The sequence below is a fragment of the Pristiophorus japonicus genome, chromosome 10, assembly GCF_044704955.1.
Source record: "Pristiophorus japonicus isolate sPriJap1 chromosome 10, sPriJap1.hap1, whole genome shotgun sequence".
NCBI lineage: Eukaryota > Metazoa > Chordata > Chondrichthyes > Pristiophoridae > Pristiophorus > Pristiophorus japonicus.
The window spans coordinates 17,958,253-18,030,341 of NC_091986.1; positions in this window are offsets into that span (position 1 = coordinate 17,958,253).

Here is a 72,089-nt window from a genome sequence, read left to right on the forward strand (position 1 = left end):
CCGGTGGCTAGTTACATTCATATACATTCAAGTCCAGAAAAAAAAAATTGCATTTACATCGTTACATTTGTGGTACAGTTGTGAGGCAAGTACATTTGACTGGTGAGGTACATTCTTGATACATACTTGGCCTCAGTGCTGGGGACAGCACCGGTGTATGAGGATAAACTAGTTCCAGAACTGCTGGGTGTCCAGGTAGTCTGGTGGCAGCGCGGTGCCCAGTGCTGGCAGTGGGAACCTGGTTGGCTCAAGTTACCTGCTCTTGGGGCCTTTGCCATTGCTCCTATCGTCGGGCAGGTTCACAGATGCCTGTGACCTCCCTGTCCTTTGCTTGCGTCTCAGGTCGCTGCTGCTCCCTGAGGGGCAGTCGTCTGGCAGTGCACAAGGAGCTGCTGACTTGCTTGCCTGGCCGTTATTTGAGTTGGGATCCTGGCTGGTCCCAGTCCCATTTTGGAGGACAGATGCGGGTGACCCTTCATTCCCGGGTGTAGTATTAGTGGCGATAGGGTCTGGGGACTGCGCCTGAGCGCGGTTTGTTCTTTCAGGCTCGTGGCGGTTGGTGCCATCGGGTGCCTGAGAAGTGGAGCTGATCAGGCGCAGGGTATCGATATCGGTGCCATTGCTCTCAGATCGCTAGCTCTGCAGCTTGTCTGTTTTAGCTGCTTGTGGCCACACTCCGTGGTCCCAGGAACACAGGCTACAGCTTTGGCTAGCCCACTGGACCTGTGTGCTCCCGATGGGTGTTTGCCTGCTACATAATCAGAATACAGTTGAAATCCTACATAGCACAACGTTTCATGACTCATTGTAGATAAACTGTAGCTCCGATGACAATCGCACAACTTTTCTTTGCTTATTACGTGTATAAAACTCTGATCATCAATTACAAGCTTTACATTTAGCTCACAGTTGTTATTGCATTGAGTGAGAATGTGGGACTGTCCCTTTAAGTGTGTGGGTTGCTGGCCTCCCTTAAGAGGGCCTTGTTATCTTTACCCCAATCCTTTTCTCCGTTTGGTGCCACGTGTTGCTGCACCTCGTGGTCTGGCCGCCGCCATCTTTTTCTTCAGCGCTTCACCTCGTGGTTTGGGTGCCATCTTTCTTACCTCCATGATGTCGACTGCAGTGATCCTCTTCTCCCTGGGTTCCACCACCGAAGCTGGGAAGTCACCCTTGGATCCGATTTTCTTCCTCTGGAGTCCTGCCACTGGAGCCTGGAAGGTGCGCTCGGGTCGTCCCAGCTGGATCATCTCCACGCAGTCGTGCTGAGCGGTCTGTGCCTCGGGTGCTGTGCTGGCCTGCTCTCTGGTGCCGGATCCAACCTCAGGTAGGGGTTTGCTTTGCCTCTGAACGTGGAGGATGTCGATCGCTGGAGGAATGAAATCTTCCCAGCTCCAATGGATCATCTCCATCCACCTTCTTCCGAGTAGCATTGGTCCATCATCTGCAACAATCCGCAGGGGTAACTTGTGCACTGCGCCATCATGGAGTACCTTTACATCCACGCTACCAACGACTGGGATAATTTCATTGGTGTATGTGTGCAGCTTTGCCTGAACCGGGACCAAATTGGGTCGTTCAGCTTGATTGTCCCATAGCCTCTCAAAGGCTTCTTGATTCATTACTGACTGGCTCGCACCCGTGTCCACTTCATGAAGATTGGAATGCCATTTATCTCGACTTCCATCCTCAACGGGGAACATGTCACCCAAATCACATGATGCCACCAGCCTCCTAAGATCTGCAGCATATTTCTCGATTTCCTGGCCTTTGGGCCGTTGGTGGGTATAAAACCAGTGCCTGGCTGTGAGGATGCACTCTTTGGGCTTGAGTTGTTCTTGGATCAGCATTACAAGCTCCTAGTACTTCTTGGTCATTGTCTTCGCTGTTGCCAGCAAGTCCCTGACGAGACGGTGGGCCCACAACTGGTTAGCAGGATAGCTCTGCGCTTATCAGCCAGTGTGGCCAGATTGTCGCCTGCCAGGTCATTTGCTGTGAAGAAATGGTTGAGCCTCTTCACAAAGGTCTCCCAATCAGCACCATCTTCGAACTGCTGCAACGTATCAAGGTTAGCCATATTCGCGTGAATTTCAGTAATCTCGTCGCCAATTGCTGTGTCTTTGGATGCACTGATAATAACTCCACGAGGAAATGTATTGCACTTGAACTGTAGTGACCTTAGTCCATTTAATATAACTTCAGAGTGAGGATCACACATGGTGGCCTGCCTTTTATACTAGGCTTGGCACACCTGTACAGGTAAACTACAAGTCTTCCACTGCAGTGCCCTCTGGGTGGCAGTGACCAGACAGCTAGTGTAGAGGTTTCCCGTAGTAATGCCCTCTGGTGGCGCATCTTATGTAATAGTACAGGCAGTAACATGTCTAGATACATAACAAGAATTATGTTTCCTACTTGCACCCTTAACTCCTCTGATAGTGGTCTACTCCCCTCGTTCTCTTCTTTATCCACCAGCTGCCCTTCCAGCCATTATGTATTCACCCTTGGAGCTTCCTCCAAATAACTTCTGCCTCACTTCCACCCAACTTTCAAAAGTCAACAAAATATGTTTTTCTTCAATCTTTTGGCATTGTAATGTATGCACCAGTGAGCATGCTCGCAGGTTTGTAGAGCTGTTGACTCCCAGGCCGCCTATAATTTCTGCGGTCTAGGAGTCCGTGTTCCATGTGTTTATTGAATGTACAAGGTTGCAGCCCCTCCTCCAATATCTGAAGGGACTGCTCCTCAAATTCTGGTTGCACTTCAGTCCAGCACTCCTGATCTTTGGGCACCCTGTGCGGAGGGGAGCAGGCAGTTCGGAAGGCCTCCTAGTAGTACTGCTTCTGGGCATGGCCAAGGTGGCCATCAGCCAGTCCAGGCTGCGGGCTGTCAAGGGGGTCATTCAGCCCGACTGCCTGCCTCTCTTCTGCGGTTACATCCGAGCCAAGGTGTCCTTGGAGACGAAGCATGTGGTGTCCACCAGTACGCTCACAGTCTTCCGCGAGAGGTGGGCGCCGGAGGGACTGGAGTGCATCATCACCCCCGGCAACCAAATTTTAATTCGATTTTAATGTCTAAAATGTAATTTGTTTAAATTGCCGGTTTTAGTCCCTCCGTCTCGCCCCCACCCCCTTTAGCCAGCGGGCACTTGTATGATTTGTGTTTTTAGTGCCCTCAAAAAAAAACAAGGGGGCATTTGCTTGAAAGTTTTTGGAGTGTGCCCCTCCCCCTTTAACCAGGGGGCACTTGTATTAAAGTTCGCCACATATAGTTGTAGAGCTGTTGAAATGCGAATGGTTTAGCCAGGCATGTGATGTTCACAAGATTTAATAAAACCCTAGCCAGTTGGGTTCAGGAGATCCACAACGATGCAGGTGGTTGTGAGCCTGATGGATGAACTGGTAATGTGTAGTGTGATTGTTAAGCCTTCTCGAATAAACCAACTAGTTCTTAATAGCAATGTATTGCTATGGATTCTTAAGCAAAGAACCCATGAAGCAAATACAGTACAGGCACCACCTCATAATTCTATTCTACCTATTATTTTCCTGACTGCTTGCTGCCCATTTCATTCTTTGATCTGTAAAATGTTTTGTCGATGTTAGGAGCACTCTATAAATGAAAGTTGTTTTTGTGTCAGAGAGCACATCCAATTCGCATAAATGGCAGCAATGATAGAAAGAGTATGGAAGGTCAATTGCAACAATATCCATGCAACGCCAAAATCCTCTGGAATTTGATATATTTTTGCTAAAAAGTTAATTGATTGATTTATATTTAAATAATAGTAGTTCCTTTAAGGGAAATTGATGGCATCGAAGGCTGGTAAATCCTCAAGGCCTGATAGTCTGCATCCCAGAGTACTTAAGGAAGTGGCCCGAGAAATAGTGGATGCATTGGTGGTCATTTTCCAACATTCCATGGATTCTGGATCAGTTCCTATGTACTGGAGGGTAGCTAATGTAACCCCACTCTTTAAAAAAGGAGGGAGAGAGAAAACAGGGAATTATAGACCAGTTAGCCTGACATCGGTAGTGGGGAAAATGCTGGAATCAATTATTAAAGATGGAATAGCAGCGCATTTAGAAAGCAGTGACAGGATCGGTCCAAGTCAGCATGGATTTATGAAAAGGAAATCATGCTTGACATATCATCTAGAATTTTTTGAGGATGTAACTAATAGAGTGGATAAGAGAGAACTAGTGGATGTAGTGTATTTGTACTTTCAAAAGGCTTTTGACAAGGTCCCACACAAGAGATGAGTGTGCAAAATTAAGGCACATGGGATTGGGGGTAATGTATTGAAGTGGATAGAGAACTGGTTGGCAGACAGAAAGTAAAGAGTAGGAATAAACGAGTCCTTTTCAGAATGGCAGGCAGTGACTAGTGGGGTGCAGCAAGGTTCAGTGCTGGTACCCCAGCTATTTACAATATATATTAATGATTTAGACAAAGAAATTGAACGTAATATCTCCAAGTTTGCAGATGACACTAAGCTGGGTGAAAGTGTGAGCAATGAGGAGAATGCTAAGAAGCTGCAGAGTGACTTGGACCGGTTAGGTGAGTGGGCAAATGCATGGCAGATGCAGTATAATGTGGATAAGTGTGAGGTTAAAACAGGAAGGCAGATTATTATCTGAATGGTGACAGATTAATAAAAGGGGAGGTGCAACGAGGCCTGGGTGTCATGGTACATCAGTCATTGAAAGTAGGCATGTAGGTACACAGGCAGTTAAGAAAGCAAATGGCATGTTGGCCTTCATAGCAAGAGGATTTGAGTATAGGAGCAGGGAGGTCTTACTGCAGTTATACAGGGCCTTGGTGAGGCCACACCTTGAATATTGTATGCAGTTTTGGTCTCCTAATCTGAAGAAGGACATTCTTGCTATTGAGGGAGTGCAACAAAGGTTCACCAGACTGATTCCCGGGATGGCAGGACTGATATATGAAGAAAGACTGGATCGACTAGGCTTATATTCACTGGAATATAGAAGAATGAGAGGGGTCTCATAGAAACATATAAAATTCTGACGAGATTGGATAGGTTAGATGCAGGAAGAATGTTCCTGATGTTGGGGAAGTCCAGAACCAGGGGTCAAAATCTATGGATAAGGGGTAAGCCATTTAGGACCGAGATGAGGAGAAACTTCTTCACCCAGGGAATTTTGAACCTGTGGAATTCTCTACCACAGAAAGTTGTTGAGTCCAGTTTGTTAGATATATTCAAAAAGGAGTTAGATGCGACCCTTACGGCTAAAGGGATCAGGGGGCATGGAGAGAAAGCAGGAATGGGGTACTGAAGTTGTTTGATCAGCCATAATCATATTGAATGGTGGTGCAGGCTCGAAGGGCCGAATGGCCTACTCCTGCACCTATTTTCTATGTTTCTATGTTTCTAACATTTCGTATGATATTTCTACAATGTAAATATGTGATGGCCCTTCTTTAAAATAAACCCAGCCTATTTTTCTCTCCATGTCTTGGCGATCTACACAAAGGGTAATTGTGCCTGTTCATTTCCTGTTGAGGAATCAATGACTGATCCCCTATAATATTCTAAGCCTTTCAATACATTGAAGAACAGCTGCGATGTCAGCTGATAAGTACCCTTTGACTGACAATTCTCCAATGCCCCATCACTCATTAAAATGGTAAAGCAATTGTGCATTTGCGTTTTGATTAATCTGCTGTTGGATACCGATGCTTGAGAGAAAACGTGCTTCTAACACATCAGGATTGGTGATAACAATTATTGTCAGATTGCTATCTGAACAACACAGTCCAATTCATCAGAAAATATATTCAAAGTATTCTAAACTGCTTTCCTGTCAGTCTCCAAATTCTTTTCATATTCTAATTCTAACGTTGAACATTGTGACCAAGTTGTGGTCACTGGGCTTCTATGATTATTGCAAGTTTATCTGGACCAATGGGACACGTTAGAAACCATCAGAGGTTGCATCCATTGTAGAACTCCTGAAACACTGCCTCTAGTGGGTGGTAGACACAAGTGAAGATTGTTTCCTGAAGTGTCAGTCGAGGAGGCGGGAGCTCGGAGCAGCGCCAGTCCGGGGTCAGCGAGAGGCCTATAAAGGCCAGTGGGAGTCGAGCAGTTCGAGCAGTCAGTCGAGGAGGCAGGAGCTCGGAGCAGCACGAGTCCGGGGTCGGCGAGAGGCGTACCGGTGCAGCTACAGGGAGAAGGCAAAGAAAGAAACAAAGGTGACATCACAGCCTAGGGGGTAAGTGATTGGCTGGTGATTGGTGAGTAGTTTTTCTTTTTCTTCTTATATCAGTCAGTAACTTTTAACATTGTTGTTGCCAATTTAAGTGTATCTAAGTGTTAAGTCATGGCAGGAGAGCTCGGTCGGGTGTTATGCTCCTCCTGTACCATGTGGGAACTCAGGGACACTTCCGGTGTCCCTGACAACTACGTGTGCAGGAAGTGTATCCACCTCCAGCTCCTGACGGTCCGCGTTACGGAATTGGAGCTGAGGGTGGATTCACTCTGGAGCATCCACGATGCTGAGAATGACGTGAGTATCACGTGTAGTGAGTTGGTCTTACCGCAGGGAAAGGGTCCACAGCCAGCTAGGGAATGGAAGACCAGCAGGAAGAGTAGTGCAAGGAAGGTAGTGCAGGGGTCCCCTGTGGTCATCCCCCTGCAAAACAGATACATTGTTTTGAGTACTGTTGAGGGGGATGACACATCAGGGGAGGGCAGCAGCAGCCAAGTTCATGGCACCATGGCTGGCTCTGCTGCACAGGAGGGCAAGAAAAAGAGTGGGACAGCAATCGTGATAGGGGATTCAATGGTGAGGGGAATAGATAGACGTTTCTGTGGCCGCGACCGAGACTCCAGGATGGTATGTTGCCTCCCTGGTGCAAGGGTCAAGGATGTCTCAGAGCGGGTGCAGGACATTCTGAAATGGGAGGGAGAACAGCCAGTTGTCGTGGTGCACATTGGTACCAACGACATAGGTAAAAAAAGGGATGAGGTCCTACGAAACGAATTTAAGGAGCTAGGAGCTAAATTAAAAAGTAGGACCTCAAAAGTAGTAATCTCGGGATTGCTACCAGTGACACGTGATAGTCAGAGTAGGAATCGCAGGATAGCGCAGATGAATACGTGGCTTGAGCAGTGGTGCAGCAGGGAGGGATTCAAATTCCTGGGGCATTGGGACCGGTTCTGGGGGAGGTGGGACCAGTACAAACCGGACGGTCTGCACCTGGGCAGGACCGGAACCAATGTCCTAGGGGGAGTGTTTGCTAGTGCTGTTGGGGAGGATTTAAACTAATATGGCAGGGGGATGGGAACCAATGCAGGGAGACAGAGGGAAACAAAAAGGAGGCAAAAGCAAAAGACAGAAAGGAGATGAGGAAAAGTGGAGGGCAGAGAAACCCAAGGCAAAGAACAAAAAGGGCCACTGTACAGCAAAATTCTAAAAGGACAAAGGGTGTTAAAAAAACAAGCCTGAAGGCTTTGTGTCTTAATGCAAGGAGTATCCGCAATAAGGTGGATGAATTAACTGTGCAAATAGATGTTAACAAATATGATGTGATTGGGATTACAGAGACGTGGCTCCAGGATGATCAGGGCTGGGAACTCAACATTCAGGGGCATTCAACATTCAGGAAGGATAGAATAAAAGGAAAAGGAGATGGGGTAGCATTGTTGGTTAAAGAGGAGATTAATGCAATAGTTAGGAAAGACATTAGCTTGGATGATGTGGAATCTATATGGGTAGAGCTGCAGTACACCAAAGGGCAAAAAACGTTAGTAGGAGTTGTGTACAGACCTCCAAACAGTAATAGGGATGTTGGGGAGGGCATCAAACAGGAAATTAGGGGTGCATGCAATAAAGGTGTAGCAGTTATAATGGGTGACTTTAATATGCACATAGATTGGGCTAACCAAACTGGAAGCAATACGGTGGAGGAGGATTTCCTGGAGTGCATAAGGGATGGTTTTCTAGACCAATATGTTGAGGAACCAACTAGGGGGGAGGCCATCTTAGACTGGGTGTTGTGTAATGAGAGAGGATTAATTAGCAATCTCATTGTGCGAGGCCCCTTGGGGAAGAGTGACCATAATATGGTAGAATTCTGCATTAGGATGGAGAATGAAACAGTAAATTCAGAGACCATGGTCCAGAACTTAAAGAAGGGTAACTTTGAAGGTATGAGGCGTGAATTGGCTAGGATAGATTGGCGAATGATACTTAGGGGGTTGACTGTGGATGGGCAATGGCAGACATTTAGAGACCGCATGGATGAATTACAAAAATTGTACATTCCTGTCTGGCGTAAAAATAAAAAAGGGAAGGTGGCTCAACCGTGGCTATCTAGGGAAATCAGGGATAGTATTAAAGCCAAGGAAGTGGCATACAAATTGGCCAGAAATAGCAGCGAACCTGGGGACTGGGAGAAATTTAGAACTCAGAAAAGGAGGACAAAGGATTTGATTAGGGCAGGGAAAATGGAGTCCGAGAAGAAGCTTGCAGGGAACATTAAGGTGGATTGCAAAAGTTTGTATTGGTATGTAAAGAGAAAAAGGTTAGTAAAGACAAACGTAGGTCCCCTGCAGTCAGAATCAGGGGAAGTCATAACGGGGAACAAAGAAATGGCAGACCAATTGAACAAGTACTTTGGTTCGGTATTCACTAAGGAGGATACAAACAACCTTCCGGATATAAAAGGGGTCAGAGGGTCTAGTAAGGAGGGGGAACTGAAGGAAATCTTTATTAGTCGGGAAATTGTGTTGGGGAAATTGATGGGATTGAAGGCCGATAAATCCTTAGGGCCTGATGGACTGCATCCCAGAGTACTTAAGGAGGTGGCCTTGGAAATAGCGGATGCATTGACAGTCATTTTCCAACATTCCATTGACTCTGGATCAGTTCCTATGGAGTGGAGGGTAGCCAATGTAAACCCACTTTTTAAAAAAGGAGGGAGAGAGAAAACAGGTAATTATAGACCGGTCAGCCTGACCTCAGTAGTGGGTAAAATGATGGAATCAATTATTAAGGATGTCATAGCAGTGCATCTGGAAAATGGTGACATGATAGGTCCAAGTCAGCATGGATTTGTGAAAGGGAAATCATGCTTGACAAATCTTCTGGAATTTTTTGCGGATGTTTCCAGTAAAGTGGACAAAAGAGAACCAGTTGATGTGGTATATTTGGACTTTCAGAAGGCTTTCGACAAGGTCCCACACAAGAGATTAATGTGCAAAGTTAAAGCACATGGGATTGGGGGTAGTGTGCTGACGTGGATTGAGAACTGGTTGTCAGACAGGAAGCAAAGAGTAGGAGTAAACGGGTACTTTTCAGAATGGCAGGCAGTGACTAGTGGGGTGCCGCAAGGTTCTGTGCTGGGGCCCCAGCTGTTTACATTGTACATTAATGATTTAGACGAGGGGATTAAATGCAGTATCTCCAAATTTGCGGATGACACTAAGTTGGGTGGCAGTGTGAGCTGCGAGGAGGATGCTATTAGGCTGCAGAGTGACTTGGATAGGTTAGCTGAGTGGGCAAATGCATGGCAGATGAAGTATAATGTGGATAAATGTGAGGTTATCCACTTTGGTGGTAAAAACAGAGAGACAGACTATTATCTGAATGGTGACAGATTAGGAAAAGGGAAGGTGCAACGAGACCTGGGTGTCATGGTACATCAGTCATTGAAGGTTAGCATGCAGGTACAGCAGGCGGTTAAGAAAGCAAATGGCATGTTGGCCTTCATAGCGAGGGGATTTGAATACAGGGGCAGGGAGGTGTTGCTACAGTTGTACAGGGCCTTGGTGAGGCCACACCTGGAGTATTGTGTACAGTTTTGGTCTCCTTACTTGAGGAAGGACATTCTTGCTATTGAGGGCGTGCAGCGAAGATTCACCAGACTGATTCCCGGGATGGCGGGACTGACCTATCAAGAAAGACTGGATCAACTGGGCTTGTATTCACTGGAGTTCAGAAGAATGAGAGGGGACCTCATAAAAACGTTTAAAATTCTGACGGGTTTAGATGCAGGAAGAATGTTCCCAATGTTGGGGAAGTCCAGAACCAGGGGTCACAGTCTGAGGATAAGGGGTAAACCATTTAGGACCGAGATGAGGAGAAACTTCTTCACCCAGAGAGTGGTGAACCTGTGGAATTCTCTACCACAGAAAGTAGTTGAGGCCAATTCACTAAATATATTCAAAAGGGAGTTAGATGAAGTCCTTACTACTCGGGGGATCAAGGGTTATGGCGAGAAAGCAGGAAGGGGGTACTGAAGTTTCATGTTCAGCCATGAACTCATTGAATGGTGGTGCAGGCTAGAAGGGCTGAATGGCCTGCTCCTGCACCTATTTTCTATGTTTCTATGTTTCTATGTCTCTGGAGTCCAATACGGGAATTACAGTCTCTGTCACAGTTGGGACAGACAGCCGTTGAAGGAAAGGGTTGGTGGGGAGTCTGGTTTGCCGCACACTCCTTGGTTGCCTGCGCTTACTTTCTGCTTGCTGTCAATGACGAGAGTCGAGGTGCTTAGCGCCCTCCTGGATGCTCTTCCTCCACTTAAGGCGGTCTTTGGCCAGGGACTACCAGGTGCCAGTGGGGATGTTGCATTTTATCAAGGAGGGTGTCCTTGAAACATTTCCTCTGCCCACCTGGGCTCGCTTGCCGTGTAGGAGTTCTGAGTAGAATGCTTGCTTTGGGAGTCTTGTGTCGGGCATGCGGACAATGTGGCCTGTCCAGCAGAGCTGTGTAAGAATAAAAGTGATACACTTTACTTTCCTTTGGTTGATGGATGAACACACCGCCTGCAGTTTCCTATCCAATCCTGAGGCTTTCTGAGGAACAATGGCTTTGAGAGGTATAAGAACTAACTGAAGTTACAGTTTGCTCTCTTCTCTTCTTCTCTCCTGGACACGTGGCAAAACCTCCCGCTCAAAGGCCAGCAGACACAGCAGGCCGCCTGTTCATCCTGCCAGCCAGAGGGAAGTAATGTATATCGCTTTTTATTATAACCTCATTGTATCTCTGTTGTAACTCAGGTAGATCCGTCGGGTAACTACGACTGTTGATCAATGTGCATGTGTGTGTGTTTTTTAATAAACTGTTCCAAAGTGTTTTAAAAGAATCCTCTCGCTGTCAATTTAATGCCAGAGATTTAGAAATCTTACAGCTGGTCGAGTGTGCTCAGTGCTTCGATGCTTCGATGCAATGGAGAAAGTGGGTGAAGCATTTTTTTGCACATGCTCTATATTGACCCGTCCCGTTAATTGGGGGAAAGGCATGGGGACAGGGAACAAAGATGTAAACTGTGACTTTAAAATCACGTGTAGCTTTTAATTGTGCAGTTATCAGATCTTCCTCCCCCACTGTGAAACCACCATGGTGTAAATGTTCGCTTTCACAGGCGGGACGGGTGTGTGGTGGAGTGGAGCACCCATTTGTTGAAGAAACCTCTCAATTTTTATTCCATCTCAGGCACTGTTGCAGATTAAGCCATGAAATATGTTGTGAGAAGATATGCAAATTTGCACATTTAATGTAACTGACTAATTAGTGGATGAATAAAAGCATGCCAATATGCTGTAAGCAAGGTTTTATTCATTTGTCCAATAAATCACTAGAACTACTAAATTTGCCCTGTACTGTGTGCAGAAGACTATCACAGGACAAAATATTGCTGATGAGCAAAGCTGTGATATGAGTTGTTCAAATTTAGGTACAAGTTGTAATTTAAGATGACGAAAGGGATGCTCTACTCGAAGACTAATTGGCCTGCAGCATAGATGGATATAAGAATGAAGATGGTTTACTCTGCAACTATATTCTTCAAAATTACCCTCAGCAAGTGTCTATTTAAGCCTCAAAAAGCTTAGAGAAGAGGATACCTTATGCTACGCTGATACTGTAGAGGTAAAACTCTATGTTAGAGGGACGCAAAATTGGCAGTAGCAGATTGACCTCTCATGATACAAACTATCTGATTTTTCTTCACATTGAATTCAATAAAAAGTAAAATTGGACGGCATATATGATGGGCAGCCAATCTAATACCATCCATTCTGCACCTCTGCCCTAGTTGAATTTTACCTCTCTCCTGCCCACCCCACCCCCGTGTATGTCAATGTGTCCAGCGGTGGGGGTGGGGGTGTGCGGGGGTTGCTCAAACATTTCTTATACCTTTTTCTTGCTTCCTCTATTTGTTCAGTTTAACCAGCTGCCGGTTTTTATAGAAACGGTATTGATATGCCCCTGTCATCTGCTAGTTCTGTTGAACCATCTCTTAATTTTGCCAAATCAGCTTCTGGGTGTGCTGTTATGTGCCAATTCCTGAGCTTCCTCTACCAGCCAATTTTAAAATGTCTGGAACGCATCCCAGACATCTGCTAACAAACCAATCTGCCGTTCATCAGAGTACAGAAGTATGTCAATTCCTGGTCCATGTGAATAGTTTCCTTGAGGGCAAGTGGTCCAGCTTTCATATAATGGAGATTCTGTACACTGCAGGGCCGGCTTGTACCACATTATCAGTCGTCATAGCAACTATGAGCCCTCTCTTTGGAATTATTTATATGAAGGGTAGCACAAAAAGTTTAATAAAAACATAATCAGTTTATTGAAACTCAAGACAAGCAGGTTTTCACTTTGAGGAGAGCGCTGGATAGAATTATACTTCCCTCCATTCTGATAATCAGTGCTAGCACTGCCCTAACAATGTGGACAGATTGAGGTATCACAAGATTACAAGATACATGCATATAAGGAAAGCCATTTGGTTCAGTTTAGTGCCTCCAGTGAGAAAGACTCCACATAGAGAGATACAATTACTGGAAGAGGATTGTGTGATTGACGGTCAGCGAGGTGGGGGGAACCTATTGGAGGCAGGGAAGAAGGAACCGCAGAATCTTGGAATAATGATGAAGGCTGTGTGGAGGATGAGCAACTTGTTAACCAAGCCTCCACAGAGCAGGAGGTAGTCCAAGCGGGAGGAGCATAATCGAAAGATTGAAATTTTCGGAGATTTGATAATTAGGGGGATAGAGGGTATGCTCAGCAGGTTGTGTTGCCTGCCTAGTGCTCGGGTAATGTACATCTCAAAGTATCTGGAAAGGAACTTGGAAAGGGATGGGGAAGAAACAATTGTTGTGATCCATGTTGGAATCAATAACATCGCAAAGAACAGGGAGGAGATCCTGCTTAAAGAGTATCAGGAACTAGGTGCTAAATTAAAATACAGGACCACAAGGGTGGTAATCTTCTGATTACTACTCGAGCCACTTTTTAATTGGCATAGAGATAAAAAATCAGGGAAGTAAATGCGTGGCTGAAATATTGGTGTAGGAAGGAAGGGTTCCATTGGATGGGACACTGGCACCAACACTGAGACAGGAAGGACCTGTACTACTGGCACGGAGACACCTGAACTAGACTGGGACCTCGCGGAAAGAATGAATAGGATTGTGGAAAGGACTTTAAATCAATAAAGACAAGGGGTCCAGTTAGATATAAAAGTAACCTAAAGATAAGATAAGAAAAAAAGGGTATGAACAAAGGTCAGAGTAAAAAAAGCGATATAGATAATATAAATACCTTCGGAACAGAAAAGATTATGGGAAGTAATAATTAAATAGCTGTTAAAAATAAAACGGCAGTGAAGAAAAATATAAAGATAACGGGCCATTATTTGCGGCCCCTAGGGGCGTGTATGAGGTGAGCACGTGCCCGTAGAGGCCGCTCAAGTTCCAGGTTTAGGCGTGCGCCTAATTTCTTGGCAGAATTTTCATGACAGATCCAAAACATCCCCGGGAAAAGATAACTCGCTGCTGGAGAGTTGGCTATATGCCCAACTTCTTCCCAGTGAATGCCCGTGAAACCCTTACGCCTGGAAAGGACTGCTTTTACCAGCGTAAGAGTTTTAAAAAACAGAAAAATAAAATGTTGTCAATAATTTATACATTTAAAAACGTGCCAATTCAGGGCCAACAAATTGCCTGTATAGCAACATACAGAACATGAACAATCAAAAGTGTGATAACTCAAAGTGTGAGGAATTCACCATCAGGGCATATGGGTGGGGACAGAGACCCAAATAAGAGTTTTGTACACACATTCACAAGCATAATAAATAAAACAACTGAGTTTGAACGACAAACTCAGCTTTTAAGGGTATGATTTAATTGCTATAACAGAGTCCTGGCTACAAGTTGAGTATTTCTGGAAGCTAAATATTGCCGGCTATAATGTTTTTAGAAAGGACAGGGAAATTCGAAGAGGAGGAGGAGCAATATTGACAGAATACACAATTCCGCAGAGGAATAAATCATTTCAGTAGGGGTGATCAGACAGTGGAAACCAATGGGGTAGGACTAAGGAACAGCAAAGGATCCAAAGACTCTTGTCGGAGTTGTCTACAGCCCTTGTGACAGTAGAAGGGGAGGGTGTACAAATACAGACATCAGGGAAGCATGCATCAGAAACAATGTGGTTTAGCATCGACAGGTACAACGTCTCAAATCCGGCAACCTCGGGACCAACGCCGTGCCGATTTTCTGGATTTCGGACAAGAAAATCAGGAGCGTACGTATGCTACCGAGACAGACAAAGTACCAATGGTGGCGTGGGTCAGGTCGGGTCGGGCCGGGTCAAGGGTCATTCGGCAGGGCTCAGCAAGGCTCGGACCGATCGCACGTCATTTAAAACATAGCGGCGAGGCCGATAACTAGTCCGGCCTGGCGGCTTTTGGATAATAATTCTGGATTTTATTTTACTGAATATTGGACAATTCCGATTTTAGGACAGCCGGATTTGAGAGGTTGTACCTGCATTACAAACAGGCACCGCGTAGCAGGAGCACTGCTCAGACTCTCAGGCGCACTGTTGCTAATGACCCCCATGTGCAATTTGTACACTGACTCCCCTTTGTACTGTTAGGTGTGCGCTGTAGGCCTCAGGGCTTCACACATAAGTAGCATACACTCGTCTCAAAGATTAAACGCTGCGGGGTATAGTTTCCGCTTTCAGCGGAATCAGCAACACTTTGAAAAGTTTGGCACATGGAAGCTGGCCCAGAACAGACTAAAGCACCTCCACGAATTCCATAGTGTACAGTATAAGGATAATCAATACCTTGAACTGATTTCAAGCAGTAATCTTATCTCAGGGCTAGGCTGAGGCAAAAGCTTCAGGCAGCCAGACTGTGCTGCTTTGATATCACCTATCTCCCTTGCTGAGATTAAACATTACCTTCACTCCAGCAATCTATTAATCTCGATATATTAGAAGGACAAAAATCAATTACAGTTAATATTCAACAGATGAAATGTGGTGCAAATTACAGCAGACGATTGAATTAGTTTAACAGCTGACACCTCCACAGCAAAATAGATCTTTTATAATCGTATCTTAATTCATTTATATTGGGCTTAACAGGTCGATTCTAATATGTTAGAGGGAAAATGGTTTATTACATGTTATGGTAGTTTTATTCTAAGACACCCCATAGCATTTTGGAAAATAATTAAATACATTGATCCCAAATTTTCTCTGTGCCACAATGGTGGCAAGTCCCTGGCGGGGTGGGATTTTCACCCACTGTTAGCAGCCCTGTCCATCAGTCCGGATTCCGTATATTGACTGGGAGCCCACACGTTTGTGGTGTAACTGGGCACCTACCTCAAGTGAGGAGTGCAGTGAAAATACGGCACAGAGTAAGTGGCTCGATTGCAATAGGGAAACCAGCTTTTAAAATTTGAAACCTCCTTTGATGTCCTTCGCAATGCTGGCGCCGTATGACATTTGACATGTTAAACTGTTACACTCCATTTTTTCATTGTTGAGCTTAACCTTTATTATAATAATTAGTTTAATGGGAATGATCACTCAGCCCCAAGTATAAATGGTGAGAAACTTTTAAATATTAGTGTTCAGAGAGATTTGTGTGTCCATGTGCAAGAAACACAGAAGCCTAGCATGCAGGTACAGTAAGCAATAAGGAAGGCAAATGGCATGTTGTTCTTTAGTGTAAGGGGGTTGGCGTATAAGAGTAAGGAAGTCTTGCTACAATTGTACAGGGCTCTGGTGAGACCACACCTGGAGTACTGTGCACAGTTTTGGTCTCCGTATCGAAGGAAGAATATAATTGCCTTGGTGACGATGCAACGAAGGTTCACTAGATTGATCCCTGGGGTGAGAGGGTTGTCCTACGATGAGAGATTGTGTAGAATAGGCCTATAATCTCTGGAGAAGAATGAGAGGTGATCTCATTGAAACTGTTGTGTATGCAATAACTGTTAGACTGAGTACTGTTTAACTCCAAGAAGTATGACCTTGGCTCTGCTTTATTAAGGCCCAAAGTGACTAATATACAAAATGGCTGGCCTTTTATACTTGGGCTGCACACCAGTGCGTGCAGCCCAATGGCCTCCAACAGTGACACCATCTCGTGGCTAGTGATCCCAAAAGTACATACATGACAATAACCCCCTCTGAGATATTAACAGTCTTTTACAAATTGAGACGGTCTGGTATTTTACGCTCCCGGGTTGACCGTCTCAGTTCAACTCGAGCCTTGGGTGAGTGTTCAGAGTCTGTTGTGACTGGTGGCTGGGTGGCTGACCTGGTGGGAGTGGCAATGGCCATATCAGGGATTGAAAGTCCATTTTCATTGAACATTTCAGGGATTGAAAGTCCATTTTCATTGAACATGTCAGTGATTGAAAGTCCCGATTCACTGATGACCACTGAGTCCTCTGATGACTGGGGGTAGGTTGGTCGGTCATCGATTGTCTCTTCCTCCGACTGTTCTGGTTCATCTGTGTGCCGCAGCTTTGTCTGATCCATATGTTTCCTGCATGTTTGCCCATTTTTGAGCTTGACAATAAACACTCTGTTGCTCTCCTTGGCCATGACAGTACCAGCGATCCACTTGGGACACTGACCATAATTCAGAACATACACAGGATCATTTCCAGAAATATCGCGTGACACAGCTGTGCGATCGTGATACCCATGCTGACTTTGTCTTCTATATTCAACCTGATTATTCAAGTCAGAGTGTACAACAGATCGTTTGGTCTTGAGGCCTCTCTTCATCATTAGTTAAGCAGGCGAGACCCCAGTAAGTGTGTGTGTTCTTGTCCTGCAACTCAGCAGTATGCATGACAGGTGGGTCTGCAGTGACCCTTAGGTTACTCACTTCATACTCTGTCTTATGATTGGACAGCAAGTTTTGCTTACCCATTGGATGCAGGTTTGAACAGTGCTGACCTTACATGTTTGATACCATTGAGTTTCATGAACTCTTGAAACTCCTGACTGGTGAAGCACGATATGTTGTCGCTAACAACGATATCAGGCAGACCATGTGTCGCGAACATGACACTGAGATTCTCAATGGTAGCTGGATGTGCTGGATGACATGATTCTACACTCTATCCACTTCGAATATGCATCCACCAAAACTAATAACATCTTCACATGATTCCAGCTCAGAGTCAATTCCAGACCACCATACATGAGACCTGGCGATGGCTTTCATCATTACAATGCCAGGATGTATGCTATGTAGCTCACGTACAAGTTTCTCTCTCCCTTTCTTGGGTATAACAACACGATTGTCTCAAAGTATACAATCCGATTGAATAGACAGTTCGCCTTTGCGACGAATGTAAGGTTTGGTCTCCTCGCACATTTGCTTGTGTATGGCAGACTGATCACCTTTGAGGATGCAACTCTTCACCACTGATAAAATCGGGTCCTGGCTTGTCCAGGTCTTAACTTGTTGAGCCATGACAGGGGTTCCTTCACTCTCAAAAGCATCCATAACTAACAATAGGTCCACCGGTTGTGGTGTTTCCACCTCCGGTGTGGGCAACGGCAGACGGCTCAAAGCATCGGCACAATTCTCGGTGCCAGGTCTATGGCAAATTACATAATCATAAGTGGATAATGTCACTGCCCATCTCTGGATGTGGGATGAAGCATTGGTATTGATACCTTTGTTTTCAGAGAACAGTGAAATGAGCGGCTTGTGATCTGTCTCCAGTTCAAACCGAAGACCAAACAGGTACTGATGCATTTTTTTAACCCAATACACACAGGCTAGTGCTTCTTTCTCTACCATGCTGTAGGCTCTTTCCGCTTTAGACAAACTTTTTAAAGCATACGCGACTGGTTGAAGTTTACCCGAGTTTGGAGTATGCAAGAAATTCCATATGACGAGCATCACATGCCAATACTAAACGTTTACATGGGTCATAATGTACCAGCAGTTTGTTAGAGCAAAGCAGATTAGTGGCTTTCTCAAAAGCTGTCTTGAGATGCACCCCACACCCAGTTGTTGCCTTTTCTTAGTAGCATGTGCAGTGGTTCTAATAAGGTGCTCAATTTAGGTAGGAAGTTACCGAAGTAGTTGTGTAGATCCAGGAACGAACGCAGCTCCGTCACATTCTGAGGCTTGGGTGCATTCTTGATGGCCTTGGTTTTCACATCCATGGGCCTGATGCCGTCAGCAGCAATTTTCCTCCCCAGGAATTCAACCTCTGGTGCCATGAAGATGCACTTCGAGCGTTTCAGTCTGAGTCCCACTTTGTCCAGATGATGTAGAGCCTCCTCCAGGTTGTTCAGATGTTCCTCGGAGTCATGATCTGTGATCAGGATGTCAGCTTGGAACACGACGGTTCTGGGAACAGACTTCAGTAGGCTCTCCATGTTCCTCTAAAATATTGCTGTAGCCAAGCTATTTCCAAAAGGGCACCTGTGATAAATAAACAGTCCTTTATGCGTGTTAATGCACATAAGTCTCTTTGACGTCTCAACCAGCTCCTGTGTCATGTAGGCCGACATCAAGACCAGTTTGGCGAATGACTTCCCGCCGGCTAGCATTGAAAACAAGTCATCAGCCTTCGGTAACGGGTACTGATCCTGTTTCGAAACTCTGTTGATCGTAGCCTTGTAGTCAACACAGATTCTGACTGTGCCATCACATTTCAGCAGAACAATGGGGCTGGCCCATTCATTAAATTAAACCGGTGATATGATCCCCTCACGCTGGAGTCTGTCCAGTTGGATTTCAACCTTCTCCCTCATTATATACAGAACTGCCCAAGCTTTATGATGGCTGGGTCTTGCATCCAAGTCCATGTGGATCTGCACCTTGGCTCCCGTAAAGTTGCCGATGCCTGGTTCGAACAGTGAGGAGAACTTGCTCAGTACTTGGGCACATGTATCTTTCTCCGACGACAACGCCTTGATGTCGTTCCAATCGCATCTGATTTTTTCAAGCCAGTTCCTGCCGAACAGCTTTGGGCCATTGCCTGGGACAATCGATAATGGTAACTCATGAACCACACCGTCATACGACACATACTGCCGATCACCGTTATGAGTGCTTTGGTGTACATGCGCAACTTGGCATTGACTGGACTCAGCCTGGGCCTCACAGCCTTAGTATCCCACAGCTTGTCGAATGCCCTCTGGCTCATTATCGATTGACTCACCCCCCTCGTGTCCAGTTCCAATGATACTCGCACCCCATTAAATTTCACGTTGATCATTATCGGTTTGCTCTTAGATAGGAACGAGTACAGTCCATCCACTTCCTCCTCTGGTATCTCGGATTGCGTATCCGGATCTGCGCTAGTCTGACCATCATCCTCCACGTGGTGTGTCGCAGCACGCTTGCTCATCTGCAGACACTTGCACTGGAGATGCCCCACTCTCAGACATCCTTTGCAACTATATTGTTTAAATCGGCACTGCTGGTGCCAGTGATTTCCCCCTCAACGCCAACACAGAGAAGTCAGATGCATTCCCACTGTCGGACTTTGGGCAGCCACAGATTTCGCATACACAGTAAAGTAGGCCCTGCCATGTGCTGCTCTGCCAAACGCCGAATCAATAATATTTACAGTATTTGCCTAGTTTCTATTTTTCACTGATATCTGCTTTGGACCTCGATCCGTCGTCATGCATGATTGAGCGATCATGATGGCCCTGTTCAAGTCCAACGTCTCCACCACCAGTAGTTTATGCAGGATTACCTCGTGGTTGATGCCGATTACAAAGAAGTCCCGGAGCATGTCTGCCAATACAGCTCCGAACTTACGTGGTCCCGCTAGATGTCTCAGGTCAGCAATGAATTCCGCCGCATTCTGGTCCTCTGAGCGAACGTGCATGTAAATTCTGTATCTCGAGATGATGATGCCTTCGTCTGGAGGGTGAACAGCCTGTGTCGTGGTGCATATAGGTAACAACGATATAGGTAAAAAACGGGATGAGGTCCTACGAGACGAATTTAAGGAGCTAGGAGCTAAATTAAAAAGTAAGACCTCAAAAGTAGTAATCTCGGGATTGCTACCAGTGCCACGTGCTAGTCAGAGTAGGAATCACAGGATAGCTCAGATGAATACGTGGCTTGAGCAGTGGTGCAGCATGGAGGGATTCAAATTCCTGGGGCATTGGAACCGGTTCTGGGGGAGGTGGAACCAATACAAACCGGACGGTCTGCACCTTGGCAGGACCGGAACCACTGTCCTAGGGGGAGTGTTTGCTAGTGCTGTTGGGGAGGAGTTAAACTAATATGGCACGGGGATGGGAACCAATGCAGGGAGACAGAGGGAAAGAAAATGAAGACAGACACAAAAGACAGAAAGGAGATGAGTAAAAATGGAGAGCAGAGAAACCCAAGGCAAAAAAACAAAAAGGGTCACTGTAGAGCAAAATTCTAAAGGGTCAAAGTGTAATAAAAAGGCAAGCCTGAAAGCTTGGTGCCTCAATGCGAGGAGTATTCCGAACCCAGGAGAGGGGTCTGACCTAGTTAAAGAGGGCGAGAGCTCAGATGATCAGGAATCCAAGAAAGAATGCAAAAGGCAGGAGACAGCAGAGCAGAGTAGCACTGGGGTAAGTGTAAACCACAAGGTGATAGGAAGGGACAATATGTATGAATATAAAGGGGCTGCAGGAGGGGTCAAAACTAAAAATCATGGTTTAAAAACTAGTATTAAAACACTCTACCTAAACGCACGCAACATTCAAAATAAAATAAATGAGTTGTCGGCACAAAGCATTACAAATGGGTATGATTTGGTGGCCATTACAGAAACATGGTTGCAGGGTGGCCAAGACTGTAAATTAAATATACAGGGGTATCTGACAATTCGGAAGGATAGACAAGAAGGGAAAGGAGATGGGGTAGCTCTGTTAATAAAGGATGATATCAGAGCAGTTGTGAGAGATGATATTGGCTCCAATGAACAAAATGTTAAATCATTGTGAGTGGAGATTCGAGATAGTAAGGGGGAAAATCACTGCTGGGCATAGTTTATAGGCCCTCAAATAATAACTTCACGGTGGGGCGGACAATAATCAAGGGAATAATGCAGGCATGTGAAAAAGGAATGGCAGTAATCATGGGGGATTTTAACCTACATATCGATTAGTCAAGTCAAAATGCATGGGGTAGCCTGGAGGAGGAATTCATAGAATGCATTCGGGATTGTTTCTTAGAACAGTATGTTACAGAACCTACAAGGGAGCAAGCTATCTTAGATCTGGTCCTGTTCAATGAGTCAGGAATAATGAACGATCTCCTCGTAAAAGATCCTCTCGGAATGAGTGATCACAGTATGGTTGAATTTGTAATACAGATTGAGGGTGAGGAAGTAGTGTCTCAAACGAGCGTACTATGCTTAAACAAAGGGGACTACAGTGGGATGAGGGCAGGATTGGCTAAAGTAGACTGGGAACACAGACTAAACGGTGGCACAATTGAGGAAGAGTGGAGGACTTTTAAGGAGCTCTTTCATCGTGCTCAACAAAAATATATTCCAGTGAAAAAGAAGGGCAGTAAGAGAAGGGATAACCAGCCGTGGATAACCAAGGAAATAAAGGAGAGTATCAAATTAAAAACCAATGCGTATAAGGTGGCCAAGGTTAGTGGGAAACGAGAAGATTGGGAAAATTTTAAACGACAGCAAAGAATGACTAAGAAAACAATGAAGAAAGGAAAGATAGATTAGGAAAGTAAATTTGCGCAAAACATAAAAACAGATAGTAAAAGCTTTTATTTTTATATAAAACGGAAGAGAGTGACTAAAGTAAATGCTGGTCCCTTATAAGATGAGAAGGGAAATTTAATAATGGGAAATGTGGAAATGGCTGAGACCTTAAACAATTATTTTGCTTCGGTCTTCACAGTGAAAGACACAAAAACCATGCCAAAAATTGCTGGTCACTGGAATGTGGGAAGGGAGGACCTTGAGACAATCACTATCACTAGCGGGGTAGTGCTGGACAGGCTAATGGGACTCAAGATAGACAAGTCCCCTGGTCCTGATGAAATGCATACCAGGGTATTAAAAGAGATGGCGGAAGTTATAGCAGATGCATTCGTTATAATCTACCAAAATTCTCTGGACTCTGGGGAGGTACCAGCAGATTGGAAAGCAGCTAATGTAACACCTATGTTTAAAAAAGGGGGCAGACAAAAGGCAGGTAACTATAGGCCGGTTAGTTTACCATCTGTAGTGGGGAAAATGCTTGAAGCTATCATTAAGGAAGAAATAGCGGGACATCCAGATAGGAATAGTGCAATCAAGCAGACGCAACATGGATTCATGAAGGGGAAATCATGTTTAACTAATTTACTGGAATTCTTTGAAGATATAACGAGCATGGTGGATAGAGGTGTACCGATGGATGTGGTGTATTTAGATTTCCAAAAAGCATTCGATAAGGTGCCACACAAAAAGTTACTGCAGAAGATAAAGGTACTACGGAGTCAGAGGAAATGTATTAGCATGGATCGAGAATTGGCTGGCTAACAGAAAGCAGAGAGTCGGGATAAATGGGTCCTTTTCGGGTTGGAAATCAGTGGTTAGTGGTGTGTCAAAGGGATCGGTGCTGGGATCACAACTGTTTACAATATACATAGATGACCTGGAAGAGGGGACAGAGTGTAGGGTGTAACACAATTTGCAGATGACACAAAGATTAGTGGGAAAGCGGATTGTGTAGAGGACACAGAGAGGCTGCAAAGAGATTTAGATAGGTTAAGTTTTGGCAGATGGAATACAATGTCGGAAAATGCGAGGTCATCCACCTTGGAAAAAAAAACAGTAAAAGGGAATATTATTTGAATGGGGAGAAATTACAACATGCTGTGGTGCAGAGGGACCTGGGGGTCCTTGTGCATGAATCCCAAAAAGTTAGTTTGCACGTGCAGCCGGTAATGAGGAAAGCAAATGGAATGTTGGCCTTCATTGCGAGAGGGTTGGAGTACAAAAGCAGGGAGGTCCTGCTGCAACTGTACAGGGTATTGGTGAGGCCGCACCTGGAGTACTGCATGTAGTTTTGGTCACCTTACTTAAGGAAGGATATACTAGCCTTGGAACGGGTACAGAGACGATTTACTAGGCTGATTCCGGAGATAAGGGGTTTACCTTATGATGATAGATTGAGTAGACTTGGTATTTACTCGTTGGAGTTCAGAAGTATGAGGGTTGATCTTATAGAAACATTTAAAATAATGAAAGGGATAGACAAGATAGAGGCAGAGAGGTTGTTTCCACTGGTCGTGGAGACTAGAACTAGGGGGCACAGCCTCAAAATACGGGGGAGCCAATTTATAACCAAGTTGAGAAGGAATTTCTTCTCCCAGAGGGTTGTGAATCTGTGGAATTCTCTGCCCAAGGAATCTGTTGAGGCTAGCTCATTGAATGTATTCAAATCACAGATAGATAGATTTTTAACCAATAAGGGAATTAAGGGTTATGGGGAGCGGGCGGGCAATTGGAGCTGAGTCCACGGCCAGATCAGCCATGATATTATTGAATGGCGGAGCAGGCTCGAGGGGCTAGGTGGCCTACTCCTGGTCCTAATTCTTATGTTCTTATGTTCTTAAGGTGGTCCTGTACCAGTGTACACAATTCTTCATACGTCTCCTCTGTTGGACTCACAGGCAGGAGTAGATTTTTTATCAGATCATAAATTTTTGGACCGCAATCCATGAGGAATACCGCCCGGCGCCTATCTGCGTCGCCGATCTCCTCCATTTTGTTGGCCACGAAGAACTGGTTCAAACTGCTCACATAGTCTCCCCAATCGTCTCCTTCCAAAAATCGCTCCAACAATCCAATTGTGCTCATTTTTGCATGCAAAGTTTCTTGTTGCCTCGTCGCAAAATGTTGTGTATGCAATAACTGTTAGACTGAGGACTGTTTAACTCCAAGAGGCATGACCTTGGAGTTAATCAGTAAAATATACAAAATGTCTGGCCTTTTATACTTGGGCTGCACACACGTCTAGTGGTTAGTGATCACAAAAGTACATACATGACAGAAACATACAAGATTCTGAAGGAGATTGACAGGGTAGATGCTGAGAGGTTGCTTAACCTGGTTGGAGTGTCTAGAACTGAGGGGCACAGTCTCAGGTTAAAGGGTCGGCCATTTAAGACGGAGATGAGGAAGAATTTATTCACTCAGAGGGTTGTGAATCTTTGGAATTCTCTGCTCCAGAGGGCTGTGGATGCTGAGTTTCTGAATATATTCAAGGCTGATATAGATAGATTTTTGGAGTCTGGGGGAATCAAGGGATATGGAGATCTGGCGGGAAATTGGAGTTGAGGTCGATAATCAGCAATGATCCTATTGAATGGCGGAGCAGGCTTGAGGGGCTGTAAGGCCTACTCCTGCTCTTATTTCTTATGTTCTTATGTTCACCTGCTTTCACGCTAGTAGTTGCTTCTGGTGGCCTCTCTCATTTCACTTTTGGAGCTTTGATATGGAAGGGCAATTGAAGTGGGATGGAATTTACTGGAAGCCTGATGAGACAGTCACAGTCCGCCCTTCCAGAATCCGATTGTTGGACAACCTCAGCAGCTTTTATTACTTAGTACTTACAGCTCAGAAACAGGCCGTTTGCCCCAACAGTTCCATGCCGGTATTTCATCGTCATCATCGGCAGTCCCTCGGGGTCAAGGATGACTTGCTTCCACACGAAAAATTTATACTCAGGTGACTGATTAACTCATTTTAAATAGTGGAAGATGCCTGTGCGTGAATTTTTTTAACGTGGGGTGGCCGTTACACACCAGCCACCACGCAGGTTTTAATGAAGCAAGGTCCAAGTGGCAAGAGGATCCAAGATGACTGGAGACCAGGCATCGCTGGATGTGCCAATAAACACACACACAAACTCAAACATACTCCAGACTCAGGATTTATGCTCCACATGAGCACTCTCCTTCTCTCTCAATCTAACACTATCAACATATTCTTCTTCGAAAATTTTCAAATTTCAATGATATTTGCAAATCTGCATTATTTTCTTTTAATTCCATCCATGGGTGAGTTTGTGAGTTTTATCTATTTTCCACTAATTAATTCAACATTTGCAGCATTTACTCCAGTTGATTAGGAATAGTAATTTGATCGAGTTCTTTGATGAAGTAACGGAGAGGGTGATAAGGATAGCATGGTTGATGTGTATATAAACTCTCAAAAGGTATATGATAAAGTATCACATAATAGATTCATTAGAAATCTGAAGCTGATGGGATAGGAAATTGACTTGGATTTATATAGTGCCTTTCTTGACCATTATCATAGGCAGTTCCTCGGAATCGAGGAAGACTTGCTTCCACTCTTAAAATGAGTCCTTGGGTGGCTGAACAGTCCAATACGAGAACCACAGTCCCCGTCACAGGTGGGACACAGAGTCGTTGAGGGAAGGGGAGAGTGGGACAGGTTTGCCGCACGCTCTTGCCGCTGCTTGTGCTTGGTTTCTGCATGCTCTCGGCGATGAGACTCGAGGTGCTCAGTGCCCTCCCGAATGCTCTTCCTCCACTTAGGGCGGTCTTTGGCCAGGGACTTCCAGGTGTCAGTGGGGATGTTGCACTTTATCAGAGAGGCTTTGAGGATGTCCCTGTAACATTTCCTCTGCCCACCTTGGGCTCGTTTGCCGTGAAGGAGTTCCAAGTAGAGCGCTTGCTTTGGGAGTCTTGTGTCTGGCATGCAAACAACGTGGCCTGCCCAGTGAAGCTGATCTAGTGTGGTCAGTGCTTCAATGCTGGGGATGTTGGCCTGGTCGAGGACGTTGATGTTGGTGCGTCGGTCCTCCCAGGGGATTTTTAGTATCTTGCAGAGGCATCATTGTTGGTATTTCTCCAGCGACTTAAGGTGTATAATGTACATGGTCCATGTCCCTGAAACATACACGAGGGCGGGTATTACTACAGCCCTGTAGCCCATTAGGTTGGTCGCAGTTTTGAGGGCCAGGTCTTCAAACACTCTTTTTCTCAGGCGGCCGAAGGCTGCACTGGTGCACTAGAGGCAGTGTTGAATCTCGTCGTCAATGTCTGCTCTTGTTGATAAGAGGCTCCCAAGGTATGGGAAATGGTCCACGTTGTCCAGGGATGCGCCGTAGATTTGATGATTGGGGGGCAGTGCTGTGCGACGAGGATAGGCTCGTGGAGGACCTTTGTCTACGAATGTTTAGCGTAAGGCCCATGCTTTCGTACACCTCAGTAAATACGTTGACTATGTCCTGGAGTTTAGCCTCTGTATTTGCGCAGATGCAGGCGTCGTCCGCGTACTGTAGCTCGACGACAGAGGTTGGGTAGTCTTGGACCTGTTCAGGAGACAGTGAAGGTTGAACAGATTCCCAATGGTTCTGTAGTTTAGTTCCACTCCAGCGGGGAGCTTGTTGACTGTGAGGTGGAGCATGGCAGTGAGGAAGATTGAGAAGCGGGTTCGGGCGATGACGCAGCCCTGTTTGACTCAGGTCTGGACGTGGATTGGGTCTGTAATGGATTCGTTGGTGAGGAACGCAGCCTGCATGTCATCGTGGAGCAGGCAGAGGATGTTAGCAAACTTTTGGGGGTATCCGAAACGGAGGAGGATGCTCGATATACCCTCGCGGTTGAAGAAGGCCATGTCTAAGGGTTGGTGCTGCTCCCTGCACTTTTCCTGCAGCTGTCGCACTACAAAAATCATGTCCGTTATGCCCTGTAGGGGACTAAATCTGCACTGCGACTCTGGGAGAAGCTCCTCAGCCACAGGGAGAAGACAGTTGAGGAGGATTCTAGCGACAACTTTACCAGTGGCTGATAACAGGGAGATTCCTCTGTAGTTTCCGCAGTCGGACTTGTCCACTTTTTTAAAGATGTTCACGATCACTGCATCTCTGAGATCTCCAGGCATGCTCTCCTTCCTCCAGATGAGTGAGACGAGGTCATGTATTTGCGTCAACAGTGCCTCTCCGCCATACTTCAGTGCCTCAGCAGGGATTCCATCCGCTCCCGTAGCCTTATTATTCGTAAGCTTTTTATGGCTTTTTCTACCTCGTGGACTTTTACTGAGGTAGTGGCGGGTAGCATGCTGCGGGATGGAGTCGAGAACACTCGAGTCAAAGGCGCGACCACCGGATGTCTCAAAGCGCTTTACAGCCAATGAAGTGCAGTTACTGTTGTAATGCAGGAAACGCAGCAGCCAATTTGCACACAAGCAAGCTCCCAGAAATAGCAATGTGATAATGACCAGATAATATGTTTTTTTGTTATGTTGATTGAGGGATAAATATTGGTCGGGTCACCCGGAATAACTCCCCTGCTCTTCTTTGAAATAGTGCCATGGGATCTTTGACGGCTACTTGAGGGAGCAGACGGGGCCTCAGTTTAACGTCTCATCTGAAAGACGGCACCTCCGACAGTGCAGCACTCCCTCAGCACTGCACTGAGTGTCAGCCTAGATTTTATTTATGCTCAAGTCCCTGAAGTGGGACATGAAGCCACAACCTTCTGACTCAGAGTCGAGAGTGCTGCCCACTGAGCCACAGCAGACACACAAGAGACGGAAAACAGAGAGTATGATGAATGGTTGTTTTTCATGTTGGAGTAACGTGCTCAGTGATCTCCCCCAGCGTTCAGTGTTTGAACCACTGTTCTTTTTTATATATATTAATAGCCTGGTTTACAGGGCATAATTTCAAAGTTTGCACATGACACAAAACTCAGAAATGTAGTAAACAGTGAGGAGGATATTAGTAGACTACAGGATGACATAGACAGATTGATGAAATGGACAGACACATTTCAGATGAAATTTAACACGAAAAACATGGAGTGATTAATTTTGGTAGGAAGAATGAGGAGAGGCAATTTTAAAGGGGGTGCAGGAAGAAAGAGACCAGGGGGTGTACAGACACAAATGTTTGAAGGTGACAGGACAAGTTGGGAAGACTATTAAAAAGGCAGACGTTATCCTTGGTGTGAGGGTTAACTTCAAACCACCACTCGGAGTCCGTTAGCCTTAAAGTAAATGCAGTTTTATTAATTACAAGCTAGCAGGGGAACTATTCCATAAGGAACACTCAAAGTAGCCGGAGGCATCTTCCTTTACACAATTTCAGATTAAGTCTTTACGTAGTTACGCAAGTTACAATTAATACATGATGATTGATACATTGGTATAGCGCTTCCTCCAGTCTGTTTTCCATATGCCTTAAATGGTAATTCCGGGCAGTTGTTAAAATTTTCATTTCTATTCTACCCTTATCTTGTTATGGCTTCAGGTTCTATGTAATCTCTTTGTACTCTCGCCTCCCAAGGCCCAAGGTCTTTTGTCGTCCAACTGGAATATCATAGGAATGTTCTCATCGTCTGTAAACCAGGCTGTGGATTCCATTTTAAAATGGCACAATTATAAAGAATTGTAATTTTCCTCTTTAGTCCCTCCTGTTGGTCCTTGATTATTCCTAAATAATCAGCCAACCACCTATATGTTCTGAGCCATCTGCCGGAAATGGTGATCAAATCCATTTCTTTTGGATCACTCGTTGATCCGTCTTTTAACAGAGTCTTTACATGCTACCCCTGACTATTTCCCTGGGATTATTGGCAAGCTAATTATATTTGTTTTTGTACATACAGAGCATAAGCTCGGGGGTCTTAGTTGTTTACCTAACGCGTTTCAAAGTCATTCGCCTCCCTATTACACTTACGTTACATAGCTAACAAGGCTGTTTTCTGTTTGGCTAGAACCACGCGATTGTATAGCCCTCGGATCTTACACATCAGATATAGTTGGATTACAATACATATCCCCACCACTACCATTATTATCGCATTCTGGTGCCACATCAATTTGAGGACCGTGTAGGCCTTAGGTGACCAGCCCTTAAAAATGTCCCACCAGTGGTGAACCGTGAGGTCACTTAGTTCCTCCGTCACTCGGATCAGTTCTTGTTTTGTGTAACTCATTACGACCTTTTGTCTGAGTAACCGTTCTCTTTCTTCTCCCAGGTACTTGCTCACCTGAATGTGTTTTTTCAAAAAGGCCCTTAGCTTTCTCAAGTCCACTACCGGAGGTAGTACGGATAGTCCTCTGATGCTTCTGTGTTGTGAAATATTCTTCCATTGTCCTATTTGGTAGGACTTGGTCATTTTAACATTGAAGATGAAATATATTTCTTTCCGACACTTATTTACCTAAGGTTCCAATCATTCCGTGTTCAAGTATACCGTGTGGGACTGGTTACACAGATGTAGTTTTGTCCGATTTCATGTATTATGGTATAATTTAAGGGTTGCAGCCGCCAGTCACAAGCCCCTGCTGTGCCTTCCATGCTGCATGGTTCCATCATTGGTGTATGTAGCGGGCATACTTGCCCGAATGGCGACTTTACACAGTCCATCCCTTTGTGCGTTTTATTCTTCGGGTCTATCTATTTTCCGTAAAATTGTGACTTCCATAAGTTTTTACTGAATAGCTGTGGTAGGGTCACAAACTCGCACCATATCTGACTGTTAGTAACATTAGCCAACAATATAGTCATGTTATACATCACATCGCGGATGCTTCATATCTGGCCTGAGGGTTCGGTTTCATTGGTCAAACTGAAACATTTTAGCCCATCGTGGTGCATTCCCAGAGAATGCTATCCTTTCTAATTTAGCCCATTGTCCTTCCTCAATCAGGCCCATTATAAGGCAGTGAGTCTTCTTGGCTTCTTGCGTTAAATTGGCCGATACCTGTTGCTGTTCCCAGCTAGTTTTATTTGCCCATTACCATGTCATTTTGTCTGATAGCCATCCCCGCAGGCTATTGGCTTGTAAGGGTTCCAGTCACACATCTGACAGCCTTATGGCATCTTTAGTCACTTGTCCCGCTTTCTGTATTTTATTCTGCAGTCTCTCGATATCCATTGAGTTTAATGCTCCTATTCCCATTCCTAACCCTCCTAGTACAGTATCTAGTATGTGTTGCCGATTACGAGCTTTGGTTATCATTAGGGCAAGATCCAGGTTATTACAATACCTGGGTACCATCTTTCGGTCATACTGTATATTTATTACATTTATTATTGAAGGGGCTATCAGTGTGCTCAGACACGTATTGTGCAGCCTTTGTAGGTGTGGCATCCATTCCTGGTTTGGATGGGGATATTTTACGCTTATCATGACCAGCCATGTACCCCTCCCGCCAAACTGTGAATTATTCATACGCAACACCCAGTTTCCGTCTCTCAGAGTTGCCCGTCCCCATTCTGTTGGTATACTCCGTGTTATTAGTATCCAGGCTTCTTTCCATATTTTGGTTATATTCTGGGGAGTATTGCTGCAACCTCGCTTACACATTATCCCGGGACTGTCAGCGACCCATGTAAAGTTGAACATTACATTCTCATTTTTATGGGTGATCAGTATAAAATTGCCAGAGACTGGTACCGAATAGGTCCACCAGCTACAGTCAAACGTTAAATCAAAAACATGACATTCAATTCCCGCAGGGCATGTATAGTTTCCCTGGGTTGTTTTTTGGTGGGCCTTCTACATATAATAACATCTACGCCCTTTTCCTTCTAACTCTGGAGGCACTGGGAGGGCCAGAGTGATCACTAACCCAGTTGCCACCAGCACTATCCACAGGTTCATCCTATGACCTGGCCTGCTCCTACTTCCGTGGTCGCTGGGTGCATTGTCACTATGGGTTAAAACAGACGGGGGTTGTTTAGTGTTATATGCTTTTACTTGTGTCCAGTGCTTCCATCTAATCCCAGTGGGCTCCTATAGACAAACACAAGTATCACTCATCATTAGTACCGAGTATGGTTCCATCCATCGGGGCTCCATTCCCTTTCGCATCCCTGTTACCTTTATCATGATCTGTTCTCCTAGTTTAGGCAGCGTTTCCGGTCTCATTCCCTCATTCTGAAATTCTAGATCCCTTATCCGCTGTCTGCTTTTAACTTCTTTATTCATAGCCTGCACCTCTTGGTTTAGCGGGACCAAGTACCGCCTTAGCCTATCCTGAACTGGTTCTGCTTCACCTGTCCCTCCGGCTAAGTCCTCTGGTAGTCTCATAGCCCATCCAGTCATCAGCTTATAAGGTGTTAGTCACGTGGTTCACCCTGGGGTGGCTCTGAGCCGCATTAGAATTGCTAATAACACCCCAGTCCATCCCTTGCCTCTGTCTCCTGGATTGCTTTGGACAGGGCTATTTTTAAGGTCCTATTCATTCTTTCCACCATTCCTGAACTTTGGGGGTGATATGGTATGTGGTACCTCTGTTTGATTCCCAACAGGGCACATATTTCTTTCATTATTTTGCCCATGAAATGTGTCCCATTGTCTGAATCTATCTGTCAGGGTACTCCCCACCAAGGTATCACCTCGCTAGCCAGGATCTATGCTACTGCCCGAGTGGAGCAGTCCCTGGTGGCGAAGACTTCCACCCACCAGGTGAACTGGTCTATAATTACCAGGCAATACCTTTTTCCCCTATCATTTGGCAGGGGGCTATCTGTAAATTCTCCTAGGGTCCCTGTGGCCTTGGTTGATGTCCCATTCGTACCTTGCATCCCTGCCTACATCATGTTGGGCACAAATAATGCACCTTTGGCAAAATTTAGCTACATCCTTCCCCATTTCTGGCCACCGCCAGTACTGCGAGAGCAGGTACAGCATGTTACTTCTCTCGTGTATGTGTTATCCCATGATATAATTTTCGTAGTTGTTGCCTACAGCATTGTGGTGCCACAACTTGCTCCTGGGGACCCCATACCCATATGTCACCCTTTTGGTAGGCCCCGTGCTTACTCCAGTCACGTCTTTCTTCCTGATCAACACTCTGGTGGACCTGTGCTACATTTATGTCTGTCTGAACACTGTTAGTCATTACTGGTTGAATTTCAGCCTTAAATGCTGGTTCTGGCTTCTGTTCAGCTGCCGCTCGTTTAGCTGCCAGGTCTGCAAACCAATTCCCCAAGATGGGTAAATCTTGGGAGTGCGTGTGGCCCTCACTAGTTAGTTTTGTGTGTGCTTTTACCTTGATTACTGCTGCTTCCCATGATTCCTTTGCTGCTTTCACTAGCCTTTCTACTAGCCTTCCATGTTTTACCACCTCACCAGTAGATGTCACACACCCTCATCATGACTAGGCTGTCATATAGTCGTGAACCACCCCGAAAGCATATCGACTATCTGTATATATGCTTACTCGCTTTCCTTTAGCTGATTTGAGAGCCTTTATAAGGGCCACCAGTTCTGTCACCTGAGCTGACTTGTCTCCTGGGAGCGCTGCTGCCATTATTGTCGCTTACTTTGACCGCCCAAGTTGCACAGTCCAGGGCGGCCACACATCGGAGCATCCCACTAACCACTGGGTCTTTCTTCGTCGAGTAGTATGCTATAGGTTTCTGCTGGTCCCCGTGTGTCTGCATTACCACGGAGGAATAGTTTCCATCATCCTGATCACAATATAGGTGGAAAGGTTTATTGGGATCTGACAATCCTAGGGAGGGGGCCGACATCAGAGCTCTTTTGAGTTCCCCGTTTGCCTCTTCCTGTTCCGGTCCCCAATCTATCTTCTGTAGGGGTCCCCCGGTTCGTTTAATTCATTTCTGTATGGGTTTCACTATCGTTGTGTAATGAGGTATAAAATTCTCACTATAATTAATACCTTCCTTACTCCTCTGGTTTACAATGTTCAGGTAACATTCTGTTACCCACTCATCTTGTGGCTTCAAGATAAACGCTCCTGACACTCGGATGCCGCTCCCTAGGCATAGTCGTTGTACCCTTATTAGCTCATGGGGGTTAATCCTGTCATTCGATTTGGTATGGTGCGTAACCTCATTAGTATCGTGGGTTGTAATTCTGGCCAGGATTGTCTGGTATCCTGTGTTCAAAAACAAGTGATAGTTTATAAACTATCTTAACATTCAAGTTCTGGCAAATCATTCCCAAGGCTACTTCCATATCTTATCTCATCTCCCCCAAATGGCTTTTCTGTCTCTCATCAGAGAAAATAACATTTTTAGATAGTTTCCAAACATTTTAGTTTTTTTTTCCCTACACTGTTTAGTATTATTTCTTTTAAAAAGGTTTCCAAACCCAATATTTTCCAATACAACCAAAATGTTTATCAAGGAGAATCACCTGAAATATCTCAAAATCCCAATTCAAATATTGTACTGCGCATTTTTTATTTAAAATTCTTTTTACTGAGCTAGAAACTTTCACGTCATTTAACATAAGGCTTTACACAAAGGAAAATGGGGGTGTAGCCTCGAGAGACCCACGCAGGCTTTTTAAAGGCTTTACAATTTCTCTTCTCCTTTCGTTATCTCATTCCTAGACTAAACTTAGTGTCTTTCAACCCAATGTAATCAATGATTACATGTTTTCTTTTGACAAGTAAGTGAGTGGGTCGGAATTTTTTAAAAAAGCGAATACACGCATTTTTTTTACTGTAATCCAATTAGAACATCGAAGAGCTGAAGCTTCTGTGTCAGTTCTATTTTCTTTTTATTATATATATATCTTTTGTTAAACAAACCCATCCTTTGTGCATTTCATCGCTCCATAAATCATAATCAAAATAAATCCACACCTGCATTTCTTAAAATGTAATTCAATTCTAGGTAAACGATGAATATAAAACTTCCCACATCCATGATAAAAGGGTTAATCAGCTAGATTCTGCACAGAAATGGGTGGAGCTTAAACAAACATAACAGGTACTTTATTTTAAAGACAGACATTCACACCAACTTTCATTTAACAAAGCTTATTTTCTCTTTTTTTATTCGTTTTTTTTAGCAACTTATTTTCTGGTTCCCTTGTTTTTCTTCGTCAGTCTCTCTCAAAACTGTCTGGTGGGCATTATTCTCAAACTATTCACTTCTACTCTTAACCTCCATGATTGTAGGCACTGACTTATTACCATTAATCCTGCTTTGGCTGTTTTCTTCTTTTTATTTCTGTTTCTCTCTACACCTATCTTCCCACTCCCCTCTCTTTTCTCCTTGCATATGTGAAACACACTATAACTGCCTCCTTCCCTTTGTTTCCCTTTCTTTGCAACCATCAGTTGAGTTTCCAGGGTATCCTTTTTTTTTCATCTTATCCTTTCTTAACCATTTTCCTCTTAACCTTTTCATACTTATCTCTCAGAAACTCTTCTTGTAGTTTATACCTCACCCCTCCAAGGGCCTTGGCAGTTTCCTTTGTCCTTTCTCGCACCGGGGCATTTTCCCCAGTTCTCGTTTTTCCACCTTTACTTATGCGGAGCCTTTTTCCGCCTTTACTTATATATAGAACCTCGTTTATGGCTGGATAGCTAGTCCGCCCTCTCTGGGGATTCCCCGGTATCTCATATAAGTACTTATTCTCCCAACACACGCATTTACTTGCAGTGCCCTGCCGCGCCTCACAACTGGATTTACCGGCTGCACGGACTCTGCTTCAGATTCATTGGATCTCTGGCCGGGCCTCTTGGGAGGAGAATTTCACAAGGCAATTCTCTACTCACTCGGTTTTAGGTTGGTTCGGCTTTTGAGTCGAATCTGCCCATCCAGCAGATCCTGCCGACTACGCCACGTTGTAAGGGTTAACTTCAAACACCACTCGGAGTTCGTTAGCCTTAAAGTAAATGCAGTTTTATTATTTACAAGCTAGCAGGGGAACTATTCTGTAAGGAACGCCCAAAGAAGTGGCCGGAGGCATCTTCCTTTATACAATTTCAGATTAAGTCATTGCGTAGTTATGCAAGTTACAATTAATACATAATAATTGATACATTGGTATAGTGCTTCCTCTAGTCTGGCTTCCATATGCCTTAAATGGTAAGTCCGGACAGATGCTATAGTGTCCATTTCTATTCTACCCTTATCTTGTTATGGCTTCAGGTTCTATGTTATTTCTTTGTACTCTCGCCTCCCAAGGCCCAAGGTCTTTAATCATCGAACTGGAATATCATAGGAATGTTCTCACAGTCTGTAAACCAGGCTGAGGATTCCATTTTAAAATCTGTTAGCTCCATTTTAAAGTGGCACAATTAAAAGAATTTGTAATTTACCGCTTCATTGGACAGACACATTTCAGATGAAATTTAACACAGAAAAACATGGTGATTAATTTTGGTCAGAAGAATGAGGAGAGGCAATTTTAAAGGGGGTGCAGGAAGAAAGAGACCTGGCGTGTACGGACACAAATCTTTGAAGTTGACTGGACAAGTTGAGTAGACTATTAAAAAGGCAGATGGTATCCTTGGCTTTGTGAATAGAGGAATAGAGTACAAAAGCAAGGAAATTATGCTAAACCATTTTAAAACACTGGTTCGGCCCCAGCTGGAGTATTGTGTCCAAATCTGAGCAACACACTTTAGGAAGGATGTCAAGGCTGAAGGCTCGTTAACCAGAGGACACAAACTTAAGATATTTGGCAAAAGAACCAGAGGCGACATGAGGAAAGAAACTATTCAGCAAGTTGTTATGACCTGAAAGGCTGATGGAAGCAGATTCAATAATAACTTTCAAAAGGGAATTGGATAAAAACTTGAAGTGGAAACATTTTCAAGGCTATGGGAAAAGAGCAGGGGAATGGGATTAATTGGAAAACTGCTTCATAGAGTTGGCATAGGCACAATTGTCCAACTGGCCTCCTTCTGTCCTGTATCATTGTATGAATAAAGATGCTTAGTTTTATTTGATAGATTTCAGTGGACAGTGTTTTGTGTGTGTGCAGGTATTAAGAAACCTTGCCAGCTCATACTGGCAAACTGTTGGTGTGTTGCCTTCAAATGTCCTGGCAGCAGGTGAAATTCCTTGCTGCTGATGCCTGCTTGGAAAAGTTAAGCTTTCTAGTACTATTTTATAGCACACGGTGGTTTGGCACTGGAACCATTCTTAGAACACTGACAGCAGGCAGCACAAAGTTAGATAGACCAGTTGTTCTACTTTACAATCAGGCAATCGAGCCCTGTGCATGACAACTTAAACACCGGCATACTGCTCTTCCGACTTATGTCCATCTTACAAAAAATATCCCGTCAGCTTTCTCTACCCTCAAAATCGAACATTAAATTAAGACAATTCAGCAGACTGAACTGTTTCATAATTTGTCTTTGTAGTTATCGCGCTGAAGCAGTGTGTAAGATCAAACTTCAAATGATCTTCCACTCAGACAAAAACTTTCCGTTGCTTCTAATTCATCATGAGAAAATTGTAAATTTGGTTCTTTTCTATTCGTGGAATACAGGATTTGCAGTATAACTGTCCTGTTAAATTTAAGGAATGTATATTAAAAATCAATTATAAACTTCTTTCTTATTGAGGGAAATCTGATGGCATTAGCTGTGAATCAGACATGACCAAATTGACTTTAGATGAGGCTTATATTGCTACTTCATGCCATGGTTCCATCTGTTCATAATGTTTGATTTCCTTAAATTAAATGAGGATTTCCACTTCTCTACAGTAGTCGAACCAGCCAGTAGCTTTTGAATGGGATGTTCAGACAGTTCTATAATGTTAACTAAGAATATGGAACTGAAAAGGGAGTTTGTTCTTTTCCGGCTCACAAATAAATAGTGATACATAAGATTCACAACTGTCTGCGCCTTTTGATGTGAAATGGAAGTGCGTGCGGAACATTAATCAGAAAAATCATGGCTACAATCGGTGCACTCTTGCGCTTTGTTGACTACATGTCACCTCACTACTAAAAATTGATTGCAACAATTTAATGATACGATATTTTACTGTAAATTGAAATTGCTCCCCCAGACAGTGCAAAATGAAATTCTCTTTGTAGCGTAGCTTTCATTTGCCTGTAACCTTAAGATAATTTTTGTACAAGTTGTGCCTATTTAACTGGATCATTATAAGATCTTTCGACAATGAATTACTTTAGAAGCATGGAAAAGATGATGTAAGCAAGCATGCCGCTCATTTTGTTCAAGCAATGTCCCAAAAACTAGCAACGAGATGAATGATCAGTGAATATGTTTCTGATGATAGTTGTTGACATGGAGATGTTGACCAAGGCACCAGAACTCCTTGGTGTGGAAATTCGTTAATTTAGCACCCCTGGAAAGGGTCGGAACAGGGGCGCTAAAGGGGTTCGGAGCTGTGAGCGCCGGCATTCACGGCGCTCAGTACATTCAGTGCACCGGAGCCGGCAGCGATGACACGTACCTCTTGGGGGGGGTCGAGCAGGTATGAAACGTGCTTGTTTTCAACATCGCGAGGATTTTTTGTTTGGCGCTGATCCTGTAGAGCACCGTAGCGCACCCTAGTGGGAACGCCTGAAAAACCAGGCGAGCTGTGCGGTACGGAATGAATACATCAGGTAAGTGTGATTGCTTTCATTTTTCTTTAATTTTGCGATTTATGTTTATGTGGGGTGAGCAAGGTGTTAGGAATGTTTTTGGTGTTTTTATTTGCTGATTTTTATTTCCACGGGAAAGCCATTCTTCGGGCGCTCCGAGGCCGCTGCTTTCTCTCGGGATTTTCAGTTGTTCAGCCAGCCTAACGCCAACACCTCCCTTAGTGCTTCGCCCCACACTCAGGGCCCAGTGGCTGAATTTTGTGGCTGCAGTTGCGAACCATTTCGTGACGCAAACATTACTGCCCCGCCACCATTAGCGCCCGAATTAGCCTCAAAGCGAATTGCCACCTCTTTGTTTTGCTTTTTGATTCATTTACTCGGAAAATTAGCAAGATCGAGTCAGCATCAAGGAATTAATTTTGGGCCAGCTTTGGGGATGGGTGGGCAGTTGCAATTACTGAATTTTACAGTGCAACCACAACTTGGCTGCTCCAACACTTCCGAGTTTAACAGAGGCGCGCCAGTGAGTAAACAACTCGTCAAAATCAGTGCATTGATTAGTGCCGGCAGGTGGGTACGTTTTGCAGCAATTAATGTCCTTAGGAGACATTCATGAAGTCTTTTTACACTTAAGTTTTACTAACCCAAAATTTATCATTATCCAGCAGGGGTGTCCCAGGACTTGGGAAACTGACCAATGAAAGGTAAGAAAGACTGAGACCCAGCTCAGATGGGTATTTAAAGGTCATTGCCCCATCTGAATAAATGCCCACTTTTTACAGCTGCTGCCTCACTTCCCTCTGGCAAACATTTGGCAGAGAGTTCTTATTTTAATGAGCTTTTTCTCAACTTTGGAGCCTTTCAAACTGACAAGATCAGGATGGGCGGCACCTTGAAAAATCTGTGACAACACGTCAGAAGTGGAAGACCATCAACATCCATTGGCAGTGACGACGTGCTGTGGTGATATCAGCATGTGCACAGGGTGAGGGGCACAGGGGGAGGGGCACAGGAGGGAGGTGGACAGGAGGGAGGGGCAATGGAGAGGGGTTGAAGTCGCAGGAGGCACTACGCACATCATAGGGTTTACAGACAGAGGCTCAGCTTCCTTGGCCTCTCAGAAGAACAGTGTTCCCACAGGCTGAGGTTATCACGTCAGGGAGCGACAGATATCTGCAGCTTCCGAGAGGAAGACCTGCTACCTGCTGGATCTAGCAGACAGGACCAAGGGTGCCATTGATTGCTCACCCGTGGACATCCTAGGTCTACCACAGTAACCAGGAGTTTTTATAAGGGAGGTTCTTGCAAATGTGTGCCTCTAGGGTGCTGACAGGGTGGTGGGGGGGGGGGGGTGCGGGGGAGGTTGGGGGCTCAGGGGTGGGGGGAGGACGAGAGGTGCATCAGGTGAGAAGTTGGAGCACTTTGGGTGGAGTTTCCACTTCCATGTCGCCTCTTGCCATATAATCTCTCCCCTGGTCTAATGCAACATCAAACATACCTGTCTACTGCAGCCCAGGTTGGTGGAGATCAGTGACATATTGTCAGGCCATGGATAAGGTATCTGTCATCCTGTTTAAGGTGGCCTGCATGGACGCATATGATTGAGGGCTGTGTTTGAAGCTACATGGAAGCGGCCACTCTCTCCATGGCAGGCATTCCGACAATTCCCTGCACCGCCAATCCACTAGCGATCAAGTTGGACTCCTGCATCCTCTCTGCTATTGTGGAGTATGCGTGGCAGATCTGTCAGTTCCTGGCTAAGTTGCTGATGCACCTCCAGCATTCTCCTTCTCAACCATAGCCCCCGGGCTTCAGCATCTGTGTCCAGATGAGCAGAGCTCCGAGAGGATTGCATCCCACGAAGCACAGTCTCTGCAGCAGTCCCTGTCATCAGTGTCTGCACGTGTTCAGTTGTGAGGTGTGGATCACCAGGTGAACGCCCAACAGTCTAAGTAGACCACCGAAGTGCAAGTACAGGTTTAACATCTCTTATCCAGAACCCTCGGGACCTGGCCTGTTCCGAATGGGGGATATTTCCAGATAAGGGCAGGTCACGCGTAAACTCCCCTTATCCGGAAATACACCTCATTCGGAACCGGCCTGGTCCCGTGGTTTCCGGATAAGGGCAGGTCAGGTGCTTTCAATGGTTTACACTCCCAGTGGGGAGGGGGGGGGATCGGTGAGGGAGGGAAGCCGGCACTGATTCGACGCTGCAGCAATCAGAGGGAGGGAGGAGGTCGGCGGGCTGCACGAGCCCCGAGGTGTCGGCGGGGTGTCGGGCCCCAAGGTGTCAGTGGGCCCCGAAAGTGTCTGCTCCCAAGTTGGATAAGTTGGGTAAATTTATTTTTCATTGATGTGTAATTTTTTCACCGACGCGATGTGCGCATGCATTCCGAACGAGGGAGTTATGGATAAGGGAGGTTCGACCTGTATTTGTACTGGTGTATGACTATGCATCCTATGACAGTGCTCCCTCAGAAGGAATGCGGTCCTCTGAGAAATTGTCCTCATCCATGTTCTGTGACACTTGTGATAGCAATGTGACAACCATCATTCTCAGTCTTGTCTTAGTTCAGTCATTGATGAAATACAGTCAGCATATATGTGTCAGTAATATTTGCAATTCTGTCTCCAGCTACCTCCAAGCTCCCTGTCTCTCCATCTCCAATTCAGGGCGACACAGATGTGTCACTTATCGCTAATGCGTCCTCCTCTGTATCTGTAAGTTGGACTATTTGTGACAGGCCACCTACATATCCTCACCCTCTCCCTTGTATTTTGCACTTTTCTTCTACAAGGGGCAAAAAAACAGACTTGTTGGGTCAGGTATTCACCCAAAGAAAGCAGTGCATTTGTTGACCATTTCTATGAGAGAGATGCATCACATGCACTAAGCATTATCACAGTGAGGTCCCGACCTGCGAGGAACCATCTGCGGCAGGCCGGGACCATAAAAGGAGCATATACCATCTGCAAGATACAGCACGTGAGGGTTCAGGAGGGTGGCGGCTGTGAAGAGGGCGGCTGGATTGGACGTCCCCATAACCCAGGTCAGTGATTGGAGCATGGACAGGTACAGCAGGAGCGGTGAGGTCGGGGCGAAGGAGCGGCGAGAGATTGCAGAGCGATGTGATCGGGGCCCAGGAGAGGCGTGAGTTCGGGGCCCAGAAGAGCCGAGGGCCCAGGGGCAGCATGGGCCAGCCCACACTGCGATATGTGCGCACACTAGGTCTGTGCAGCAGAGCTGGTCTCCAGTCGTCTTGGGTAATCCTTGCCACTGGACCAAGACCTAGCTCTTTCAAGCCCGTGTGGTGGCTGGTATGCAACGGTCACCATACATTAAAAAAATCCACACACAGGCATTTTCCACCCTTCAACATGTAGTTCTGGACCGGGAATATTAAGTCTTTCATTGAAACACCTGTGAACTCATCCCTTTTTGGTGAATGCAAGTCATCCTCGGTACGAGGGACTGCCTAAGAAGAAGCACTAACGATTGGGGTGATTAGCAATAGTGGATGAATAAATGGAGAGGTGGTGACATTTATAGAGAGTGAGGGCCGCGTGCTGCTGAAGGTTAAGTGTGTGCGAGGAATGATGTGATGAAGCACGCTTGGCAAGACAGAGTGAAAGGGGACGGAAGTAGTTGAATCATCAATTGTACTCACTATTTCTGACCTGGTTAGGTCATTAAAACACCTCTTACATGGCATCCAAGAGCTGGGCACAATGCTCCTGCTGCTCACCTCTGCAGCTCCGTCTTGGTGAGAGCAGCAGGGTTTTCCTCCCACTGCCGAGATAATGTATTGTCCCTTTAAATAAAACTGAGACCATGTCATACAGGTGCACTGGGAGACCTGAACCACTGAAGTTGAAATTTATTGCTGCAATTCAGTTGCAATTGCAAATTCCGAGCCACTGAGTTGACTTCTGCGCTTTGCGCGCACAATTCCGCCCCCATGATCGGAAACCACCTTTAGATTAAAATCAGGGCCCAAATTTCTCAGGTCAATTATTGTATGTGTTCGATGCAGATTAATGCATTGCACAAGCGTCAGCTTAGCTCAGGAGTCTTGGATTAAGAAGATTATGGGTTTAAGCACCATTCCAGGATTTAAGCCTTATAATCTCGGCTGACACTTCAGTGTCATATTGAGGGACTGGTGCTTTGTTGGAGTTGCAGACATTTGGATAAAATGTTAAACCAAAAACTTGTCTACTGGATCAATGGACATATAGGATCATACTAAACTTCCACCCCCCAAAATAAATCAGGATCCTGGCCAACATCCATCCCTTGCCAACACCATCAAAACAGACTAACTGGCTATTTAAATCACTTGCTGTATGTGGGATCTTGCTGTGCACAATCTGGCGATGACTTTTGCCGACTAAACAACAGTAACTGCCTCTTTTGATGGTTCCTGGTATTGGGTGAGACATGGTGAGAGGACTGGTAACATGGAATATTTTAAACCTGTCCTGGTGCTTTTAAGTAACAACAGAAAATGCTGGAAATCTCAGCGGGTTAGGCAGCATCTGTGGAGAGAAAGCACAGTTAACGTTTCAGGTCAACGACCCTTCTTCAGAACTGGCTAGTGTTTGGAAAGAACACATTCTAAAGAAGCACTGAAAGGGGGAGGGGAAGAAAGAACAAAAGAGAAGGTTTTTGATAGGGTGGATGGAAGGAGAGATGAGAGAGTTATTTCTCAGCCACCACCGTATTAGATATCCCTTTGGACTCTGAATAAGCAAAATAAATGCATTGAATGAAAATGCACTGAATGAGGGGTACATTGTGGTATCGATTCTACTAGGTTGGAATTCTAAATGTTTTTTTTCACTCAGCACCCACACTGTGATTGGAAGGAACACAATGTCATCCCCAGTATGAGCTGGATTAAATCTCTGGGGGCTGAAATTGTCCGTTCTGAAAGGCTTCTGAAAGTCATGGCAGGAGAGCTCGGACCCGTGTCATGCTCCTCCAGTGTCCCTGACTACTATGTGTGCGGGAAGTGTGTCCAGCTGCAGCTCCTGACAGACCACATGACGGCACTGGATCTGCGGATGGACACACTCTGGAGCATGCACGATGCTGTGAATGTTGTGGATAGCACATTTAGTGAGTTGGTCACACCGCAGGTAAGGGTTAGGACAGATAGTGAATGGGTGACCAAGAGACAAGGCAAGAGCAGGAAGGTAGTACAGGAGTCCCCTGCGGTTATCTCCCTATAAAACAGATATGTCGTTTTGGATACTGTTGGGGGAGATGACTGACCTGGGGAAGGCACCAGCAGCCAGGTTCATGGCACCATGGGTGGCTCTGCTGCACAGAAGGGCAGGGAAATGAGTGGGAGAGCTATAGTGATAGGGGACTCTATTGTAAGGGGAATAGATAGGAGTTTCTGCGGCCGTAACCGAGATTCCAGGATGGTATGTTGCCTCCCTGGTGCAAGGGTCAAGGATGTCTCGGAGCGGCTGCAGAGCATTCTGGAGAGGGAGGGTGAACAGCCAGTTGTCGTGGTACATATAGGTACCAACGATATAGGTAAGAAGCGGGAAGAGGTCCTACAAGCTGAATTTAGGGAGCTAGGAGTTAAATTAAAAAGTAGGACCTCAAAGGTAGTAATCTCAGGATTGCTATTAGTGCCACGTGTTAATCAGAGTAGAGGGAGCAGGATAGTTAGAATAAATACGTGGTTTGAGCAGAGGGAGGGATTCAAATTCCTGGGACATTGGAACCAGTTCTGGGGGAAGTGGGACCTGTACAAAAGGACGGTCTGCACTTGGGCAGGACTGGAACTGATGTCCTGGGGATAACATTTGCTAATGCAGTTCGGGAGTGTTTAAACTAATATGGCAGGGGGATGGGAACCTATGCAGCGAGACTGGGCGAAGTAACATGTTGTCAGAAACAGATGGTAGAAAGGTAAAAAGCAATAGTGAAAGGCCGAGTAAACAAAGGGAAGAAACAAAAAGGGCCACACTACATCATAATTCTAAAAGGACAAAGGCTGTTAAAAAAACAAGCCTGAAGGCTTTGTGTCTTAATGCAAGGAGAATCCGTAATAAAGTGGATGAATTAACTGTGCAAATAGATGTTAACAAATATGATGTGATTGGGATTACGGAGAAGTGGCTCCAGGATAATCAGAGCTGGGAACTCAACATCCATGGGTAGTCAACATTCAGGAAGGATAGAATAAAAGGAAAAGGAGGTGGGGTAGCTTTGCTGGTTAAAGAGGAGATTAATGCAATAGTTAGGAAGGATATTAGCTTGGATGATGTGGAATCTATATGGGTAGAGCTGCAGAACACCAAAGGGCAAAAAACGTTAGTGGGAGTTGTGTACAGATGTCCAAACAGTAGTAGTGATGTTGGGGAGGGCATCAAGCAGGAAATTAGGGGTGCATGCAATAAAGGTGTAGCAGTTATCATGGGTGACTTTAATATGCACATATATTGGGCTAACCAAACTGGAAGCAATACAGTGGAGAAGGATTTCCTGGAGTGCATAAGGGATGGTTTTCTGGACCAATATGTCGAGGAACCAACTAGGGGGGAGGCCATCTTAGACTGGGTGTTGTGTAATGAGAGAGGATTAATTAGCAATCTCGTTGTGCGAGGCCCCTTGGGGAAGAGTGACCATAATATGGTGGAATTCTATATTAGAATGGAGAATGAAACAGTTAATTCAGCGACCATGGTCCAGAACATAAAGAAGGGTAACTTTGAAGGTATGAGGCATGAATTGGCTAGGATAGATTGGCAAATGATACTTAAGGGGTTGACAGTGGATGGGCAATGGCAGACATTTAGAGACCGCATGGATGAACTACAATAATTGTACATTCCTGTCTGGCATAAAAATAAAAAAGGGAAGGTGGCTCAACTGTGGCTATCAAGGGAAATCAGGGATAGTATTAAAGCTAAGGAAGTGACATACAAATTGGCCAGAAATAGCAGCGAACCCGGGGACTGGGAGAAATTTAGAACTCAGCAGAGGAGGACAAAGGGTTTGATTAGGGCAGGGAAAATAGAGTACCAGAGGAAGCTCGCAGGGAACATTAAAATGGACTGCAAAAGCTTCTATAGACATGTAAAGAGAAAAAGGTTAGTAAAGACAAATGTAGGTCCGCTGCAGTCAGAATCAGGGGAAGTCATAACGGGGAACAAAGAAATGGCAGACCAATTGAACAAGTACATTTGTTCGGTATTCACTAAGGAGGACACAAACAACCTTCCGGATATAAAAGGGGTCAGAGGGTCAAGTAAGAAGGAGGAACTGAGGGAAATCCTTATTAGTTGGGAAATTGTGTTGGGGAAATTGATGGGATTGAAGGCCGATAAATCCCTAGGGCCTGATGGTCTGCATCCCAGAGTACTGAAGGAGGTGGCCTTGGAAATAACGAAGGCATTGACAGTCATTTTCCAACATTCCATAGACTCTGGATCAGTTCCTATGGAGTGGAGAGTAGCCAATGCAACCCCACTTTTTAAAAAGGAGGGAGAGAGAAAACAGGGAATTATAGACCGGTCAGCCTGACATCAGTAGTGGGTAAAATGATGGAAGCAATTATTAAAGATGTCATAGCAGCGCATTTGGAAAGAGGTGACATGATAGGTTCAAGTCAGCATGGATTTGTGAAAGGGAAATCATGCTTGACAAATCTTCTGGAATTTTTTGAGGATGTTTCTAGTAGAGTGGACAAGGGAGAACCAGTTGATGTGGTGTATTTGGACTTTCAGAAGGCTTTTGACAAGGTCCCACACAAGAGATTAATGTGCAAAGTTAAAGCACATGGGATTGGGGGTAGTGTGCTGACGTGGATTGAGAACTGGTTGTCAGACAGGAAGCAAAGAGTAGGAGTAAATGGGTACTTTTCAGAATGGCAGGCAGTGACTAGTGGGGTACCGCAAGGTTCTGTGCTGGGGCCCCAGCTGTTTACATTGTACATTAATGATTTAGACGAGGGGATTAAATGTAGTATCTCCAAGTTTGTGGATGACACTATGTTGGGTGGCAGTGTGAGCTGCGAGGAGGATGCTATGAGGCTGCAGATTGACTTGGTTAGGTTTGGTGAGTGGGCAAATGCATGGCAGATGAAGTATACTGTGGATAAATGTGAGGTTATCCACTTTGGTTGTAAAAACAGAGAGACAGACTATTATCTGAATTGTGACAGATTAGGAAAGGGGAGGTGCAACAAGACCTGGGTGTCATGGTACATCATTCATTGAAGGTTGGCATGCAGGTGCAGCAGGCGGTTAAGAAAGCAAATGGCATGTTGGCCTTCATAGCGAGGGGATTTGAGTACAGGGGCAGGAAGGTGTTACTACAGTTGTACAGGGCCTTGGTGAGGCCACACCTAGAGTATTGTGAACAGTTTTGTTCTCCTAACTTGAGGAAGGACATTCTTGCTATTGAGGGAGTGCAGCGAAGGTTCACCAGACTGATTCCCGGGATGGCGGGACTGACATATCAAGAAAGACTGGATAAACTGGGCTTGTATTCACTGGAGTACAGAAGAATGAGAGGGGATCTCATAGAAACGTTTAAAATTCTGATGGGTTTAGACAGGTTCGATGCAGGAAGAATGTTCCCAATGTTGGGGAAGTCCAGAACCAGGAGTCACAGTCTAAGGATAAGGTGGTAAGCCATTTAGGACCGAGATGAGGAGAAACTTCTTCATCTTGAAAGTGGTGAACGTGTGGAATTCTCTACCACAGAAAGTTGTTGAGGCCAATTCACTAAATATATTCAAAAAGGAGTTAGATGAAGTCCTTACTATTAGGGAGATCAAGGGGTTTGGCGAGAAAGCAGGAATAGGGTACTGAAGTTGCATGTTCAACCATGAACTCATTGAATGGCGGTGCAGGCTCGAAGGGCCGAATGGCCTACTCCTGCACCTATTTTCTATGTTTCTATTTTCTGGCCACCTAAAAGCAGCGGTCACAGGGCAGGGCAGGAATGGCCACAGACCCTCCGCGGAAGGGCCACCATTTTGGAAATTGCCCTATTCCGGGTTTGGAGCGGTGTCTGGGACCTCCTCGCCCATTTTCCCGCCGTGGTGTGCACACGCCGAACTCTTTCCGACTGGTGGGGATCCCCTCGTCAAATTGCCCCTCGGGAAATTGCTGCTTTCCCGGTATTGCCTCGCGGAAGCGGCCCGGTCACCGGTTGGTGCCCTCGATAGCTTTTGCTGCCGGTACACTCTCTGTGCCATGGGGCGCAGCGGCCTTTAAAGGGGAGGGCGCACTGCCGCGGTCGCCATGTTAATTTTCTTTTCAGCCGACTATCAGATCAGGCCGACAATTATGGCCGTGGGTTTGGCTGGGCCGCCAACAGGCAGCCTGGTACCCCCTCTTGGGTGCCAGGCCACTGGCCTGGCTGAAACACTCCCTGGTGGCCCAGTGTTTGGCATTAAAGTGGCTGCAGAGTTCGCAGCGGCCCTTCCCTTTAACTGATGGGGAGAGACATTGTGACACGCCAGTGCGATGACATAGTTAGCGGGGCACTGATGACTGACAGCCTCGGATAAGTTGCCCCACCTGTTGCGTACATGTAAATAACTGACAAACCGAGCCAAGAGAAATGTAACTTAACTTAACTGTGCTTTTATACAACCCAAAGTGGAGTCTCAAACCGGCATGATCCAGCATGAGTACAGCAACCGTGAAGAGCTCCCACAATGTCCTAATGCCCGTCCAGTGAGCTATAACAAATAAATAGAGTATGAACACAACACTGCCCCCACTTCTGCCCTGCTATTGACGGCCACTCCGCCCACCCCAAATTCCGCCCCCATGATGAGGCCTCTTCCGCCCACTCGGGAAAAAAAATCCCGAATTGCTGAATTTCAACGGCTAGGCCATCCCAATGCATGGGGCAGCCAGAACACATCAAACCCAGTAGTTGCACCTCATTTCCAGCGGTGGGCAATTTTGGAACCTTGGACTCTGAGGTAAAGGGCCAGTTTGATAACTCATTGGCCACCAAGCACGATTGAATCAGTTCTATCTCTATCCACTTCATTCGCTCCTATTAACCAAATAATGATAACTGATTGCTAATTCAAATCTGTTTAAGATTCTCTATTTAACTTTTGCAGCTCTGTCTTCAGACCTTTCAGGACAAATCTGCTTTAATGTTAAGGAACACTTGATTTCTGATGCCTGATTTCTTGCATCCTTATGAAGTTACTTGACTGCAAAGCACAGTTACAAATCTTCTGTTGACTCTGTGAATTAGGTGTGCTTCAGCTCAGTCATTTTTAATTCACAAAGTTGACAATCCATTCATCCACTGCAGAGCAGACAGTGGAATATTTTAAAAAGTAATTCTTGTTACTAAGATCAAGCACACACTTTTAACTTTATGTCAGTGACAACAAATCAAATGTAAAATACTTGGTACTGCCAGCCTTTAACTCGGAGTCCACCATCTCCACTGAAAATGATTGTGCTGCAGCTAGTTTGATGCACTGAACAGAAACTATTACAGTAAGATCTCCTCTGTGGTCCTGATATAATCACCTTGATTTGTTCAGTTTGGGAAAAATCCACAACTGGCACAATCAAATGGAAGGTTCAAATTCAAGTGTGTTTCGTTCCTCCGAAGCTGGACCTGGGTGAGTTGTAAATTAGTGAACACACTTACCTCTTCAGCCTGTGGAGGTATGCAGCAGATTGGCTCAGATTCAAGTTCTTCACTGGGCAATCAGTCGGGAATATTTTACGAGGCTTCAACAAAATGAAAGGAGAAAAGTAAAATTGAAAACGTTGGAGATGTGAACTCAAAATTTTAGAACAAATGGAATTAAACAGCAGCCCATCTGAAAAGAAATAAAGATTCACATGAAAAAACATGAATGCCCCTATAAAGGACTGAGCACAACATAAGACAGGGAAATCAACAGGTAAAGGTGATGAGTACATAAGTGTTGACTTTTATTATACAGGCCCAGATAACAGAATTAGTCCGAGAAATGGGGCTACATCCCGCCAATCGTAAGTGGCAGATTCCTGGGAGAAAATGGAGGCCGCCGCTCTAACGGCAGCCTTTGGGGCAGGACTCAGCGGCTGCCATTTTGGTGAGGACCATAGCGTAGCGCTGGCCCGGGACATGCAAATCTGGAGACCGTGAAACAGTTGGCGTGCAATGGCGGCTTAACGCCACGCCCTGTGAACTTGGACATTTGCGCTGCGTTTAGCGCTAGGTCCCGAACTCGCTCTGAAAAACGAGCGTGCAGCAGACCTACAGAGACGCTGTCAGCACCTCTTTAAGGAAGCCTTTGCACTGGATTTTAAATATTTTATTCAAGTAGTGGCTATGTGCAATACATGTTAAAAAATTGTAAAAGTGCAGGGAGAGCTTGCAAGGCCTTGGACGGTAAAGGAAGGCCTTTGAGAAGACAGAGAATGCTGGAAATACTCAGGTGGTCAGACAGCATCCATGGAGAGAGAAACAGAGTTCACATCTCGGGTCGAGATGCTGCCTGACCTGCTGAGTATTTCCAGCTTTTTATGCTTTTATTTCCGCTCGCAGAAGGAAGAGGAAGACACAGACGAGGAAGGCACAGAAGAGGAGGAAAAAGAAGGAAGGATGCAACCCAGACAGCCCCTGTCTGGCCGGGATATCATCCACCTGTGGTGCCCGGGATCACAACCCCAGTTCCCCTTTCAGCATTCGTCCCACACCTTACCTTCCCTCTGTTACTGACCATCTCAGTGTCCTCTTGGCCACATTGGTGAAATAAAAGCCCCCAGGCATGCAAGCAGGCTGACAATGGCGATGTCTGCACCTCGTAAAGGGACACGCACATCATTCAGGTAAGTTTGGATTTAAAGTTTTTGGACTGGACTTTTCTGAGTTTATTGAAGTGGTGGCTTGCCGCAATCGATGTGAAAAGTTTTGTTAAGTGTGTAGGGAGTGCAGCTGGATGCTTGCAAGGGCTCGGATAGTAAATGAAGGCCTTTGAGAGGGCAAACAATTCAGCAAGTACTCAGCAGGTCAGGCAACATCCGTGGCGAGAAAATCAGAGTTCATGCTGTCATTTCATATTTACAAGATCTGCTTGCAGAGGGAAGAGAAAGATACCCAAGAGGAGGAAGCTGAAGAGGAGGAATCAAACGAAATGATGCATCCCAAACAGCCTCTTTGTGGCCGCGATTTCTGGGACCATAACCCCAATTCCCCGATCAACATTAGTCCCACACCTTACCTTCCATCCATTATTGACCATCACTGCATCCTCTGGGCCAAGCTATTGAAATAAAAGCAACAATAATGCAAACTTTCCAATCCAACTTTATACATCTATCCATCCAATATGACATCAAGAAATCAACTCTTCACCCTTATGCATTCCCTTAGTAACTACCTTTGTGTGCCTTTGCCTATTATACTCATGACACGCAGTGCTTCCCCAGTGGTTGCAGCATGGCTGGTGGAAGGCTGCTGACTTTCAGTGGGGGACATTGGCCGTGCAGGTTGACCTTGAGGAGCTTGTAGCTGGGAGCGTGAAATCAAGTGATACATTTTCTGCTTCTTCTTCACTCTCCCCTCCCTCTTTTCGGTCCACCAATGGCTGGGCAGGCTGCATTCCTTGGGTGTGTGAATTCAAGAAGGAACAAGGGTGGAGTTGTGGTAAGGAGAGGGCGGGAAATCAAGAGGTGTATTTGAGAAGGCGGATAACTTATGATTATACCGGCATCTTGTATATTTTCAGCCCCGCCGCCACCCAAGGGCTCAACCAGATCCCTGCCAAGCATGGCCAACACCATGTCCTCCAAGGGTGGAGGTGAATGTATGAATGGGAGCTGTGTTTCGTGTTTGGTACAGATTGTTGGTAAGTATGTGATCAGCAGGGGGGTGGGGGGTGCAGGGGTTCTTGCAATGAGCAGTGTGTGAGGCTAGTGGAGCAGTTGGTAGAAGACGGCTTGTGGTGATGCATTCATTGACCTTGGACAATGGTCTGTGGTCAGGAAGCTTCTTTGGCAACTGGAGCCTGATGGTGGGGGCGATATTGCTGACAGTGACGGCCTCGATGATCTGGTTCCACTTTATTCTTTCCAGACGGCCTCCTGGCCCCCTGTAGGTAGAAGGCCTCTCTTGCAGTGTTGACCCCCCTGCACAAAGCTGGAGTGCTGCGCGCGAGATCCTGGGTGCCCCTTCCCTGGCTTGTTGAGCCATTTGTGTTAGTGCTGAGGCAGTGTTTCCTTTCTTTAGGTGTGTAATGCAGTTCAGCTTTAAGAGTTGAGGACTGTCATTTGGAAATTCTTTTCAATGTTTATTTTTTTGAAGGCAGTTGAGCAGTAAGGTCTAAAATCCGTCTATTTTTTAATGATTTAGTTTTCATCTTCGAAGGAAGTTCCCCTTTAAGGGACCGCATTGCTTACTAAGGAACCAGTCTTGTTTTAAGAGAAGGCTGTTCTTGCTGCAATTAAATTATGGCCACACTACATTCTGCCTCCTGCTGAGACGACCGCCATGAAAACGGCTTTGCACGGTAAGTTTAACACTGGGCTAATGTTAATTGGCAAGCAGCACCAATATTCCAGTGCTGCCAGTGCTATTAATTTTGGTGGCCATTATCAACAGCCCACGGTGCCACTGGCAGGTTCCCAGAGCTCACAAATTTCTAGGCCTTTTAATGTCCTGTAAAAAGATTTGAAAATAAGAACTAGAAAAAAGATGAAAGGTACAAAAGCAGAATACTGCGGAGGCCTGAAATCTGAACTCAAAACAGAGAATGCTGGGAATACGCAACAGGTCAGGCAGCATCTGTGCGGAGAGAAAGGCAGTTAACGGCCTGGAAATCCCGACCTCCCTGGGTCCGTACAGAGTGTCCGGAGAGGCATCGCAAAAACCGCTTTTCAGCGCACAATGCGCATGCGTGGAAAACCAGCTTTTCCGATCTATCAAGCTGGAGCTTGACAGATTCAACACATCTCGGGAGCGAGGACATTTGCAAGGGCCAGATTGCAGTATTTACCCATATCTTGCCTAGCAAATGTCCTCAAAACTCTTGCACCTGATAAGAGCAGGGGCATAGCCTCCTGTTACAGGTATAAGAGTTTTAAAACATACAAAAATACAATTAAATTAAATTAAAAATACACATTTTATTATTAAAAACCCTGCCCACTAAGGTAAGTTTATTTTTAACCCTAATTACAAAACATTTTAAAAATTGGAAAAATATATATTTTTTCTAAGACATTTATTAACTTTAATTTCAATTAATTTTAATTATGTGAGGTGTGTTCTTTATTTTTTATTATGTGTTTAGTGTGTTTCTTTTTTTTTCTCATTAAAAGCAATGAGAACTCATAGATACGGAGTTCCCATTGCTATTAATGAGCAAGCTGTGGAATACTGTACCTGATTGGCTGAGCAGTCACACGTGACTGCCCCTCCTGTGTGGGAACCTGGAGGACGGGAGCGCGCTTCGCAGCGCGGGAAGAGAAGGCCTCCCCACCGGAATCCCACACTCCCCCGGGACCACCAGGTACTCTTGTAGAAATTGTTCAGGTCGGAGGCGTCCGCCCGCGGGGAAGCCTCCGACCGCAATTTCTGGGCCAACGTTTGAGGTTGATGACCTTTCATCAGAACTGGAAAAAAGTTCGAGCTATAACAGGTTTTAAGCGAGTGCAGAGGCAGGGAAAGATGAAAAGTGTTGGCTGATATACAAAGGCTACATCAGTTTGTTTATATTAATTACAAGGACAAAAGGTGAGTAAAGCACCCCAAAATAGAAAGAAATTAAATTGAACATGAATTGAAAAAAGCACCAGGAAAATGAGGATGACAGTTAACGGGCTGGATTTTTGGGTCGTTTGCGACCCGATTTTCGCCGCATTTTGACCCTCCGCGGCGAGAAATGGGGTGGTCAGCTGTTTCTCGCCCGGTCGCAATCCTTGGTGTGCAGTGACTCATGTTGTGACACCGCTGCAAGTTTGGAGAATCACCCGACCTGTATGCCGTGAAAAGCGCCCCGCGATGACCGCCAAGTAAAACACGGCGGTGCAGCACTACCGACGACCGTGAGGTGGATAAACTGGTAAAAAGGTAAGTTAAAGTTTTTATTTTTTTTATATTTTTGCAGCGATTTGTGAGGTATGGGTGTTGGCAACGTTGGTTGAATCTTTGTGTGAATTTTTTTGTGTTTTTTTTTTCCCCCTCCCGAGATCTCTCTCAGAGCTCTCCCTGTCCCACACTAAAGTTGGCGAGGTTCCGCCGTTTTTGCGTGGCAAAAATAGTTCAATGCTCCCCTGTGTGCTGCGCCACTGGTGCAGAGCAACATTATGAAAGTTCGGCAATTAATTGCTCACGCTCATTGGCCGGTAACTTTCTCGCCCTCATCTCTGTTTTCGCTGCGAAAACAGAGAAGCCGAAAATTCAGCCCAGTATCTGAAGTTGTCAATGTCAGTATTCAATCCACAAGGCCACAGGATGCCCAGGAGACAGATGACATACTGACATCAATGTTCACCTTCACTGCCTGGCCGATAATCTGCCGCAGTGGATTTCCCAGCCACTGTAGAACCCACCCAATTTTCATCCCATTCGAGTCAACCCCCGCTGCTCCTGAAGTGTACAGTTAACTTACTTGCAGTGTCGGAGGTAATATAAGTTGGAAATTGAGACTGGGAAGGTGCGTGAAGTGGCAAGGCACGGAGAGGTTAGGCAAAGTGGTCACCCAATCTCCATTTGGGGCTCCACGATCTAGGGGAAATCTCAACACGAGTAGAAATTATTGTGAACTAGATTGGTGGAAGTACATGTAAATCACTGGCTCACATGGAAAGGATGCTTTTAAGCCCCAAAAATGCACGGCACCTGCAGTTCTCTTGACAGGCTATTCAATCCATTAACTGCCTTTTTGTAATAGAGGTTGGAACTGTATGCTGTACTCATAAGCCTAAATGTTCCAGTATACCCTAGTGGCAGGCAAGGTACTTTGCAATCAACACAGACTCGGTGAATTTACAGCATAAACTTTACCTTCCCCAACACCCCCCCCCCCCCACCCCCCTTTGTGGAGTATTAAAAATAGAACACTCGACACAAAGGTCCATATATAGAGAAAAAATTGTTTATTACGACCTGATTAATCAAGGGAGATCCGGCCTCATCAATACCGTTACTGAGTGCTCTCTATGCCGATCTCACAGGACAGGCTGTGTAATTACATTTTTATACAGTTGAGATACAGTCAAAATAGTGGAACTATGCGGGGAAGTGTTCCATTGGTTAATACAGGTTACAGCAATTTCTTTGGGTGCTACAGTTACATTAATTTTATTGGTTACAGTAATTTCTAATGATTGCATTGGTACAGTCAGCTCTGGCAACTGTTGCTAGGGAAAAGCCCCCTCTATAGGTTATGGGTTACATTTCTGTGAACGTCTTCCCAGGCTAACTCTCAGACTAATGTCCTTGGCAAACACATAACTACCCTTTGCTTAAAAGAGACATTGTCCCTGTTATCTCCCGTGGCTGGAACATCATGGCCTCCTCTCATTATTTCTTTAAGCTGTCTACATAAATCCTGTGGGTGTTCTTATCTCCTAAGATAATTTTTCTGACCTTCTATATTTTAACCTAATGGCTGGGATGTGGGATTCAGCTATTCTACCATGAACGCATTTAAACCTTTCTCTGCCTTTTTTACTTTGTATTTTAGTAACACCGAATTACTTTACCCCTAATTAAGGTTTTTTGCTCTTACACCCCCAACCTCCTTGTTTTGGTCAGTCTATAAAGAGACTCCCCAACCTTACTTTTTCTATTCTTATAAAGGGCCTCAACCTAAAATAGTGACCCACCTTTTCTATTTTCAGATGAAGATTGAGTTGTTGTGATATTTCCAGAATTTGATTTATAGCAAATTAAATAAGAATTGTTGAAAGAAAAAAAAACAGTTTGGCTGAAAAAGGAAACCACATTTTTTGGAGGCGATTTCAATATGGGAGATCACAGGAAATAGCGAGGCCAGAAATGTTAATAATGAAGGACGAAAGGCAGAGCCACGAAAGGTGGGGCTGTTGGATAGACTAGTGAGCAACATAACAAAATGGTGTCATTGAAGAATGGAAAGAAACATTTCAGTGCAGCATGACAGGCTGTGGAGGAAATCATAATGTAATAATTCAACCATTACGTGAGCTGCTGCCTTAAAATCTGAAGCAGGTTACTGAACACAGGGTGGGGTCATCAGCAATAGAATGCATAATGGCTGAAGGAACTCATGGATATGAAGAAGGAAGAGTGGGAGAGAAGGAGGACCAATGGGGAACCTCTGAGCTAATGGAACAAAGAGTCGTAGGATGAGAGAGGAACAAAAAGAAACAAGATAGCCACGAGCATGGCATGTAGTAGGGAGACCATACGATGGCAACTTGCTTGGAAACAAATGGGAGCATAGCTTATTCCAGAAGACAACAGAGCAGAGAAAATTGGTGGTGGGGAAAAAAGGACATAACCCCTATTAAAGGTTTTGCAAATATTCAAGGCAATGACAAATGATTCAATAATGAATTCAATAGTAGAGCTCTAGACATCCATGATATAACAACAGTGTTATCAGTGGAATCTACCATGTTGAAAAGCATATTGCAGACTTAAACAGAGTGAACAATTGCCTTCAGGGAAAAGGCAAATCACCTCTCTGCAGAGAGATAGGACCAATTGAAGGTGAATCACCCTGCGACACTCGTGATAGACTGGCTTTGAAAGAGCTCTTGGAATTGATTACCAGCCCACCTTCTCAGCTGTATAGCAGCACATGGAAGAGCAAGGGAAAGAAAAGTAAGAATAAGTATGTGCATTGTTTAGATATGAGGAATATATAAATATATATATATATATATTTGAAGTGCATATATATTACTATGACTATGTGGAATCGTCTCTTCAGTTTAGTGTCCAGAGGGTATAACTGAGTTATTACATTTTACAGTTCACCTGCTTATATTGCAGTGGACTCTCTTCTGCTGAAATTAAGTTTTGGGTCTCTCAATTAATTTACCACATGGCTAACTGGTTCAACTGTCAGACAGCTGATATTTCTCATATGAATGTATCTGCCTGCTGAATTATTTTAATGTAAAATCATACATTTGTGGATGACTGCCTGAAACTCACACTGATCACCATGAATTGAAGGAGGTTGAAAAATAAAGGTTTTCTCCAGATAATTAGAAAAGATAGCCAAGGTGCTTTTCCACATTATATCATCATCGTAGGCAATCCCTCGAAATCGAGGAAGACCTACTTCCACTCCAAAAATGAGTTCTCAGGTGACTGTACAGTGAAATACAGGAATTACAGTCTCTGTCACAGTTGGGACAGACAGTGGTTGAAGGAAAGGGTGGGTGGGGAGTCTGGTTTGCCGCACACTCCTTCCGCTGTCTGCACTTGGTTTCTGCGTGCTCTCGGAGACGAGACTCGAGGTGCTCAGCGCCCTCTCGGATGCTCTTCTTCCACTGAGAGCGGTTGTGGGCCAGGGATTCCCAGAAGTCGGTGGGGGTGTTGCACTTTATCAAGGAGGCTTTGAGGGTGTCATTGAAAAGTTTCCTCTGCCCATCTGGGGCTCGCTTGCCATGTAGCAGTTCTGATTAGAGCTCTTGCTTCGCATTATAAAAGCACTAATAGAAAGACTTGTTGCTGATGTAATACATTGGGGCTAACATAAGAACATGAGAACATAAGAAATAGGAGTAGGAGTCGGCCACATGCCCCTCGAGCCTGCTCCGCCATTCAATAAGATCACGGCTGAACTGATCATGGACTCAGCTCCACATCCCTATCCGCTTCACAAAACCCTTTACTCCCTTATCGCTCAAAAATCTGTCAATCTCCGCCTTAAATATATTCAATGACGCAGCCTCCACAGCTCTCTGGGGTAGAGAATTTCACAGATTTACAACCCTCTGAGAGAAAAAATTCAGCCTCATCTCAGTTTTAAATGGGCCGTCCCTAATTCTGAGACTTTGGGCCCAAGTTTCAACTGGATTTGCTCCTATTTTTTTGGAGCAACTAGTTTTTTTTGAGTACCTAGAAATTGCAATTCTCCCCATTTAGTTTGCTCCAGTTTCAGTGAGTTAGTTTAGTTTAGTTTTAGTTCAGGTTTTTTTGTCAAAATGGGGAGTGTTCAGCCACTTACGCCTGTTTTACAAGTTTCAACTGCGAAAAGTTACTCCAAACGAAATTAGAACGGAATAAGTGTCCACTTTTGTACGCCAGGAAAAACCTTGTGTAGAGTTAAGAAATCAGTGCAGCTAGCCAGAGATTGCGGGGGGTGGGGGGTGGGGTGGGAGAGAGAGCATTAAACACCTTCACTTTTAAAAATAAGGAACCATCATCAATAATAAATAATAAATCAATCAATAAAAAATAAAAAATTAAAAATTAAAAATTAAAACAAAATTTAAAAAATCATCAATAAATCAATAAATAAAAAAATAAAAGTCCCCTGTACAGTTGTAGCAGGACATATCTGCTTTTATACTCCATCCACCTTGCAATAAATGCCAACATTCTATTTGCCTTCCTGATTACTTGCTGTATCTGCATACTAATCTTTTGTGTTTCATGCACAAGGACCCCCAGTTCTCTCTGTACTGCAGCACTTTGCAATTTTTCTCCATTTAAATTATAATTTGCTTTTCTATTGTTTTTCTGCCAAAGTGGATAACCTCATATTTTCCCACATTGTACTCCATCTGCCAAATCTTTGCCCACTCACTTAGCCTGTCAATATGCTTTTGCAGATTTTTTGTGTCCTCCTCACAATTTGCTTTCCCACCCATCTTTGTATCATCAGCAAACTTGGCTACATTACACTTGGTCCCTTCATCCAAATCATTAATATAGATTGTAAATAGGTGAGGCCCCAGCTTCTATCCCTGCGGCACCTCACTAGTCTCTGTTTGCCAACCGGAAAATTACCCATTTATCCTGACTCTCTGTTTTCTGTTAGTTAGCCAATCCTCTATCCATGCTAATATATTACCCCCCAACCCCGTGAACTTTTATCTTGTGTAGTAACCTTTTATATGGCACCTTATAGAATGCCTTCTGAAAATTCAAATACAATTCATCCATTGGTTCCCCCTTATTGACCCTGCTCATTACATCCTCAAAGAACTCCCGCAAATTTGTCAAACATGATTTCCCTTTCATAAAACCATGCTGACTCTGCTTGATTGAATCATGCTTTTCCAAATGTCCCGTTACTGCTTCCTTAATTTATAGTTACTGATTAATCATTAAGAACTGGTGAAAATCTCACCGAGATTGGTAAATATCACGCCATCTCTGGGGTACACTTATTGATGCAAATATTCACAGATTCAAGTGCAAATTTGGATGGGTGCAGGCAGCACACTAGTGGTGGAATTGGAAAATGTTGCTAAGGTGCAATTTAAAGGATGCAGGCAATTATAGCAAGGTGTCAGCATTGGGGGAAAAATCTTCAGTGAGGGCTCAAATGTGCATACTAACTTTGCCAAGGTCTTCTTACCAGCAGTGCCAGTTGGCTCTTTACAAACATTTTTTATCTTTTAATGCACATTTTATTGAAAACTTTATCCAGTAAACATTCAGAACAAACTATCCAGATTTAAAGCCACTCCAGAAATAACGTTATACCTGTACAAGAAATAAGCTCATCCTGCATTTTAAACATTGCAACAGGTGCTTTATTAAAAGGGAGTAACTAGAGAATGTCTCCAGAGGTCCCTCAGTTACAGTTACAAGGGGCTATGGTCCCAGATTTAGCTTTCCCAAACCAGTGAGTGGGAAGTATTACTATGAGTTTTAATTAAAAAGGCCCCCATGTACAATCAAGATAAAACATTTTAAGGGATAACATTTTCAGAAGTCCGTTGTCTTTCCAGCCATATCCTCCAAGCAGCTCTACAGCTGAGGTGGAGTCCTGAGATGGCCCTTTACTATTAACACCAGAAAGCTGGCCAATTTCAATTTACTTCTGATAATTCTGGCTTCCCAGCTCTGAAATGGCTCAACGGCCCATTAACTAGTATAGATAAAACTTGCCAATATTAAGCCAGCTGCAGTGAGAACAATTACAGGGCTATAATGTCTCAACACAAAAGCTCACTTGGCAGACAGGTCTTTCTCCGAAAATACAGTTGCGGTCCCCTGGAGAGATGTCAAATGATTAAAAAAAAAATTTAGGACACATATGTACCTGTACAATAATGCATATTATATTTAATAAATTCGGCCACAAATTAAAAACAACATGCTATCTTTGAGTATTTTGCAAACATCAACTGATTTAAATATGTGCTTATATTAGTCGTTTACTGTCAAGGTATAGAACAGAGGCAAAGTGGATAGAATGGAAATGCAGAAATGTCTCAGTACTGCATTGGAAAGGGAGAAACGTCATTTAATTACTGTCTCTGTTATTATGCTGCCAGTGAATCTTCTTCCTCAGGGACAAATCTCATTTTGTCTTAATTACTGCTGACCATCAATGAACTTCATCCTGATGTTTCTGCCACTATCAGGGTTGTGCAGCATGAAGCACATTGAAACTATTTTAGCTACCTCTTCAAGGAGGTACATCCCCAGCATTGAAGCACTGACCACACTCGATCAGCTCCACTGGGCAGGCCACATTGTTCGCATGCCTGACACAAGACTCCCAAAGCAAGCGCTCTAGTCGGAACTCCTTCACGGCAAACGAGCCAAAGGTGGGCAGAGGAAACGTTTTAAGGACACCCTCAAGGCCTCCCTGATAAAGTGCAACAATCCCACTGTCACCTGGGAGTCCCTGGCCAAAGACCGCCCTAAGCGGAGGAAGTGCATCCGGGAGGACGCTGAGCACCTCGAGTCTCGTCGTCCAAAGCATGCATAAATCAAGCGTAGGCAGCGGCAAGAGCTTGCGGTAAACCAGACTCCCCACCCTTTCCCTCAACAACTGTCTGTCCCACCTGTGACAGGGACTGTGGTTCTTGTATTGGACTGTTCAGTCATCTAAGAACTCATTTTTAGAGTGGAAGCAAGTCTTCTTCAATTCCGAGGGACTGCCTATGATGATGATGATGACATGAGATAGTAACAGGGGAGATCCTTCTATCTGAAGCTCTGCTCGAGCATGCCAAAGGGCTGCTTGATTAGCACTCCAGTCTGGGATGAGTCTCATTCCACCCCACCTTGGTAGACACCTCAAATCGCTGGAGAAACACCACCAATGATGTCTCCGCAAGATCCTGCAAATCCCCTGGGAGGACAGACGCACCAACATTAGCATCCTCGATGAGGCCAACATCCCCAGCATCGAAGCACTGACCACACTCGACCAGCTCCGTTGTGCGGGCCACATTGTTCGCATGCCTGACACGAGACTCCCAAAGCAAGCGCTCTACTCGGAACTCCTACACGGCAAGCGAGCCCCAGGTGAGCAGAGGAAACTTTTGAAGGACACCCTCAAAGCCTCCTTGATAAAATGCAACATCCCCACCGACACCTGGGAGTCCCTGGCCAAAGATTGCCCTAAGTGGAGGAAGAGCATCCGGGAGGGCGCTGAGCACCTCGAGTCTCGTCACCGAGAGTATGCAGAAAATAAGCGCAGACAGCAGAGGAATGTGCGGCAAACCAGACTCTCCACCCACCCTTTCCTCCAATGACTGTCTATCCCACCTGTGATCTTATTGAATGGTGGTGCAGGCTTGAAGAGCCGAATGGCCTGCTCCTGCACCTATTTTCTATGTTTCTATGTTTCTATGACAGAGACTGTAATTCTTGTATTGGACTGTTCAGTCACCGAAGAACTCACTTTTAGAGTGGAAGCAAGTTTTCCTTGATTTCAAGGGACTGCCTATGATGATGATGACCTTGGTCTTGGTACACATGTTGTGCAGAAGGGTCATTAGCAATGCATGGCCTACATCTCCCAGATTCAGCTGTCAAGTCTTCCCATGAGAGCTGCTTATTATCTCATTGACTGCCACCTGGAGAGTAATGATTATTAACGACTATCCCTGGTGCACCGAGATAACACAGGTCAGTTATTAGCTGTTTCTTGGCCTGAGGGAGGTTGGCCAGGGATGTTTCATTCCTACTCTTCCCTCTATCTCCTGCAGTGATACAGGCAGAATATTATCTGAATGGTGGCAGATTGGGAAAAGGGGAGGTGCAGCGAGACCTGGGTGTCATAGTACGTCAGTCTTTGAAAGTTGGCATGCAGGTACAGCAGGCGGTGAAGAAGGCAAATGGCACGTTGGCCTTCATAGCTAGGGGATTTGAGTACAGGAGCAGGGCGGTCTTACTGCAGTTGTACAGAGCCTTGGTGAGGCCTCACCTGGAATATTGTGTTCAGTTTTGGTCTCCTAATCTGAGGAAGGATGTTCTTGCTATTGAGGGAGTGCAGCGAAGGTTCACCAGACTGATTCCCGGGATGGCAGGATTGACATATGAGGAGACATATGACTGAATCGACTGGGCCTGTATTCACTGGAGTTTAGAAGGATGAGAGGGGATCTCATAGAAACATATAAAATTCTGACAGGACTGGACAGGTTAGATGCAGGAAGAATGTTCCCGATGTTGGGGAAGTCCAGAATCAGGGGACATAGTCTAAGGATAAGTGTTAAGCCATTTAGAACTGAGATGAGGAGAAACTTCTTCACTCAGAGAGTTGTTAACCTGTGGAATTCCCGACTACAGAGAGTTGTTAATGCCTGTTCATTGGATATATTCAAGAGAGAGTTAGATATGGCCCTTACGGCTAAAGGGATCAAGGGGTATGGAGTGAAAGCAGGAAAGGGGTACTGAGGTGATGATCAGCCATGATATTATTGAATGGTGGTGCGGGCTCAGAGGGCCAAATGGCCTACTCCTGCACCTATTATCAATTTTTCTATGTTTCTATGAAATGCATATTGTAGCTGTAATGTTCATAAGTCCAATTCAGATTGAGAGTAATGAAAGGCAGTGGATAATTTATTGAAGCAAATGGTCATCATTATAGGCAGTCCCTCGAAATCTAGGAAGACTTGCTTCCACTTTAAAAGTCAGTTCCTCGGTGACTGAACAGTCCAACATGGAAATTACAGTCTCTGTCACAGGTGCGACAGTCATTGGAGGAAAGGTTGGGTGGGGCGTCTGGTTATACCTCACGTTCCTTCTGCTGTCTGCGCTTGATTTCTGCATGCTCTCGGCGATGAGACTCGAGGTGCTCAGCGCCCTCCCGGATGCTGGTCTTTGGCCAGTGACTCCCAGGTGTCGGTGGGGATGTTTCATTTTATCAAGGAGGCTTTGAGGGTGTCCTTGAAATGTTTCCTCTACCCACCTGAGGCACGTTTGCCGAGTAGGAGTTCCGAGTAGAGCGCTTGCTTTGGTAAACAGCATCATGGCTGCTAAAAAATCATTAACAAGCCCTTAATTAGCATTATTGAGCAATTGGCATTAAATAATGATAGTAAATTAGTGATAATAAGCTATTTTCTCACAGGATCGATCAGAATAGCATTGAAAGTGTAGTTGATTTGCTGGTGTTTATTCTTGGTTCCCCAGCGTTTTCTTTGGACAGTAACTTCCATGAGTGCTAGCAGCAGGAAACCTGCTTGATTGTTCTTTCAGTGCTTTGTAAGCGAGACTTGACGATTGTCGAGTCAATTTTGAGACAAAGCTCCTGGTGCAGATTGTTACTCACCATGAGTATGGATCTGACTGAAGGTCATTATGATTGAAAATTCCAGAGCACTGCAAGTCCCATGTACTGACATCTGCATTCAGTCCCCACACCAATGCTCCTAGCAAACAAGAGTTTACAAAGACTGCAGTTACAATAACCATGGAAATGCTTTTGACAAGCCAAGTAATTAACAAATGTTCACTATGGCTTTAGGTACTGGGTAATAATTATGCAATAAGTTCTGCCAGCTTAAGACAGAGTGAAATTGCGTTATATCTCTTTCTCTTTCCATTTTTAAAAGCTGCTGCTGAAGGGCAGAACAATAAATATGAACACCAAGATATTATACCATAAGGAGTCAGTGTCAGACTAAAGTCAGATATCTCTCCACAGGAATGAATGAGTGAGCATGTAGTCATGTATCTCTACCTTGCCTCTTGGCAATGGATTAACAGAAGCAGGCTATCAATCCTGTCCTTTGGCTCAAAAAGGCGTGCAACGCAGAAAGGACATAGAAGGGGAAGAAAATATAGGAGAAAAGACACCTTCTCACCGGAGGGTCATATATCCTTAAAGTATAAAAATGGAAAGGATGGACAACTTTTTCCATTTTTTATTTCCACAACAAAAGCTTATTTTTGTATTTGTATAAATGCATTTAATTCAGTAAAAAAAGACCTAAGTCCTTCACAGGAGCGTTATAAAACAAGATCTGACACCGAGCCACATAAGGAGATATTAGGGCAGATGACCAAAAGCATTTTCAAAGGGCTAGGTTTTAAGGAGTGTCTTATAAAGGAGGAAAGAAAGGTAGCGAGGCGGAGAGATTTAGGGAGAGAATTCCAGAGCTTAGGCAGCTGAATGCACGGCCACCAATGGTGGAGCGATTAAAATGCAGCACCATCTCGGAGCTGCACTTAATATATCAGTTACTGTTTAAGGGCTTCAGATATCTTTGTTGGGACTACGCTCAATACTAAGGTCTCATTCCCTACAAACCAAAATGTGACCTTATAAGTATTACATTGCCCATGAAACAGAAACATTTGTACTTCGATCTTCTCACTGGAATTGACAAAAGCTCTCACATATTCTCCTAGCCTCTGGCTGAATGAAAGGATAGAACACTCTATGTACTATAGGCAAGGAACTAAAAATCAAGTTTATCGAAATTAAAATTAAGAAGTGGCAGCACATCAAAATGGCAGATCCACCTGATTACAGATCTTTTAACTCATACATTCTTGGATACAAAGAGAACAAGAAAAATCAGCATTTAGCTATCTCCTAATAATACCAAACTTGAATCAATGTCTATTGTACAAACTTATGAATAAGCTTTCTTTACTTGAAGGAATCTTGATGTACATACTTCTTGAACTGATGAATTGAGAGATGCCTACAGCAATTGTACCCAGAATAGATAGCTCCTGGCAACATAACTATCAAAGTGGAATTCAAAGGTATCATTTTCTGACCCTCAGAAAAATGGTTGCAGCCTTGATTGTAGTTCCCTCCCACCTCCATCCATCCCCAGCATCGAAGCACTGACCACAATCGACCAGCCCCGTTGGGCAGGCCACATTGTTTGCATGCCCGACACGAGACTCCCAAAGCAAGCGATCTACTCGGAACTCCAACACAGCAAGTGAGCCCCAGGTGGGCAGAAGAAATGTTTCAAGGGCAGCCTCAAAGCCTCCTTGATAAAGTGCAACATCCCCACCGACACTTGGGAGTCCCTGGCCAAAGACGGCCCGAAGTGGAGGAAGAGCATCCGGGAGGGCGCTGAGCACCTCGAGTCTCGTCGCCGAGAGCATGCAGAAAACGAGCGCAGGCAGCGGAAGGAGCGTGCGGCAAACCAGACTCCCCACCCACCCTTTCCTTCAGCGACTGTCTGTCCCACCTGTGACAGAGACTGTAATTCCTGTATTGGACTGTTCAGTCACCTGAGAACTCACTCTTGGAGTGAAAGCAAGTCTTCCTCAATTTCGAGGGACTGCCTATGATGATGATGTGATAAACAATCACAACTGATTAGTGATTAGCTCTGTCGTTGTGCAGACAGGTAAATAATTTGAAATTATCAGATCACCTATGTGGACTTGCAGAATAGCTCTTGTCAACTCATCTACCTTGACAGGATTGATTTAGTAAATATTGAAGTAACTTCCACCTGTCCCATCGATGTGACCTGACACCATCCCATATTCATTTGACATGTAGCCGTGTGATTTCCAGTGCCGATGGGGTGGAATAGAAATTAGCTGCAGTGCCTTGTTGCAGCGTAAGCATACTAGGAACGTGAGAGGGCTAAATGTAAGCATTTTAAAATGTTGCTGCTTTCACTGGAAGCTCTGCAGCTGGTTGTCTTCAGGAAACCTCACTTTTAAAGTTTAAACCTGCCCAATGCCCTCAGCAACAAAGGTGTCTCTTGCACCCAGTGTCGTATGATGTATTTCCTTCATTTTCCTGATCTCATACTACAATGGCATAATTCTGACTTGAGCACATAATCTAGGCTGACACTTCAGCACAGCACTGAGGGAGTGCTGCTCTGTCGGAGGAGAGGGCTGTCGGATGAGATGTTAAAACAAAGCCTCATCTGCCCTCTCAGGTGGATGAAAAGATCCTATTGTACTATTTCGAAGAAAAGCAGGTGAGTTCTGCCCAGTGTTCTGGCCAATATTTAGGCCTCCACTAACATCACTGTTGTGTCCGTAAATAAACAGACTAACTGAAACAGGAGAGGCGTAACTAACTGTGTCCTGTCTAACAACTCCCAAAATGGCATTCAAAACCAGTATGTCTACAACAGGCATGAATAGCCCCGCAGGGTCTTAATGCCTGTCTAGTGAGGGTTTGTGTAACCAACAAATAAGAGTATGAAAACAGATTATCTGGTCATTTATCACATTACTGTGTGCAAATTGGTCATCGCATTTCCTTTATTACAACAGTGACTACACTTCAAAAGTACTTCAGTAACTGCAAAGAGCTTTGGGATGTCCTGAGGTCGTGAAAGACACTGTACAAATCCAACTCTTTTGTTCTCTTTGTGGCTGGTTATATGATGCGCCTGACCCTGTTATCACCTGAATCTTTGATGGCGTAGAAACAGGGCGGGTCAAAATACCCCAGCTCTGCCGTTTCCGGGCGATAACCCAGTCGGTGGGAGGAGGGGGACTTCCTGCGCCCGGCACAGACGGCGCGCCCTGAGCGTGAAATTGCAGCTACCGCCCATCACAAGAAGTGGAGCCCAATGTCGCATGCTCCACTTCCTGTTGGGGCGAGTTTGGCGACGCCATACAGCTTTCCCCACGTAGCGCTGAAACGTTTCAATGCCCCTCCCCTTCCATTAAAGGGGAGGGCCGCTGCGAGCTCCGCAGGCCCTTTGATAGCCTCCACCGGGCTGTCTGGGTTGCTTGGTGCTGTGGCTGCAGCCCGGCACCCGAACGGAATGCCGGGCTGCACCATGGCGTCCTGGCCCAGGCGATGGAAGATTACAATGGGTCGACGGGTGAGTCGGCCGGAGCAAAAGATGGTGGCTCGCGGCGCAACGCAGCTCCCCTTTAACATCCGCTGGGGGAGCGGAGGGCGGCCTGGTTCGCAACCTGCTGGCATCGCTCGCGGCAGTCTCGCGGGGTGCTGGCCAGATTCTGCCGCAAAAAGGAATCGTCACGGGGTGCTAAGGGATCGCCGTGCATGGTGATGACATCATCGCTGTTTGCATGGCGGCCTGGGGCGCTACGCTACCGTGTTAGCGCCTCTGCTAACCCCGCGCCCTGCTAGCTCCCTCTAATGGGAGGCGCAGAACAGGGCAATGTCGGTCCCAAGGACTTAGTAATCAGACCCTATTGACTTAATGTTGCTTTCCAAGTCCCAAGCCCATGAACTTTCAGAACCAGCAGTTGGTCATGAATTTTAACTAATTGAGGAAGATGCCATAGGATGCTAGAGTACCACCATAAGGCATTGATTTGTGAGTTTGTTCCTGCACTTTGCCACTTGCATTGGCTGCTGATCTCAGCTGTGCTATTGGGGGAGGGGTATTACTGGGCAGCTCTTGTGCAACTGCCATATTGGTGAAGTAGGTCACAAGTCCACTCATGGTTGAAACATAGTGCAGGAATGCCTGAATAAGGGAAGATAACATTATTTTAAATGTTTCCTCTTTTATTGCTTTATCCTTTTGAATCTTCTGGTATTTGGCTCGGCTGTTCCTCTTGAACTTCCTTCATTGCCCGTAGAGATTACAGACTATTTTGACCTTGATATTAATATGAAGGCGATTTCCAAGTGGTGACGGGGGAGAGGTGGATTTGCAATGTACGAATTCTGCACGGCAACGCAGCAGATCGCAATCATCGATCTTAAACTCAATTGCAGTAATTAATTATGACTTCTGGGTTTTGCGACTCCAAACTGCGCAGTGATGTACACTCGCATCACATGATCACAGCTGTATTGAGGGGACAGTGCACGAATGGAAATTGGAGTTGTTCAGAGTGGATGGTGAACACAGAGCACAGCCAGCACCCAGATTCAATGGTGCATCACTCGAACCACTGCTGGGGGCTTCTTCTCCTTCGTAGACAGTTCCCCGGAGTCGAGGATGATTTGCTTCCACACTGAAATAAGTTCTAAGGTGACTGATGAGACTAATGCAGAATCTACAGTCTCTGTCACAGGTGGGGCAGATGGTGGTTGGAGGGACGAGTGACTGGGGCGCTTGATTTGACATACTTTCTTTCCGCTGTTTGTACTTGGCTTCTGCGTGCTCCCGACGAAGAGATTCGAAGTGTTCGGTGCCTTCTCAGATGCTTCTCCTCCACTTTGAGTGATCTTGGGCCAGGGATTCCCAAGAGTCGGTGGGGATGGTTCATTTTTTTCAAGGAGGCTTTGAGGGTGTCCTTGAAGCGTTTTCTCTGCCCACCTGGCAAGAAATGCTGGGAGCAGACAGGAGGAGGAGGGACATATTTTGACCCAACAATGGGAGGAAGAAACCAGCTGCTCTCACCAAGGAGTGGTTGGAGGGAGCTGAGGAGGTGAGCAGCAGGAGCGTTGTGCCCAGGTCTTGGATGCAATGTAGGAAGCGGTTTCGTGACCTAACCAGGCCAGGAGTAGTAAGTACTTTTGCTGATTTAACTACACCCTGTGCTTTAGGCCCCATTCCCTTTCACTCTATCTTCCTATGTGTTCTCCATCACATCACTCCTCACACCCACTCAACTTTCCACAACACCCAGCCTTCACTTTCGATGCACTTCATCACCTTCACATTTATCCATCCACCATCACCACTCACCCCAAGCAGTATGCAATGTGATGCATCATCTCTCTCATAGCCGCCCTTATCGAATGCACTGGGTGAATATCTGACCTTCAGTCACTCATGGGTCTATTTTTTCACCCTTATTTTTGTCTTCCAGTGCCTTCACGTGCACAACAAGTGTTGCTGGACATCCATGAGGAAAATTCCTCAGAGCAGCTCATTCCTGCTGAGGTGCACTGTCACAAGACCTACTGCCATGTACAAGCGCAAATTCTCACACTGTGGTGGATCCACTCAGACAGTTAGTTGGGTCTTCCACCTGCTGACTCACACCTCAGAAGCGAGCATGAGCAGACTAGGGGGCCAGAGACAGCTGCGGAGAGTATGTGTCCTGGGGCTTAATCCTCTCAAATCTTTAGATGGAGGAGTCCAACACGATTGCTAGTGGATTGGTGGCACAGGGAATAGCGAAAATGCCTGCCATGTAGAGAGTGGCTGCCCCCGTGGAGCTTCACGCAAGACACTCAGATGAGTCCAAGTGGGCGATGACCCTGGCCATGCAGACATGGATGGCTACTTGTGCGCCTCCTTAAGAAACAGGGGGCGAGAAACGCATGGTCTTATCGCTGCTCGGTAGCACCATTAAAAGAAGCTAAAATGGCGGGCCCCTACTCTTTCGCGAGTTGCTGGCAGGTCCCGCAGCTGCTGCCATTTTCATCCTTACCTTTGCGCTGCCAGGAACTGGTTAACCTGATGTACAAGCAGGCTGACTGTGGCTGTGTCTTCACCTCTTAAAGGGACACACACATCATTCAGTTAAGTTTGAATTTAAGGTTTTGGATTGGTGCAGCAGATGTGAATTTTTTTTTAAGTGTGTGAGAAGTGTTGCTGGATGCTTGTAAGGGCTCGGATGGTAAATGAAGGCCTTTGAGAAGACAGAACATGCTGCAAAAACTCAGCAGGGCAGGCAACATCAGTGGAGAGAAAAACAGAGTTCACGTCTCAGGTCGAGATGTTACCTGACCAGCTGAGTATTTGCAGCATTTAATGCTGTGCTTTCACATTTATAGCATCCATTTGCAGAGAGAAGAGGAAGACGCAGAAGAGGAAGACGCAGAAGATGAAGACACAGAAGAGGAGAAAGTTGAAGAGGAGGAAGCCAAAGAGGAGGAATCAGACAGAAGGATGCATCCCAGACAACCCCTTTAAGGCCTGGTAACCGGGATGGAATCATCCACCTGTGGTCCCAGTGACCACAATCCCCAATTCCCCTTTCAGCATTAAGTCCCACTCCTGACCTTCCATCTGTTACTGACCATCACAACGTCCTCAGGGCCAAGCTGCTGAAATAAAAGCCACCACAAAGCAAAGTTTCCAATCCACCTATATACATCTATCTATCCAATATAACATCAAGAAATGAACTCATCACTCATATGCCTTCCCTTAGTAACTGGCTTGTGTGTGCCTTTGCCTATCCTACTGATATCACACAGTGCTGCCCCAGTGGCTGCAGCATGGTTGGTGGAAGGCTGCTGACTTTCAGTGGGCACCACTGCAGATGGCCGTGCTAGTCAGCTTTGAGGAGCTGGTGGCTGGGATGGGAAATTGAGGGACAGTATTTCTTCTTCATCTTCACTCTCCTTTCCCTCTTCTTTGTCACCCACTGGCTGGGCAGGCTGCATTTCTTGGGTGTGTGCAATGAGGAAGGCACACAGGTGGAGTTCTGGTGACGGGAGGGCGGGAAAGCTTGTGGTGCATGTCAGAAGGAGGATAACATATGAGGATATCAGCATCTTGTATCCTTTCAGCCCCGCCTCTGACCAAGGGGTCAGCCATACCCCGGCCAAGAATGGCTAGCGCTGCCTCCTGCAAGGGGGTGAAGTGAGGCTGGGAATGGGAGATTGGTGCCTCATGATTGGTGCAGATTGTTAGTAGATGAGTGATTGGGGGTGGGGATCAAGCATTGTACAGTGTGTGAGGCCAATGGCGCAGTTGGTAGGAGACGCCTTTTGAAGATACATTCACTGACCTTGCCCACTGGTCTGAGCTCATGAGGCATCTTTGGGCACTGGAGCCAGGTGGTGGGGCGATATTGCTGGCAGTGATGACCTCGGTGATCTGGTCCCACGCCGTTCTTTCTGGAAGGCCCCCTGCCCTCTGTGGGTAGAGGACCTGTCTTGCAGTGTTGACCCCCCCCCTGCACAAAGATGGGGTACTGTGTGCGAGATCCTGGATGCCTGCTGAGCCACTTGTGTTAGTGCTGAGGCATTTTTCCCATTTTTTGAAGTTAGGAAGGGAATTCCACTTTATGAGCTGAATATTCACATTTGGGACTACTTTTAAATTTAAAATAGTTTTTTTTAAAGCCGCACAGCGCAGAAAACTGCTTTGTTTCACCTCATTTTAATCTGTATTGCTTCAGTGTTTATGGCCCCTTTAATTCTTCGTCTTATTCATTGCCCACATTTCCTTGCAAGCACCCAAATGTTGTGTGATGCTCCTGCACACAAACTTCAGGTCAGATGCCTCCAGTAATGTCACCAAGACAGCATTGCACGGCACGTAGGCACTGCGTTAACAATCTCCATCACCCCAGACAAGTTTTGCTCCATTAGCATTGCAGTCTTTGTCAGTTGCTGCTGACATGGGCACCTTTACTGGCTAAAACAAATTTCTCCCCCAGCGAACTCGCCAATAGCTGGTGACAGAAAGAAAAATATCTCTGACCCACATTTGCTTATTTTATTTCATCATTGACTGCACTAAAGCATGGAGTATGGTGATTATCAAGATCGTGACTTTGCCATGGCTAATTCATATCCCTTTCATTTCCTTTCCAGGGCCTTCACATGAACAGTAAGTGTCGCAGGACATGCATGAGGATAATTCCTCAGAGGACCTCATTCCTTTTGAGGGCGCACCATCTCAGGACATACAGCCATGCACCAACGCATATGCTCGCACTTTGATGGGTCCACTTAGAGAGCTAGTTGCGTTCTCAACTGGTGATTCACACCTCACAACTAAGCACGACCAAACCCTGAGGCAGGGAGAGCTGTGGACAGCCCGGGTCAGTATGCAGTCCTCCCTGAGCTCTGCTCATCTGCAAACAGATGCTGAATCCCGGGGGCTATTGTTGAGAAGGAGAATACTAGAGGTGCATCAGCAACTTACAGATGTGCCACGCACATTCTCCACAGTAGCGGAGAGGATAGAACAGTCCAACTTGACTACCAGTGGATTGGTGGCGCAGGAAATTGTGAGAATATCTGCCATGGAGAGAGAGTCCAGCTCCATAGAGCTTCAAGCAGAGCTCACAAATGAGTCCATGTTGGCCATTTTAACGGCCATACTGATTTTGGATGCCAACATATCTGCCACCTTAAACAGGATGACAGATACGTTATCTGTGGCCTTACAATGCTTTGCTAATCTCCACCAGGCTGATCTGCAGCAGAGTGTTGGTAGTGATGTGGCGCTGGCGCAGGAGAGGGAAGATGGCGAAAGAGAACATGGAAGTGGGAACTCCACTCAAATCACAATTCACCAATGGTATGCACATGGGTGTTTGACAAAATGTTATGTTGTTAAGTTTTCTTTTTTTATAAAGCCACATAAAAGTTATCCCTTCCACCTCTTGCCTGAGTGCCAACTCGCCCTTTCACTTGTTTCATGATGAATGTCAATAAATGACGGACCCATTGTGCAGATGTGCAATGGGTGGATGTGTGGTTGAAGGACTGTTTAGTGCAAAGGGAGTGAGGGGGTTGGTCCTGCTGGTCGGCTGTGCCTTCAGCTGCAAGGCGCAAAGTGTTGGAATTCCCTCCCTAAACGTCTCCTCCTCTCTACCTCTCTTTCCCCTTTTAAGATATTCCTTAAAACCTACGCCTTTGACCAAGTCTCCTTATGTGGCTCGGTGTCAAATTTTGTTTGAAAACGCTCCTGTGAAGCGCCTTGGGATGTTTTACTACTTTAAAGGCGCACAAGTTTTTGTTGTTATCGGAGTGGACCACCAGATTTCAGTTGTTATGTATCACTCTAGGTGAGCCTGGTCTGGCAATGGGTGCCCCATCTTCCTCCTCCTCCTCCTCCTACTTCTGCTTCTTCTCCTCTTCAATGTTCTCCTCATCCGAACATGACTGATGAGCGCCTTCGTCCTCCTGCGCAGACCAGCAGGAACCTCTTCTTGCAGTTGCACATGAGCTAAGCATTGATGGGCGAGTATCCCTTTGTGATTTATAAAATCTTGGTGGTGCTCGGATTGCCAGGTGTGTGCAGTCGATGGCACACCATACCTGGGGGAATCCAGCCACAGAAGGGAATCTGAGTGCCCACTCATTCTTGTTACTGTCAACGCAGGGGAAGTTAACATTACTCCCAGCCTTGGAAAACAAATCATCAGTGACCTCATGCCTTATGCATTTATGTGCAGCCGCTTGGGAGATCCTGGATATGTCTTCGGTGGCACCCTGGAAGGATCCGGAGACAAAATATTTGACGCCGATGGTCACTGTCACAGCCATTGTTAATGCATGCGC